This window comes from Vigna unguiculata, chromosome 2, assembly GCF_037176805.1.
Source record: "Vigna unguiculata cultivar grain cowpea cultivar isolate G323 ecotype 2 chromosome 2, ASM3717680v1, whole genome shotgun sequence".
NCBI lineage: Eukaryota > Viridiplantae > Streptophyta > Magnoliopsida > Fabales > Fabaceae > Vigna > Vigna unguiculata.
Genome location: NC_140793.1, coordinates 28,227,334 through 28,299,422, shown reverse-complemented (window position 1 = coordinate 28,299,422; position 72,089 = coordinate 28,227,334). Strand labels below are relative to the sequence as shown.

The 72,089-nt window shown below is 31.8% G+C and overlaps 7 protein-coding genes and 1 long non-coding RNA gene across 8 annotated transcripts; 4 read left to right on the top strand and 4 right to left on the bottom strand.

The window, feature by feature from the left end:
• Window positions 1–4,305: 4,305 nt before the first annotated feature.
• Window positions 4,306–5,659, bottom strand: LOC114169290 (uncharacterized). Its single transcript, XM_028054375.2, has 3 exons — window positions 5,086–5,659; window positions 4,822–4,994; window positions 4,306–4,724 (listed from the first exon to the last, which is right to left on the bottom strand). The coding sequence occupies exons 1-3, from the start codon at window positions 5,647–5,649 to the stop codon at window positions 4,616–4,618; spliced, it is 846 nt and encodes a 281-aa protein (XP_027910176.1). The 5' UTR covers window positions 5,650–5,659; the 3' UTR covers window positions 4,306–4,615.
• Window positions 5,660–23,057: 17,398 nt separating this feature from the next.
• Window positions 23,058–25,743, top strand: LOC114174154 (cinnamoyl-CoA reductase-like SNL6). Its single transcript, XM_028058930.2, has 5 exons — window positions 23,058–23,339; window positions 23,433–23,590; window positions 24,605–24,796; window positions 25,023–25,381; window positions 25,471–25,743. Exons 1-5 carry the CDS (start codon window positions 23,210–23,212, stop codon window positions 25,550–25,552), a joined length of 921 nt encoding a protein of 306 aa, XP_027914731.1. The 5' UTR covers window positions 23,058–23,209; the 3' UTR covers window positions 25,553–25,743.
• Window positions 25,744–30,535: 4,792 nt separating this feature from the next.
• Window positions 30,536–32,047, top strand: LOC114174591 (RING-H2 finger protein ATL29-like). The gene has a single exon (XM_028059423.2). The coding sequence runs from the start codon at window positions 31,271–31,273 to the stop codon at window positions 32,045–32,047; it is 777 nt and encodes a 258-aa protein (XP_027915224.2). The 5' UTR covers window positions 30,536–31,270.
• A 1,607-nt stretch (window positions 32,048–33,654) lies between these two features.
• Window positions 33,655–37,965, top strand: LOC114173277 (uncharacterized). Its single transcript, XR_003602481.2, has 2 exons — window positions 33,655–33,805; window positions 36,065–37,965. It is a non-coding gene; the product is annotated as an uncharacterized LOC114173277 (long non-coding RNA).
• A 2,925-nt stretch (window positions 37,966–40,890) lies between these two features.
• Window positions 40,891–42,822, bottom strand: LOC114170672 (RING-H2 finger protein ATL52-like). The gene has a single exon (XM_028056201.2). It carries the CDS (start codon window positions 42,208–42,210, stop codon window positions 41,131–41,133), a length of 1,080 nt encoding a protein of 359 aa, XP_027912002.1. The 5' UTR covers window positions 42,211–42,822; the 3' UTR covers window positions 40,891–41,130.
• A 2,916-nt stretch (window positions 42,823–45,738) lies between these two features.
• LOC114172050 (RNA-binding (RRM/RBD/RNP motifs) family protein) lies at window positions 45,739–48,586 on the bottom strand. The gene is made up of 4 exons (XM_028056783.2): window positions 48,178–48,586; window positions 47,660–47,758; window positions 46,685–46,990; window positions 45,739–46,087 (listed from the first exon to the last, which is right to left on the bottom strand). The coding sequence occupies exons 1-4, from the start codon at window positions 48,502–48,504 to the stop codon at window positions 45,944–45,946; spliced, it is 876 nt and encodes a 291-aa protein (XP_027912584.1). The 5' UTR covers window positions 48,505–48,586; the 3' UTR covers window positions 45,739–45,943.
• Window positions 48,587–50,868: 2,282 nt separating this feature from the next.
• Window positions 50,869–52,395, top strand: LOC114172966 (protein TORNADO 2-like). The gene is made up of 2 exons (XM_028057136.2): window positions 50,869–51,551; window positions 51,709–52,395. Exons 1-2 carry the CDS (start codon window positions 51,054–51,056, stop codon window positions 52,018–52,020), a joined length of 810 nt encoding a protein of 269 aa, XP_027912937.1. The 5' UTR covers window positions 50,869–51,053; the 3' UTR covers window positions 52,021–52,395.
• Window positions 52,396–61,710: 9,315 nt separating this feature from the next.
• Window positions 61,711–64,120, bottom strand: LOC114173276 (protein RGF1 INDUCIBLE TRANSCRIPTION FACTOR 1-like). Its single transcript, XM_028057559.1, has 4 exons — window positions 63,871–64,120; window positions 63,510–63,707; window positions 62,868–63,083; window positions 61,711–62,465 (listed from the first exon to the last, which is right to left on the bottom strand). The coding sequence occupies exons 1-4, from the start codon at window positions 63,931–63,933 to the stop codon at window positions 62,232–62,234; spliced, it is 711 nt and encodes a 236-aa protein (XP_027913360.1). The 5' UTR covers window positions 63,934–64,120; the 3' UTR covers window positions 61,711–62,231.
• Window positions 64,121–72,089: the final 7,969 nt, after the last annotated feature.

Below are 72,089 nucleotides of genomic sequence, written 5' to 3'. Positions count from 1 at the left end.
CGTCATCGACAGACATTCTAACCCCCTCCCAATGGCACAACGGTCAATCGGACCCGCGTGTGGATCAACTATCGGGTTGATCGGTCGATCAATTTCTTTAGATTCGCGCAGTCCCTTACACGCATCTGTCGGTTGATCAACAATACACACGGATCTTTCGCCTGTTAAAAACAGAATATCATTAACCCAGCCAAGCGGCCATCGGTCGCACGGTTAAATAACCTAAGTCAAACTCATTAACGTTAAACGAGTCAGTAATCTTGATTAAAAGGTCATTGGGCCGTGATTAAGAAACCCTAATTACAGGCCCATCCCGAAAGCTATAAATAGGGCCCAAAGGTAGGTTGGTAAGGATCTTCAATTCGCATTTATTACGGCAGTTACACTGGTATACCGATCGGTCCATTACTGACTTAAGCATCGGAGCCTTTTAGACAGGTACCCCGATCATTGTCCCAGCCGATCGAGTTAAAGAGTGGATTTTGCTGAAGTTACAGTTGTAGAGAAGAGTAGAGCAAGTTTGGAAAGGTTCTTTTAGTAGGCTCTTGGTCCCTACCCGAAACAGAAATCTTGTCATTTAATTTTTCATTCTATTAATCTTGTAATTGGACTTATAAATTTGATTTAAGCTATTACCAGATTCATAATTGCTTTATTCAAAACCTATATAAGATTTAATTGTGCTAAAGAACAGAAAGAATAAATGATTTGCAAAGTTTTCAGAGTTTTAAAAGTCTTTTTTTTTTTCATCTTTCAATGTATTGCCAACTTTTTTCGTTAAATTAAGTTGTTAACAAATTTGTTTAGTACTTTGTTTTGTAGTTGGTATGAGAAGCTTAACACTAGTAATTAAATTATTTTAAATGCACACTAATTAAGTATTGCCGAATTAATAGTCCTACATAACAATTTAGAGTTTTCTAAAAAATTTAAAAACAAGTGTGGAAAATTATTGATTTATTGTTTAAGAAACTCTAACAAAAAAGGAAAAAGTTATAAAACAAATTTATGTTGAAAACATGGTTAGTATGAAATGCAAGCATCAGTATCGTATTTATCAAAATCATAGTACGAGATAACTATCTGAGTACATCTTCTATCTAAAAGTGAAGAAAGCGATAGATTTTTGGGTCTTATTTTTATTTTTATTTAAGTGAACGAAGAACTCGACGGTTGCCAATTACAACTAATGTCCAAGTCCAAACAAACCAAGAAAAAACATTAGTGGATATACGAAACATGTCAACTTTTATTTTATAAGGGGAAAAAAAGGAATGGTAATCTATTATAGTGATAAATGAATCTTCATTCTCATAATATATTATTTTTATGTCGTATTCATGTAATTTTCAAACTCAAAATCCAAATATTGGCGACAAGAAAAATTAATATAGAAGAAAAGTTAAAGTCTTATATATATTTTACAAGGTTAAATAATGGAAACAAAAAAAAAAAAAACTAACAAAGAATCTAAGGTCAACTTTTATCTTAACTTGTCATATTAACTTATATTATATAGAGCTGTCAAAATGAGTTATTTGGACCGGTCCGACCCGACTTATCACGAATTGATCATTTAGTGGGTCAATCCAACCTGTCTCACTTTTAAGCGAGTCAACAAATTTTGAACCCAACCCGGCCTACCACGGGTTAGTGGGTTAAATGGGTTGGCTCATTAGTCCACTTAATTAAAATAAAATATTTTTTTTCTTAAGTCATAAATTATAATTCGAATTAAAATTTAAATAAACTTTAATACAATCTAAATACAATCCAAAATAATGTTAAACTCCAATACAAACCAAAATTTAAAAAAAAAAAACAAATAAATTACTATCTAAGATCAAAGCATTATTGTCACTTATCCAACTATAATATTAGAGTTTTGAATGGACAAATCCAACATTTTCATCTCTTAGAAGCATATTATTTATCCTATCTATTTGGAGTTGAAACTAGGTTTCCATTTGTCAAACTACTAATGTGTTTGGTTAAAAAAAACAGCTCAACATTGCAAAATCCAACATAATGTGTGTGACCATATGGGTTGGTGGGCCAATCTGACTCACCACGGATTCAACCCGGGTGAGCTGGGTTCTTGGTGGACCGGGTAAAAAATTTCAATCCAACCGGCCCAAACCCATGGTAGGCCGGGTTGGCCCACAGGTTCTGACCCACTTTGATAGCTCTAATATTATATGTATTTTTTTTTTTATATCATGTTTAATGAGTTTATGAAAAAGATAATGATATTATGATTTCCATTCTTTGAATCTTATCCTTTATTTCTAATGTGGTTTAAGGTGGGTCATTGATTAATGTAGTACTATATTTTTGGTTTAATTACTCTGATGGTACCAACTTTGGTACATGTGTGTCAATCTGGTACCCGCTTTTAAAAAAGTGTCAATTGCATCCCAACTTCTGAAAAAGTGTTTCAATTAGGTCCCTCTAAGACGAAGTTGACTAATGTCGTTAACGACATGTCACGTATTAGTTTGTGTTTTTTTTTTAATTTTTGAAAAAAAATAAAAATGTCACGTGTCAGGTTCCTATGAGTGCCACGTGGCATTGTTAGTGTTTGTGGCATTACAATGCCTCGTGTCAGTGTCACTATCAAATGTCATTGTGTTGATTTCAATTTAGTCTCTATATATGACTTTTTGTTTCAATTTAGTACCTACTTATGTGTATGTGATTCAATTTTGTCCCAATTTTTTTAATAATTAAAATATTTTTGTAATCCATTTTTTATAAGATTAAAACTAATTAAATATAAATATTATTACAAAATGAAGTAATAATATTTATATTTTTTCTCTCAATTTCAAACCAAATTTATTATTTGCATAAATGTTTTACTAATATTTTTATTAAAAATTACTTTTTAACATATTATTTTATTAATTACTTTTTTATTAAGTACTCATGTTTTGTTAATTATTTTTTTTTCAAAATAGAACAATATTATCTCTTACTAATTTTAAACCAAAATTTCTATTTGTATGAATGCTATACTATTTTTTTTATTAAAAATGACTTAATAAAATAACTTTTACCACTAAATTTTAATACAAATATCAAATACTTGATTTTTGTAAAAAAGTTATACTTAATTACTTTTAATTTTATAAAAAATAGATTTTAATTATTAAAAAAATTAAGTCAAAATTGAATCAGATACACGTATGAGACTAAATCAAAATCAACACAATGACATCTGAGTGTGACACTAACACGTGACACTAACAATACCACGTGTCACACAGAGGGACCTGACACGTGACATTTTTTATTTTTTTTTTCAAAAAATTTTAAAATAAATATTTTTTTAAATTAAAAAAAAATTCAAAAAAACCAAATACTGACACATGACACGTCGTTAACGGTGTTAGTCAGCTCCGTCTGAAATGGACCTAATTGAAACACTTTTTCAAAAATTTGAATGTAATTGACACTTTTTTAAAAATAAATACTAGATTGACATATCTGTACCAAAGTAGATACCATCTGAGTAATTAAATCTATATTTTTTTTAAAGAATCAATTACCAGAGTAAAGCACGTAAGAAAAAGCACGTAAGAAAGAGTAAAGAATGAAAGTCAAATAATTGAATTCAAAAGTATAATTTTCGTTATTAAAAATCAACAATAGTCGATTCTTCCTTTGTATTTCAAAATTGTAATAGAATTTGTACTCACTCTCTGTAGGCGGACTTCATGGGTATAAATTTTCCTACTATAATTCAGCAGACCTGCGGGCTTACGCCCATAAAGAAAAGGCATGGAGCCATTAACAAAACAGAGGAGGTTGGGATAATGCTATCACAACTTGTCAGAAAATCCGTGTTCAATCTTTGTTGTATGAAAAATTCGTAACAGAACAAAAATTTTAGCTATACGTAGAAACCCATTATCTTTTAACACCAAAATCCATGCTTTCCCTCGACTGTATCTCAGATCTCAGAGCATGTTATCAGAGAAATACGTTTCCAATTTGTTCATAAAATATTCACACAGGTTTCTTCTCAGCTCCAACAATCTCAAGCATTCCGGTATATAGATGATTTTAAGAACTGAATATACACACACAAAGTGGCTGGAGAAAGACATCGACGAAAGTGATTAGCCAAAATTTCTAACTAAAAATACACTAATTTCAAGCACATCACAGAAAGAGAATCACTAGATTCAATGACAGTTCGGATGACAAATTTTAACATAAAGCTACATATTAATTAGGCTTATGAAACCCAGAGCAAAATGATATCAACAATCGATGCAATTAATTAATCAGCCACCAAGATTTGATAACGAAAATTTGCAGTTTATATATAAACAAAATTTTAAAACTGCATACACTTAATACGATAAATGTTAAGAAAATACCGCAAAATAGTTACATGTACAAACAAGTTACAAGTTACATGTTACAGCGAGTAGAACGAAAAAGACTGAGCGAGGTACCACTTTCAGTTCAGTCTTTCATCTTCTGGTGTAGTTCCATAGATCAAACAAACCACACCATTTATTGCTTTCGTGTAACGTAACCTTCACATTAAACTCTAGTTAGGAATATATATATATACTAATTAACAAACAGGTGGCACTCTTAATTATATAGCAGCGATCATCTCCGTCCCCGTTTTCTCCGTCATACCTCCGTTAATTTCCTCTTCCTCCTCTGCTTCCCACATGAAGTGCGCGTACGATCCCAGGACAGTGCTGAGCATAAAATAAAACAATTGTTATTATTATTACTATTTTTATTTTCGTTATTCTCTGTTTGGCTATGGGGGAAAATGTGAGATTAAGATTATACCAATCATTAGGAGCAGCGTGAATGGCTTGGTCAAAGTAAGATTTGGCTCTCGCTTCGTCTCGCTGCGTTTCCCATATTAGCGCTCCGTACAGCGAAAGCAATTCGCCATCGCTAGGGTTCGCCAGAATCGCTCTTCCGTAATATTCCTCTGCTCTCGTCGTGTCTTTCTCCACCTGCATCATCGGTTAAAATTAAAATCGCTGACTCTTTGTTTTCTTTGAATGAATCAATGATCGTGCTATGTTTGCGGAACGTTTCACGCACCTCGTGGAGGAATTTGCCGTAGTTTCTCAGCAGAAGCGCGTCCGTCGGGTTCAACTTCAACATCTCCTCGTAGTACGCATCGATTTTCATCCTCTCGCCGCCGTTTCCGCCGGTGGCAGTCGCATCGCCGTGATCGCTACCGTCGCCGCCTCCGGATTCCATATCCTCCCGTAGGATCCCGAGGTAGCTCGGTTTGTGTAAATTGGCGTCGGAGAAGAATTGTTCTTGGTGAGGTATGATCGGCCGGGGAGAGCACGATCCGGTGCGGTTCAGATTCCGGCGAACGCCGGTATTCTCAAGGGCACCATCCGATGAAGCTCTGTTGATCCCGTTCTGTGGCGCGTCCCTGCGGGCGTTGAAGTGGGAATATTGCATTGAAATCGGGGAAAATTTCGCGTGGTTCTTCTCGCCGGGGAAAGAGGTTTGGCGCGTGAGAGAACATCGAGGTGAACCAAGGAAAACCGGGTTCTGGACCGGCAGCGACCCGGTTCGGATGAGAGAAGCTCTCATAGTTTTGATAAATTGAAAAGGTTGAGTGTTGAAAGAGCGATCAATCCCTGACATCTAAAAGTGCAGACGAACCCCCTTATATATCTCCTGTTGAATGGTGCTGCTAAACGAACGTACTTTATTTGATCGAATATTGGCCGTTGGATGTGAGGAAAGGCCGACCCAAGTGAGCATTGTATTACGACACGTGTCAGGTTGCACGTTCAGTCCTGGTGCCGAATTGTATATTTAACCATTTATACTCATAAATGTAAAACTAAAAAAGAAAAACACTATTCATTACTGATACTAATTTTGTGATTTTTCAAGTATAAGAATTCAATGTGTTTCTTTTTTCCTAAACTCACGAAAAGGCATCTTTAAATTTCGCTTTCACACTCTTTAAGGAATGCAATAAAATTTAATTCGTTTTAGTTGCTTAAACTTTACTTTCGATATTGTAATTAAATGAAACAAGGAATAAATACATAGAGTCGATTATTAAAATAATAGGTTGATATTTTGATTTAAAAAATACAGATTACAGAGATTTCAAAAGGGTCTTAATTAGATGCACGGGAAGTAGCTGAAGACTGGGCAAAATGTAGTGTAATTTACAAGTCTTCATCCACTTTTTTCAATCATGTGAATGCGGAAAGCAAGGTCGAATTGTCAACAAATGACAAGAGTTTGATTGTTTATGTATTCTGTGTTTCTTAATTGTTTTTTCCGGTAATGTTTAATCACATATATTAAGGGGCAATTTCTTTTTATCCTCTGTAATTTACGAAGATATAGAACGCAACTACTAGTTTAAGGATCAATTTTCCACCCTATAATAAAACTGTGTTGTTTTTAGTTAAAAGTGATTTCTTCGAAAAAGGAATGCATCTACATATGGATTTTAACAGATAAATTTCAGTTCAAATTATAAGAATAGATACAAATATTCATTAATATGTGGTTGTTGTAGATATACAATCAACAAAGCAATGATTAAAGAAATAAAGTTGTGATGTTAAAGATAGAAAAATGCAGAAAGATGTAATGCGAGATTGGTGGTGTGGTTATTGTATTTGTTGTAAGAAATTTTGTTTTGTAGGTTACATAAATCCGAGAGACAGGAAAGCAGTAATGGCATGGTGGGTGTGATTTTCCATGTTCTCCAATGGTTTTCATGCGAAAATGGTTTTGTGTGAAATACAGACAATTGAGTTGAGAAGTCAATTTAGAAAGGATATACAGAGGGTCGCTTTAACAACAGTGAATCTACAATATAAGGTTTATATAGGGCCGGGTCCGGCTCGGCCCACATTGGCCCACCATGGCTAGTTGAGATGAAAATTTTTGTTTTGTTTAATAAGTTTTTTCTTTAATTTTAATTGCATTTTAATATATATATATATATATATATATATATATATATATATATATATATATATAAACACTTAACTATATTAATATTTCTAAGTATTTGATTAATTAAACAAATTAAATGATTATTTTATATACTAAATCATTTATAATAATTAATAACTAAAACTCAACGTACAAATATTAATAATTTATGTTATAATATTATATATATAAAAAATATAATTTTTTTACTTTCAATCTTAAAAAAAAGATAAAAATACAAAAATTTCGACAAGAGGTGATGGAGTTCTAGAAGTTGACCTCAAGGATAAGAGGTGAGGGATTGTGGGAGTTGATCTTGAAGACTCTATTTGTAGTTTTGGGAGAGTAGGAGAGAGTGATGGACTCGACGTAGTTATATCGATATTTGACTTCACCGGTAAGACTTGAGGATGAAAAAAAAAAAGTATCTTAAGATTCTTGCAGAGTAGGAAAGAAGAATTGATTTAACTTTAGAGGTTAGTTGGTTTAGATTGTAAATTACGTGCAGAGTTATGTGGATGATTGAACTTCTTGGATAATATGTTAAAAAAAATTAATGTAGCTCACCAAATTATGTTGGATTAGTAAGCATGTCTAATTTACTTTTAAGATTTCGGTTTATCTTGTTGTTATGTCGTATCTTTAATATTATCAAATTTGAACATAAATAAAATAACTAAAATATAGCAAATGTACTTAGAATTTTCATTTTAGTTTGTGGAGGGATGAAATTCTATCCTGTTTCAATTATAAAAATATTTAATCCTCAATTAAAATATAATAATAGTTCTACAACAAACTTCATCCGTATATGGTAAGGTTGTATCACAACAATTACGTATATGTGTGAGTAATATGTTCTTCTTAGGTTTTATAATTATGGTTCTATTTATTTTTTGGCTCTTAATTGATCTTGATGATTGAAATACGTAAGTGCATAAAGAACTCTGTTGTTATTGTGTTTGATGGATTTGATTAGTTTGCTGGAAATAAATATTAGAATGATATTGATACATAGCTTTTGAGTTGATCGAGGAGCGCGATTTGAAGGGTTTAAAGCTATAAAGAGATTATTTCGGTTATAGGTAAATTAATAGATTGAAAAATAAAATTATTCATGATAAGTTTTTCTAAGAGTATATCAGTTTAATTATTTATTGAAAGGAAATATATGTACTACATGTTTCCTTGTATCTTAAAAAGGATAATAGAAATTAAATAACAGTGAATTACTTGATGAGTAAGATCGAAAGTGCCATTGATTTTGTGGAGTGTAATTCAAGGATTAGAGCAAGAAGAAAAATAAAATACACTGTTAATAAAACTTAGTCACTTTGTTTTTTTTATTATTTATTTATTTATTTAAATTTCACTACTATTTAATTTTTAAAAAAATAATATAATCATTTTTCATCAAATAAACAGTAACACATTTTACGATCAACACATAGTCATAATTTATACAATTGATAATGTCAATTTCAACTAATAATAATATAAATATTTTTTGATTATGATATAAGATTTATGATGTTCCTACATGTCTCATAAATGACGTGTCCCGTCCGACACATATCGAACACCGACATTTGTACGATACTTGTAGGATACATTATATTCAATCTAAAAAGATATTTTTTTTATCTTTAACATGATTTTGATGATTAAAATAAAGAACAAATCTTATTCTATTACTATTTTTCGCATATTAAATATTAAATATATAGATTTGATTTATTTTTATGTTACTTGACAATTTCAAACTTAACATATATATATATATATATATATATATATATATATATATATATATATATATATATATATATATCGTGACTTGTGTCTTATATCTTTTTAATTTAATCATATCTTTGTATTTGTATTTATGTCATATCCGTATCCGTATCCATATCTATATCCTGACAATATAGTATAGGATGAACTATTCATCACTAATGAATAATTTTATTAATCTCTTTTGAAAAAATCCAGGAATTCAGTACTTTCATTCTTATGGTCAACTAGGAAAAAAATAGTAGGGTTGCTAAAAGTTTTGACAATGCATTTGGACCATTTTGCCATGCACATGCAATGCATCTATATTGAATTCACTTTGGAAAATGAGCCCTAGCCCACGAGAATTTCTGCATTTGCATAACACGTGTCCTCCTTGACCATGTGATCTCATGTGATCTAACATTCTATGAGCCCAACGAATGCCACCTGGATTTACTAACGTCGTTAGCTTCATTTCAATTTTCCGCAAAAAAATAAAAATTGATTCCAGTTTTCACAATTCTTCGATGGGCTAAAACTTGTAAGAGACGTCACACTATAAAACTATTCATATTCGTTTAACTTTTAAAATATCATAAAAAGAAAGTGGTACAACATATAACAAGTATATTAAAGTAGAATTGGTGAAGCTTTTTTAATTCATGAGCATTGTTGAAGATTGGTGGTTAATTTCACATGCACAAGTTTCGATCTAAAACATGATGTGAATGTTAAAATGGAGGTTTAAGTAGGTAATTAGTGAGAATGGGAATCTCTGAATAACGTGACAATTGGAGGGTGTATGAAGATTTCGTGATGGAATTGAAATCGGAAATGTTAATGCATTGTTCATAATGGGTGGACATTGAAGTGTCTTGAAGGAAGTAGAATACATGAGCGTTGTTATCTTTTACACTAGTTTGGTGTCATTTTCAATGGTACGGAAGTGGGAAACAAGATCATGGAAGGTAGAAGAGTTCCTTAAAATTGTTCCTAGGTAAAGAGACTCTCTCCCTCACATAAAAATGAAAAATGAAACTTTGCGTGGACCAATAAAAATTTTGTTATGGTTGGAACTTCGACATGCAAATACATCCTTTATGATGGGTGCAAATTATTGTTAAAGTGCATAGAATTACAATAAGACCTAAACTTATCTATACAAATGGTTAATCCTACTCTCTACAAAAATTCTTAAAACAATAAAATTACGAGTCTTCGTTTTGATATAACTTTACTTTCTCATCTTTTATTCAATGTGAAACTTAGACTTAATATATTAATCGTACTTGGTCCGATAAAAGGAATAAACATAATAAATATAAGATATTTAGTAAAAAATGACTTGAATTTTCTCTTCTAAGTTATTGTTTTTCCCATCTATCAAATTTAACTATTGTGGATTACCTTAAAGGCATCCTTTATCTTTCTATTTTTCTTTTATTTTTGTTAACTTGGTAGAACTAATAAACGATATAATATGCTATGGGGCATTATAACTGCATATTTAAGTGGGACTAATTATAGAGAATGATATTATTTTTAAGTTTCCATAAAATTGACAAAAATATGAACGTTTTAGTTCGCAAATGCTTCTAATCAGCAATTTAGGAATGTGAAACCTGGGCTGTCTCGTGAACTTTTCTATGGTACTTCACGCTCGTGATTCAATTGGGCTTATATAGGCCCATGTTTTTGGGCTATTAGAAAGTTGAGTTTGTTCTTTGTACAAGTTAATACATTAGGTTAATTCTTGTTGGATCTTTTTTCCTGCACTTTCAAAATTTTTTCTACATCTTCGTACATTTCTTTTAAAATTCAAAAATATCCTTTGACCTAACCATTTAAGTAAAGTCACGAACATTACACTTTCAAAATATATAACCGAAAGTCAAAATATATTACTGGAAGTTGACTTCTGAAATATATATATATATATATATATATATATATATATATTTTTTAATTTAAAGTTTTGTTTTAAAATTTTATATTTTAGTTTAATTATTTTAATACATTATATAAAGAAATTATATATATATATATATATATATATATATATATATATATTATTTTTTAAATATATACTAAAAATACTTAAGAAATAAATTAAATTAAAAATACTTAAACTTTACGTAAAGAAAATATTAATTTTGTTTTAACTATTTTTAATTTTATTTAAAGTTTATGTTTTCTAAATTTTAAATGTTTTTTAGTTTATTATTTTATATTTTATTTATTTTTTATGTTTTCATATTTTTTAATATATATTTGAAAAATAAAATAAAATATGAATATCTATATATATAATTTTTTATTTAATGTACTGAAAAAATAAATATAAATATAAAAGTAAATAGAACTAAAATATTATTAAACTTCAAATAAAAAAATGAAAAATGAATTTTTTTTCATTTATTTAATTTTGATTTCCGGAAGTCGATTTTCGGTAATATATCTGAATTTTCGGAAGTCGACTTTCGATAATGTATATTGACTTCAGAAGTCGACTTTCAATTATATATTTTGACTTACAGAAGTTGACTTTCTGTTATATATTTTGACTTTCGAAAGTAGACTTCTGCCTATATATTTTTACTTTCGAAAATTGACATAAAAATAGTTTTGACGATGTGATATGCCTAACTTTATTTAAATGGTCAAAATGTATTTTGTGATTTAAACTTTGTTTAGAAGTGTGGAAGAAATTTTGGTGATGGAGGAAGAAAGACCATTCTTGTTTCATCGGTATACCAGATGTTGTGATGATACCCTTGGATAATATAACTAAATTCATGCTTATTTTTTTTATAAAGGTATATAGTCTAGAGAAAATCTATACAGTGTTTGTGCAATTTTTTATTTTTTTATTTATTAACATTAAATATTACACTTTTGTAAAAATTTACTTAATTCAAATTTCATCGATTATTAATATATATTATACATAATTTAAAATATTTTTAAAAAATGGAGGTCCATGGTCCCCTTCAATTACAACAATGATCCGCCCTGGTCGGTACATGACTTAATTTAGTCTATAGTTTGATATGTAATAATCTGTATTTAAATACATCACTCAGATTTGGTTCACTGAATGGGTTTCTCTTTTGGTGTTGTCTGTGTTATGTTTACTTAAATAGCAGACTTCTGAACTAGTTCAAGAGTTAAGTAATAACAAATAAATTTTTGAAAATTTTAAATTTGAATATTTGACAATTTTTTTTTCCAGAATACCTAGAATATAAAAATATGTATTGGTTATTCAAATAATAAAACTCTCAGTATAACATTTCTATTTTTTTTGTTAAACAATTAAATAATAAAAATATTTGGAAAATTGTCTGCGGTGTGACTCGACCGTAACCGGTGCATTTAGCACATTTAACTCTAAGATAAAATAAACCTAACCAATCATACCACATTATATAAGTAAACCAATACAGTACTAAACCTGACCTATTCAATTTGTGGGTTAAAAGAATAATTCGAAAATCCTAACTTATTATATTTAAATAACATTTCACTACTGAAATAAATATGTTTTTTCTTCCGATATCGTTTATTATTATACTAGCGTATCAATAAATTATTTAAATCTTAAAAATAATAACTAAAATATAGTAAAGTTAATATATATATATATATATATAAAATATTATTTTGAATTTGTAAGATTTTCGATATCTATAATACAAATATAAATATTATATGTTCTTACTGAACATACTAGACACGAGATAATTTGGTATAAGTTTAAATATGTTTATGTTTTTCAGTAAAAATTAGAATTAGTCTTTTTTTGAAACATTAATTCAATTTAGTCTTTCAACTTTACTTTACAAATACATAGATTTAGATAATTTAATCAAATCTTTTTATGTTGATTTGACGTTTCAAATGCACTTCATTGTAGTATTTGAATTGTTAATGTGTTGACAACATTAAATAAACTTACAAAAATTTGATTAAAATGACTAAATTCATATAATTTTAATGATAAGGGATTAAATTAGTTCAAAGGTTTAAGGAGTGACTAATTTTAAAATTCACTAAAATTTTAGGAACCAAAAACATATTTAATCTTATATTATATTTGATTCTATACTATACTAAACTAATCTAATAATAATAAAGTGAATTCCTTCTAAATTATATATTGTAAATTAATTTTTCATCTAATATAATAATATTAACGTTAATTGAGTATCAATACATTTTTACAATAACTTAAGTATTTGTTTATTGTTAAATAAATTTTTATGTATTTTGATTTTGATCTTTATCGTAACATTATATTACAAGAAATTTAAATTTTATTTTGCGTTCTATTACAATTAACATTAGACAATCATAAGCTTTAATATCAAATTAGCATATAATTCTTTCGAAAATAATTATAAAATTTGTAAATATTTCTTATAAAATGTTTTATAAAAAAAATTGAATATAAAATATTTTCCATAACAATATTTATAATATTTATAAGATATTTTTACCAAAAAGTTTTCAAAATAAAGTAAGAAATATGTATTTTTTAAGGGTGATGACTATTTTGATTTTAAGAAAAATGGTTACTAAAAGTGTGTACACCAAAAACTAGAATTTAATAATATATATATATATATATATATATATATATATATATATATATATATATATATATATATATATATATAATAGTCTTTCTATCCGTGCAACGTACGAAGTTTTTTTACATGTAATATTTGTGGTAATAGCAATGAGTTTTTGGATATTTAATAATCTATATGATGAGAATATAATGTTTTTAAAACATGTTGAAGTGTATAAATAGAATAAATCAATTTAGAATGTAATTAAAGTGGTATGTCAAGTTAATATTTGATTTCATTTTACGTTTTTTGTCTATTCTGTTATCTTTAACAACCAACGACAAAAATATGACTAATACACTATTTTGTTAAAATAAGAATAAAAAAAGAATAAATTACATACCTATAATGATTTAGGAATTTATGGACAGTTGATTCTGAACAGTGATCGTAAAAGTGTATTTCAAAAGCAGAATTTCCAGTATTCCTTAAATAACATAGTTTGGGTGGTTTTACTTGATAAAACTTTCTTATATCAATCCAGCCATCAGTAATTCGCGGACCATAAGTATTCATGTTGAAGGTAACATGGTGAGCATGGCCTTTTTTATCAGAAATAGTCCAACATGGTCCCAGTTCATGGCCTAATTGAATGACAAACAATCGGTTGACGAACGCAAAATCCTTGTAAATAAAAGCAATATAAAAAAAGTATTAGTTAACGAAAACCAGAGAACAATAATGGTAAATAATGTATAAGAAGCAAGTTCAGAAAAACCTGGTCTTCCATGAAAATAGTAAAGAATCCACCCTTCCCCTTTGAGGCAAGTATGGATTGTTCACCAAGGATGCATTGCTTAGTGGTCATCTGCTAAATTGGTAAGATAGGATTTTTTTTGGCAAAAAAAAAAATAACCGAACTCTAAAAATGTAGAAGAAATTGTTGAAGATGATGAACAAAACAAATTATAAGAACGTCTGGTTAAAAAAATGAAAGAAAGATGATGAACAAAATCGATTATAAAAACGACTGGTTAGAAAAATGAAAGAAAGATGATGAACATAATCGATTATAAAAACGACTGGTTAGAAAAATGAAAGAAAGATGATGATCAGAACCAATTATAAAAACGTCTGGTTATAAAAACATGCATAACAGATGGCGAGAAAGAAAGATGGCAAGAAGATATAGCAGATGAGGAGAAGTATAGTTCATAAAAGGGTGTTGTTCATACAAATTGAAGAGTTTAACAGTGATACCTTTCTGTAATGGATAAGAACTTCTTCAAATCGCAATGGATGGCTGATAATCGCAGTGTAATGGTGTTAAGGTGAAGCAGAGAAGATAAGTGCAAATTTGGAGACGTAAATGACTTCTGAAATGTGAATTGTCGTAATCTTGAAAAAAATATTAAGTATAGCAGTTGAACAGTCTGTCTGCACAATGAGAAAGGTATGACGGTGCAACAGACAGTGTAATCATCATTCTCGTGAGAAGTGAAAAACATAATGAGAATTTTTTTAAAAAAACTTAAACGTCTCTTGGAACCGGAAATCGTAATTAATTGAATGGTCTGAATCTGTTCAAATAATGAATAAGTGTAGGAGATGATGGAGCAGTTGAATCATCATTATCTCGAGCAGTGCAAAAATTGATGCAGGAAATACTGATAGACACGTTGAGATTTTAAATTAATTTAAAGCATTATTTATTGTGATTTCCAATGCGTTACAATGTTTCATACTTCTCTAATATTTATTGAATATTAAAAATTAAAGATTTAAATATTTGTATACAATGATGATCTTGGAATGCGAATGTTTTAATACTTTATAATTAATATTTACGTTAAATGATTCCCAGCAAAGAAATTAATGACAAATATTTAATGTCTTTTAATGACGTGTAACATTTAAATTTTATATCTAATGACAATTAATTTGAATGAATTTATTTATCTAATTAATAATATTTGATATTTTTTGTTAAAAGTTCATATTTAAATGTATTAGATTTTTTTGATAAAAATATAATAGTGTTTAATCTATTTGTCATAAAACTTAAAAATTAAAATAATTACGTTTAAAAAACTCGTCAACATAAAACGAAAAAAACAATTAACTTCATAGTAAATCTTTAAAAGCAAACATAGAGAGTAATATATATAATAAGTGCATACAAAATATAAGTCCACTTCAAATCTTATATATATATATATATATATATATATATATATATATATATATATATATATATATATATATATATATATATAAATAAAAGAAGATTAACAAAAATAAAATACAAAATGTTAAAAATTTAAAACCAAATTAATGGATAAAAAACTTTGATATGGATGCTTGTTCTGTCACCTTTAACTTCAAAAAACAGCTCACGATGATCATCTGCAGAAAGTTGATGAAGATTACAAAAACTTTTCCAGCCAGTTCCAATCTTAACAGAATTACGTCTTATGATCAATTTACATTCGACTTCTCCCCTTGGTCCGTGTAGAACAACAGATCTAAGTCCACTGTTTTTAAAATAATTGGCAAATTCTTTTTTCAAATATTGCAAAAAAAGAGGATAAAAGATCTTACTTATTAAGAAGACATGTAAATAAATAATAAAAAGAAATTAAAACTAACCAAGTGGCTGGCTTGACAGTAGTATGTGGATAGTTGAACTTCAAAATGAATTAAGTTTGATATATGTAGAGGACGACAAATAGAAAGATGGTTGAAGAAGTTGGCTTTCAATGTTGAGTCGCAAACACGTTTAGAGACGTGGAGTTGGAAAGAATAATTTCTGAAATATTTGAAGACAATCAATTTGTTAGACTGATCTGCATAAAAAGATATTAAATCATTCCAGCCTTGGGTGATCATTGGAGTGTGAATATTCATGTTGTACGTAACATTATGAACATTCCTGTCATAATCAACAATGGTCCACTGTGAACCAAGGTCCTTCAAATTATGTATTATGAAGAGTCGGTCGACGTGTCCAAAATCCTTCAAAGATAAGGAAATTTAGAATAAAGAAATACAAACAAAGAATACAAAGGAATGTGAAGGAATAAAAACAATACCTGGTCTTTCAACAACATAGTAACGAATCCGCCAAGCATTTTGCCAGAAAGTATGTATTGTGGTGTGCGCACGGATTCCATTGTTTGAGAACAAAGTGGGGATGGAGAATAATTTTAAGAGAAGATAATGGGTCACATAAGAGAAATAAGATTTGTCACTTTGTAGTCGCCAATATATAGAAAGAGAAAAGGAAAAGTCATTATTGTTGCCAATATATAAAAAGAGAAAAGGATAAGTCATTACTGTTGGTAGAGTCCGTACTTACTGGACAACGTGCATCATAATTAATGCAATTACCTGTGAATATAAAAGTGAATAAAAAGTACGAATTAAAATAATATGGTTGAAATAATAAAATAAATAAATAATTAAAATAACTAATTAAAGATTTGTGAACTGATTTTTTTTACATAAAATCAAATATCTAAAAATATTTCAGATGTCGTAAAAAATGGAAAGTGACCATGAGAAGAGAATACAAAGATTTGTGAACATATTAAAGAAAGAATCGAAAAACATTAAAAATAAGAACAAATAACGACATGAACAAAGCTGAAATGTCGTCATAATGTTATTATACAGTTCATTTATGCAGCAACAAATAATGAGTTCTTTGTTGTTTAAAAAAGATGGCAATCTTTCACCAGGTAATTTCAAGCCTGTAAACAACAAAAACCAACAACAAACGGAAGAGTCACTTAGAGCAAACTAAATATAGAAACAAAATTTACCTGTTTCCTTCACAAACATGAAATGTATTCGTAAACTTTAAATAACACTTCATTTCCAACGAACGGAAGAGTCACTTAGAGCAAACTAAATATAGAAACAAAATTTACCTGTTTCCTTCACAAACATGAAATGTATTCGTAAACTTTAAATAACACTTCATTTCTAAGCGACAAAGGCTGAGTTCTTTGTTCTTTAAAACACTTGCATGGTTGTACTCTTCATTTCAAGCATTTAAACACCTGAAACATAAGATCAAGCCAAAACTCACTTAGATCTCAGTAAAAAAAAAAGAACCATACCTGCTCGCTTGAGAAAGCCAAAAAAAATAAAATGTCGACAAAAGAAAAATAAGATGAACGGAAAATCTCAGATGCATGTGTTTCTACTCTTCAGTTCAAGCTTGTAAACAAAAGAAACATAAGATGAACGGAATATCAAAGTAAATATAAAAAGAAAAATACCTGTTTATTGAGAAAGCTAAAAAAAAATATAAAGCATCTCCATACTCGATTTTTTGCGGTTTAAAACAAATGAATGTGGTTGTACTCTTCATTTCAAGCATTTAAACACCTGAAACATAAGATCAAGCCAAGAATCACTTAGATCTCAGTAAAAAAAAAGAACCATACTTGTTCGCTTGAGAAAGCAAAAAAAAAAAAAGATGTCCACAAAAGAAACATAAGATGAACGGAACATCAAAGTAAATATAAAAAGAAAAATACCTGTTTATTGAGAAAGCTAAACAAAAAAATAAAGCATCTCCATACTCAGTTTTTTGCGGTTTAAAACAGATGGATGTGGTTGTACTCTTCATTTCAAGCATTTAAACACCTGAAACATAAGATCAAGCCAAGAATCACTTAGATCTTGGTAAAAAACATAAAGAACCATACTTGTTCGCTTGAGAAAGCAAAAAAAAAATGTCCACAAAAGAAACATAAGATGAAAGGAAAATCTCATATGCATGTGTTTGTACTCTTCAGTTCAAGCCTATAAACAAAAGAAACATAAGATAAACGGAACATCAAAGTAAATATAAAAAGAAAAATATCTGTTTGATTGAGAAAGCTAAAAAAAATATATATAAAGCATTTCCATACTCGGTTTTTTGCGGTTTAAAACAGATGGATGTGGTTGTACTCTTCATTTCAAGCATTTAAACACCTGAAACATAAGATCAAGCCAAGAATCACTTAGATCTCAGTAAAAAACATAAAAAACCATACTTGTTCGCTTGAGAAAGCAAAAAAAAAAAAAGATGAACAGAAGAAGATGTTAGAGAAGAAGCTAAGAAAGACAGAGAAACCATGAAGATAAAGAAGAAGATGAACAGTTTAGGATGTCTGTGAGTGAGAAAGAAGTGAGAAGGCGGAGCAAGAGAGACAGAGAAAGAGAGAGAAAGAAGTGAGAAGGCGAAGGCAGAGAGACCGAGAAAGAGAGAGAAAGAAGTGAGAAGGCGGAAGGTGAGAAGACTGAGAAAGAGAGAGAAAGAAGTTTCAATTAAAACTTACAAAAGAGAGAGATGAATTTGTTTTGCAATTTTTTTTCTACATTCAAAATTCTGAGAGCTTGACACATCAGTGTTTATTCTTTTTTAGATAAAAATTTAAAATGAGAAGTAGATCAAATATATTATTTAATTGAAAAACTTACCTTTTGTTAGTTCAGAATTGTATATAGTATTATATATATATATATATATATATATATATATATATATATATATATATTTTATCTTCTTTGTTTTAATTTAGATTAAGTACGTGTCATTTAGTTACTCTAAAATGAATTCTTGGAATCAATAGTTTGAAGTGATTGTATTTTTAAAAGAAAAACGCAGAAAAAATATTCTGTTTTTAATAGAGATTGTAATCATTAATTTTAAGTTACTGAGAGACAAACTACCAAATTATTTTTATAGAAATCAAAATAAAAAGACGTTCATACTTTATTTTATATTTTATATTTATCTCTAGGAACATACAAACATATTATTCTGTTTTGTGTATTTTACTTTGTGACTCTTGGTCGCTACCTAACACACTTATATTTTGTTTCATGGAACACCATGTTTGAACATATAATAATAACTTCTTTTTTGTAGCGAAGGGTTTCTCTTGGTGTTGGCGGTTTGTCGTATTTAGGATGGTTTGATGGGAAAATAGTTATGAAGAAGATAGTCAACATAAGTGTCGTGAAATTTATTGACTGAACAATGTGACTTTTGAAAGATAAATTGTTTTGCATAATCATATGAATATATTCCTCTCCTATAACAATGTGAGATACAAAATACAAAATATAATATATATTTTTTAAAATTGTTCTTATATTTAAAATTCTAATATATAAGAGACCCTCCTTAAGATCATGACTCGATAAGACTATGGCCGTTGAAATGTTTAATAAAAGAGAAATAATGTTACTTTTACAAGATTTCTGTAACCTCGACCTTTTTCTCTTTTTTTAGTTAAAAAGTGAGGAAAATAAAATAATTGTGTTTTTCAATCCATTTTGGCAACAGACAATTGGATTAGGAAATTTTGAGAAATAATCAGTTGCAGTGCTTACACGTGGCGTATATAGCGTTCCTTTTCTATGTATGTTTGTCACCAATTTTGTTCTTTTATTTATTTTTATTCTGGTTTATATTTAATAACAATAATACAGTCAAACTTTAGATAATATAAAATACTCACAAGTCATTCACCACATACTTGAATTTAAGCTTTTTCAGATAAATTTTGGGCTTTGTCATGGCCAACATGAGAAAAAAACACAATCTATCGACAAATATTTAGTGGTATGATCAAAATGCTTAATTTAAAAATCTAAAACAATAAATGCATCCAATTAAAATTTTTGGGATTACACAATTTTATAGAAGACGACAAAAATTAACTAAATAATGTACTTTTCCATTAAACTTTTTTTACATGTGTGGTATTGAGACCAACATTAAACTTGCTTGAACTTATTTGAATAATCAGTCGATTTGAAGCGATGCACTTTTAATTACATTCATATTCAATTGTGATGAAATACTGTAATTTGCGATGCACTTTTAATTACATTCGTATTTAATTGTGATGAAATACTGTAATTTGAGATAATGAATTTTCAAAATGTAATAAAACTTCATCTTTTCGTTGATGAACGGATTTGGATGAATAAAATAACATTTTATAAATTTATCCCTTGCATAGATTTTTTTCACTCTCATTTATGTATTTGTTATTAATAATAGTTATTATTAATAATATATGTATATAATAATTAATAAGATATATAATTATTATTAATAATATATGTGTATAATAATTAAAATTTAATATTTTTTATTTATTTAAAAATTATTTAATTTTATTTTTATTAAAAGGGTAGTTTGGTAATTTTTAAAATTTATTTATTATAACTTTTTTTTAATCTATCACATCACTCAAATTACTCACTAATTTTCACAAAATTCATCTTTAAATCCATTAACTTTATCTTCTAAATTCACTAAAAAAACCACACATATTTATCTACACTCTCTCCTAAATTCTCAAATGAACAGAGCCTTAAAACATTCTAAAAAATAATTACCACGATATTTTTGTTATCTATAGTTACCTTTTAAAACTATGCAGTGAATAAGATCAGATGTAGTTCAAGTTTTCATAGAAGTATTCTTGCAATGTTTTAATTACATAATATAAGAATGAGGATATCTTTTCTAAAAACATTGCCATCAACTTAAGCGGCAAAGAATGAAACAATATTAAAGAAGATTATTATTTTTATTACTATGAAAAAAATAAGTAAAACAAGTATCACGACTTTATAGTAACTTACTTTCTAGATTTTTGACACATCTCAATCATTTTGAGTTGAAGCGGATCGACAATGAATAATATAAATTAATTGAAGTATAGTAAAAGTAACACTAAAAGTGAATAAAGTATTAAAAAAACAATAAATGATAAAATAAATTAAAATTTAAGTTAATTGAAGTATAGTAAAAGTAACACTAAAAATGAATAAAGTATTAAAAAAACAATAAATGATAAAAAAAAATTAAGATTTAAATTAATTGAAGTCTAGTAAACGTAACACAAAAAGTGAATAAAGTATTGAAAAAAACAATAAATGATAAAAAAATTAAGATTTATAGTTGATTACATGTAATAAAACTTGATATATTAAATGTAATGTATGAACCAACCGATCAACTAAACGTCGATAAGTTGAGGTTACTTTAAAGTATACTTAAATAATTAGCATATGTTCGTGCCTGTGTAAACATATGTCTTTGACCGGAGAGGATCAGGTTTACCGCATCATCGAACGATCAACGTCACAAAGGTACAAGCCTATAGAACATATCGAGTTCGTAATATACTGATTGACCAGCTGTTCAAGTTGCGATGCTGGAGATGTGAAAATATATGTAGCATCGAACCACTGTCGACCGGTCATGTGGCAAGCACTCAAGAGATTATGAAAATATGTGTGACGTCATCAACCCACCATTGGCCAAGTTTGCATAGTGATACCGTACATGATTCATGCCAAATAACCTCATTGTAATGATCGTAAAACAAAGTCGTAATCAGGTTTAAAATGTAATTGGGCTATGATTAGACCAAACTTATCATGAACCCATGTAGAAAACTATAAATAGAAGTCAAAGGTATGATTGTTGAAACTTGTCTCTCACATTTATTACAACATTAATTGCTATTGATCAAACCATTAATGACTTAACTATGAGAGTCTCTTCGGTTGGTACCCCAACCTATAGAAGAACCAAGCGAGCGGACAAAATAAAGAATAGACGATTGGAGCGAAGAACTAAAGATTGGACAAAATTATTTGAGTGGATGTTAGGTCCCTCCACCCGAAAAAATATTATAAATATAAAAAAATATTTTCATATAAAGTTTTTAATATTGTATAATAATAATAATAATAATAATAATAATAATAATGTATTATCGATGATACAATTAATTAGTAATAGTAATTTTTTTTCAATAATCTAAAGTTACTAATCGATTATCAATGATAAAAATATCTATAATAAAATGATGATCAATCAATTTTATTATGAATTATGAAATTTATCGATAAATATTGACAATAAAAATTTCATCGGTGAAGATACGTCAATAGTTATCCAAGGATTTTGATTACCAATCAGATTATCATAATTGGATCATCTTGTTCCTTTTCATCTTTCAAAAATTAAAAAGAATCTATCTTAATTTTTCTTTTTCACTGAAAAAAAAAAGTTCATTGTAAAACTTACAAGTTACTTAATATTTGAAAGTCAGATTTATAATTAGAGTAAAAACTAAATGAAATTTTAGAAGATGTTCTGTCACGTGATATAGGGACCTACAAAGAAGTATAATAACGGAATATCTCATTCATTAAAAATCTCAATTTCTTAAAAGAAATATTCAATATTAACTTTTACATAAATTATTAATGCTTATTTAAAGTAGTTTCAGTTTAAACAAACTAATATATATTAAAGACAAAATTAATTAATACATTTTTTTTAATTTCTCAGCGGATTGAACGCTTACCTATGAATCTGAACATACATAATACATGGTGAAGGTTTTGTGTGGGGGTGAACTTATTTACACCTGTTCATTCATTCGTCCAATCTAAAAACACCTTTTACTTTTTACTTAAACATTTCTAACTTTGGTGTGTGTGCCAGAGTAAAAATTTAGAATACAAAAAATAATTTTTGTGAAAATTTGTATAGCAATAATAATTAATATTTAATATGATGAAATGAAAGCGATATGGAGGTTAAATTATTAAAAAAATGTTGAATTAAATTTGTTGTTGAAAGTTTGTGAGGGTGACAAATCTACTTTTCTTCTGTTTCTCCCTTTCTCTGGTGGTGTGCGCGTGTCCATCTATCAAAAGGCAACTACCCGCTTCCTACTTATCTACCCCCACACCCTTTCAATGCTAGCCGCCCTTCTTCTATTTATATACCAAACTCTTCTCTTCTTTTCTTTTCATTCTCAAACTCCCTTCAATTCACACTCACTGCCATGGCCCCTTCTTTCGACACAACCACTCAAACAGTTTGCGTCATGGACGCTTCCGGCCACCTAGGTTTCAACCTCGTCCAGCGACTCCTCCACCGAGGCTACACCGTTCATGCCTCTATCCAAAAATATGGTAATCGATCATTTCTTTAACTCTTCATGCCACGCTTCCTCCTTCCCTTCAATTTCGATTTCGATTTCAATTTCCTTTCCGATCGTGTCTCAGGCGACGAAGACCTATTCAATGGGATTTCCGCCGACTCTAATAAGCTCAAGATTTTTCGATCTGACCCATTCGATTACCATAGCATAATCGAGGCACTCCGAGGCTGCTCTGGCTTGTTCTACACGTTCGAACCTCCCCATGACCAACCAAATTATGACGTAAGCACTTTTTTCTTTCTTCTGTCTTTATGAGATTTGTAATATTCCTCATCCTATCGCAATTGTAATGAAAATAGTTAAACCATGAGAGCCTTTTTGGCGTGAATTTATTGGTTTATGCACAATTAGCCTGAGATGTTTATTGGTGTATGGTGTGTGGTGTGTGGTGTGTGCTGGAATGACCCTACTCGCCTCCGTTATAGTCAAGTAAATGGTTAATTCACCTTTATGCTAAATTAATTGTAATAATAGAAACCAATAGTGGTAGTTTTGATTTGGTTATCCATCGCAATCACTTAATAATTCACTCATGTGTCGTAAGCGTTTGTGCTTGTTAGTTTTCAGCCATGTGCTTATTTGCTTATCTCATCAAGTGTGCCTGATCTTATCAACATCTTATTCCTAAATTATTGACAATCATGATGAAATATTGATACGGTTTACACTTGATGCGTGACGCTGATACAGAGGTTTAGAACTTGATAATGTAAATTTAAATCTTGCCCTGTCTTAATTAGTTTAATTATTTAATTGCAATAATGCATGCACTGAGCACTGTCTACATATGTAATTTTTTTTCTATTTTCTAAAACATATATTTTATTACGTATATTTGCTTTACCATATCAGAACCTTCTTGTCAGTAAATTAAAAAAAAAAGTCCGGTGCATTTAATTTATGGCAAGCATTTTTCGGAAAGTCTGTTTGACTAAAGAAATAGTTTGGCAGAAAACTTATTACGGTTCAACTGTTGCCAGAGTTCATAAAACGCGTTGAAAGACCTTTTTTTTTTCAGGGAAAAAATTAGGTGCTTACTACATTTATTTCTATCATTTGTTTATCATGAATAAAAAATTATATGAACGTTTTAAAACTGAAGCCTGTAAAGTTCAACGGTTTTAAATATACATGGTTATTAAAAGAGCATTTAATTGAGTTTTTGAAAAGTGGTAAATTTGGATTGAGATTTGTGCTGAGAGCAGTAGTGATATGTGTGGTATTGGAAACGTACAGGAATACATGGCAGACGTGGAAGTAAGAGCTGCACACAACGTGGTGGAAGCCTGTGCCCAGACAGAGACCATGGATAAAGTGGTTTTTACTTCCTCAGCAACCGCAGTAGTTTGGAGAGAGGATCGCAAGACCATGGAACTGGATCTGGATGAAAGACATTGGAGTGATGTTAATTTCTGTCGCAAATTCAAGGTATACAACGTTTCTTCGATGCAACACTAATATTGTTTTATTTATAGTAAAAAAAATATAGTTAATTACCCTAGTTTTCATATTTGGGTATGTTGCTGCATAATTGATTGATAGATGATGATAATAAGCAACGTGCATGAATAAAATGTGGGAAACAAAATGAGTTGGAAGGGAAGATGGGATGCGAAGAAAATGACAAAAGTGAATAATTGAATGTTTTGTACAGTTATGGCACGGTGTGTCGAAGACAATGGCTGAGAAAAGTGCGTGGGCCTTAGCAATGGACAGAGGAGTGAATATGGTGTCCATCAACGCTGGCTTATTGATGACTCATGATCTCTCCATCCAACACCCTTACCTCAGAGGAGCTGCTGAGATGTACGAGGATGGTGTTTTCGTCACCGTTGATTTACCTTTCTTGGTGGATGCCCACATCTGCGTCTACGAAGAAGTCTCATCCTACGGTCGTTATTTGTGTTTTAATCACATCATCAACACCCACGACGACGCCGTTCAGTTAGCTCAAAAGTTGACTCCTGCTGCTGGTTCTTCTTCTTCGTCTTCGTCCTCTCCCTCGCCGCAGAGGTCAGAGGACTTTTTTGGTTATTTTGACTTTTTTTTTTTCATTTTAAATGTTGACTTCTGACATATTAAACTTTTTTATTTGTCTGCAGTGGTGACCTCGGTAAGGGTTTTATCGAACAGAAAATTAGCAACAAGAAGTTGAACAAATTGATGGTGAACTTCGAAGCTTGATTGAAGCAGCCACCTTCCATGTTGTTCTGCGGGAGAGTATTCGTGTGCAAAATGTAATACAAATTTGTACCTATAATACCCTCATATTATTAGTATCATTATACACTACACATTAATGTATTTTCAATCAAATAATCATTTCTTTATTTGTTTTAATATTATATAATGTAAAATAGTTTCCTGTTTTTTAATTCTCTTTTTGCCTCTTGCACCATCCAATTTTTCACCGTGAGTCACAGGTGTTTAAGTTTAAATTTATACTATATATGTGACTCACAACATCTTTAATTAAGGATGTCAAATGATTAAGTTTAATTCACACGGATTAACTCACTATATATTGAGTTAAAATGAGTCGATTTTAATTATTTATTTTTGTAAATTAAGAATTTTGTAATCTCAGGTTATAAGTTAAAAATAAATCACTTTAACCTGGTTTAATTATTAGTGAACCAAATTTTATAATTCGATTGACTCATTTAAGTATGTGTTGTTCTTTTAATCAAATAAAATGAATTTGATTTAAGAAAACTTAAATTTTTCTATAATTTAAACTAACTCGAACTTCTGTGCATTGGATTAGCTCACAAATTTAAAAGTCTCTATTCTTAATGTAACATTTTTCTACATGACAAAGTTTTAAACTTATGATTCTGTAAATGACATTCGAAATGGAAATATTTAAACAACTAAATAACAAAATTCTCAACATTATGACTGATGAAAAAAAAATATAATTAATTTATTCGAATTGGTCTACGAATCTCGTACTATCACCATTAAATTTAATTGGTTTAGATCCAACCCAATTTGACTTGAATTTGAATATTAATAACACTTATTCAAACCCACCTACACACTTAGTATTATTAATATAGTATATTGTGTGCTGCTTTTTGAATAGGATAAAAATAAAAGGAAATAAGATGGTTTATGAGGAACATTTAGTTTTCACCTATACAGTAATGACATGGAAGAGTTAAGGAGTTTAAATAGTAGAAGGGTAGTTGGAAAGTAACCGTTAACTGGAAAACCCTGGATTCAACCAACAAATGCATTGCTGGATTATAAATCCATGTCGGTGGACAGAGGAAGAAAAAAATAACAATGCCAAACCTATGCTTGCAGTGCATTATATGCAATAATACATGGTAGATAAAAATACCATTTCGCAATTATTGGAAACCCCTTTTTTCTCTTTTGGTACCATAAAATGACTTTGTGAACACACTACTAGTTAGATACGAAAATAGCAGTAGTACTTCAAAGTTGACTTCAAACTATGTTTCTCCCTTTATCATTTAATTAAAGTTGGCCTCTACCCTTCTAATTTTAATAGGTTGTCGATTCCATTATCTAAAGCAAACGAGGGTAGGAATAAGTGAGTCTCATATTAATTAAAATACATAAATTCTAAATTCTGTTTATTTGTTTTAGGTTTTTTTAAAAGTATTTGGTCTCTTCTCTATTAGTCTAATTTAAAAGTATCTGTTAAATTTTTTTTTATATATAAATATTGTAACTCTAATTAATGTAAAATATATTATTCTACATTATACATCGTTTAGAGCCACAACATAAACTGATGGAAAATATATTATTTTTTTCTTTTAAATATCAGGTTCTCACCAAATAAAGAACTAGACCGAAAAACTTGATATTTATATATTTGAAAATGATAACAACAACCAAATTCTCTTGAATCGTAAAATAATATATAAAAATAGGTAAGACATATACAAATTTAAAACATGAAAAACGAATTTACGAATGATAATATATAAACTAGATTTGAGAGATTAATTTCAAATCAAAGCATGCAAGTGAAATTTAAGTAGTCTAAAACAAAGATAAACATGTAAGATATTAAGAGTGAGCCGAGTTCGATTATAACCTTTAGAAGTCAAATTTTTACTCAATAGATCTAAACATAATTTTGTTAGAAGTTAATTTGTAAAGCTATTTCTATTTATCTTCACAAAAAATTGATTTTATTTACATGTTAATTTAAACAGTTAAGAGAAGTTTTAATAATTTTGTTCTCTTCGTAATTTCTTCGTCTATCAATAATTTTACTTTAATATAATTTTAGTAAACTTTCTATTTAACCATATATAATGAGTGTGTGAACATTTTTATTTACATATCATTAAGTTTTTAAATTTTTTTAAAACGTGGTTCTGGTTCCCATACTCTTGAATTACTAATGATTTAAAGGACAAAGCCATTTTTATCTTTAGCATAAAAGAAGCAATTAAATAATTTTCTATTTAAGGTAATACTATTCCAAGACACTCCCCAGCATGAAACAATAAACATATATGTATATAAATATTTGTTCAAATAAAGATATAAAGTTGTGATATCGAAAGAAACTAACTTCTCCATTTGCTTTGGATAGGACTACAGGACATACTCGAACACTATAGGAGTCTGAGTCAGATATTTGGAGCAATAGATGCTTCCAAAATGTTTTTTTCCGTCAACATCACAATTATTATTGCTGAGATGTTAATATGATAACGAAACTTCTGTTATCATATACTTAATAATCTCATATTATTTTTAAAAAATGATAATTTAAATATATTAGCTCTTTCAATTCTTTGAAATATTTTTTATTTTAATATTAATAATAAGTGGTGTGGAGTTTTTTAATTTTTTTATATTAGGATAGAATTAGTATAAATTAAATAATGATATAACACATCGATGCCCATATTTTCATATTTAAAGGTAGAAAACAAGTAGCGTGAGTTGTTACTGTCGATGATGAAGGATGAAAGCGTAAATTTGTGTGGATTTGAATTTTAAAGGAAAAAAAAAAAGGGCAATAAGGGTACGTTGGTTGAAGAATATGGAAAAGGACTTGCCAGCAGCATGGAGGTCCACTACTCATCCAAATATTGAATATTGAACACAATTGTATAAGTTACAGAAAAAAAGTATTAATAATTTCAGCAAAAAAGTTACATCAACAGTAATAATAATTTCAATTAAAATACTTTTTCTCTGAATTTTTTTAAGAGTAACACAGCTCCTTTTAAATTTAATCAGTTATTTTTAAATCTTGTTTTAATGGAATCTCCGGTACGTTTTTTTTTTTTTTAATTTTACTTTGTCTTTTCTTTATTTTTCACTCATTTTACAATCTTGTAAGACATATTAAATGATAACTATGACACAAAAATAATTTAAATGCAATAATTAAGCATTTATTAGAGAATGACTGTGTTTTATATTAACAAAAAAAAAGTAGAGAATAAGTAAAGATAAAAAGTTGAAAAAAAAAATTACCTCCTTTTTTTTGGTAATTCAAGCCTTTGAGCAAACTATCTCTGTAATAATGGGATTCAATTGGTTTTAATCGATTGATTCTTCGTTTAAAATTCCAAATTAAATGAATATGGAATTTATTAATTTATTGCTACTTGTGTTTTTAGTTTATGTACATGAATTAATTATAATTAGATATTATCTTAAAATACGTTGAGATTTAGTCTGCTAACTTAAATAAAGTCAAATACCCTAACAAGTTATAATCACTACTGTACGTAGTCTCCCTAAATTTTGTTCTATCAATTATTGTTATTTTCGCGCAAGTAATTTTTTTTTTTTTTACCAAACTCGTAATTTATATCTATATGATTAAAAATTCCGATTCTAGGAGTTGGTCCCCGTTTCTTTGTAATGTATATTATATTTTAAATATTTTGATAATTAGGTCAAATATTTATGGTTGGAAGTTGATCTATGCAGATATTTAAGTTATATATATATATATATATATATATATATATATATATATATATATATATATATAATGTTTATTGTAAGATGTACAGTGGTATGTCTTCTCTATTTTAGATAAGATAGTTTAGTATTATCTTTTTGTTATTATTTTAAAGATTGTAAATAATTCTATCAGTCCATCTTTTATATTAATTAATTAATATTAGAAAATACGTTATTTTTTTAGTATGAATATTTTCAAAAAGGATAAAGATGAAAGGGATTGACATCTTAAATTGAGACATGGGAACGATTATTTTTCTTTTCTAATCACTAATTTTCTCTCTATTTTTGCCGTTAATTTTTGTAGACTCTTGCTTCTAACTTCAAGCAATATTAACGTACCAATATACTATTCTGATTAAATTATTTCACATATTTTATAATATAAACGTAATTAATTACATAATTACTTACAAATAAAAATAAAATTAGCTTATAAAACCTATAAACATCAATAAAATAAAACTTAGGAGACATTCAATTGTTGTTTTCCTCCTAGGTTTGATTAAATTATTGGTCAGAAATACAAAACATAGATATTAAAGGTGAGTTAATATAATTTAATTAAAATACAAAGCCAATCATATAAGTTTCAATTATTACATTACTTTTTCTCAACATACCCAATAATATATGTTTACAACACACTCATAAATTTGTTTGTCCATCATATTTTTAACTTCACTTGAAAGAAAAATATAAACACGTAGTGTAAAGAGTATCACTTAATTCAAAATAGAAACCAACATAACTTCTTACAAACTTCCATCAATTTCTCATGTGCAATATCCTAATAATAGTACTGGATAAGTTCTGAATCCTCACTATAAAATTGTAATGACAAGTGAATAATTCATTATCCATGGATATAACGATTTTTGAAATGATATTTATAGACAAAGAATGATACACAACTTCACTGGAATGAGATTTATCGTAGAGAGTGTTCGGACACAATCCTCGTCCCCGTCATAAGGACCCGTTCAATGCGAACCACAACATGAATATCACCTAAAAATACTTTCACTTTTAACTCCTTCATTCCCCACATTCCACGCGTAACACTAACCATCTTATCTTCAAAAAACACCCACAAACAGAAACAACTAAAACAGCATCAAAACATAATCCTTTACGTCCTTCACTTCACCCCACTCCCATACATGCAAACACCCAACTATGTGTTAGGATTATAAGGAGGGGTTTCACTGGGGAGAACAACACCAATGAGATATGAGCCTAACCACATAAGATACTGACACCACTCTCAACCCAAAACCTTAAGGCAATGGGTTTATGGGCCTTGATCCTTATATGGTGCTCTACTTTCTCAATTCTGGTCAATGTGGGACTTAGACTCACACTTGGAGTCCCTTCAACCACATTGGTACACTCCCCCTCCAGCGGAAGCATTCCCAACCACACGAGTACCCCTTCTCGTACCGCCGTTCATCTTAACGGGACACGCTTACCTGGAATCCTTTGCCAGGAAGACTTTCGATACAGGGACCTTACTGCACTCGTCTGAACCGATTTTAACCATCGGCTCTGATACCACTTGTCAGGTTTTACAGAGGGGGAGTGTACTAATGTGGTTGAAGGGACTCACCCTTGAGGGGGAGATTGTTAGGAATCCAAGTGTGAGTCTAAGTCCCACATTGACCAGAATTGAGAAAGTAGAGCACCATATAAGGATCAAGGCCCATAAACCCATTGCCTTAAGGTTTTGGGTTGAGAGTGGTGTCAATGTCTTATGTGGTTGGGCTCAGATCTCATTGGTGTTGTTCTCCCCAGTGAAACCCCCTCTGTAAAACCTGACACTATGTCTACACCGAAATCAAAGCGGAGAACTCCAAAGTTTCACCACCGCCAACACTGCCATCTCTGTCGGAAATCACCCCGTCGACTTTGATATTCTTCACCATGGCCGTGGCCGGCTTCTGCTTCCTAGGTGTCGCCATCGTCTTCTTCTGCAGGTACTGCTTCAGGAACATCTCCAACACTAACACCCTCGTCCGTCTCTCTCCTCGCGATTCTCCCCCCAGAGGCCTCGACCCTTCTCTGCTAACCACCTTCCCCACCTTCCTCTACGCCACCGTCAAGGATCTCCGCACGGAGAAGGATTACTCACTCGAATGCGCCATTTGCTTGCTGGAGTTCGACGACGACTGCATGCTGCGTCTCTTAACCGCCTGCTGCCACGTCTTCCACCAGGACTGCATCGACTCCTGGCTCCGCTTGCACAAGACTTGCCCCGTTTGCCGCACGGATCTCGATACTCGGGCGAGTAACGCCGACGCGCAGAGACCTCATGACCAAAACGAGGAGAATGCGGAACACGAGAGAAGCGATCACGTGAGCGTTGATGTGAAAGAAGGTGATGACGGAGACGAGAGACACGATGATGGTGATGAGGGAGGTTCGATGAATGTGCGCATGCAGCGTGAGAGGTTTGCAAGTGCACGTTCACACTCGACGGGGCATTCCATAGTTATGGTTAATGATCACGACGACGATGATGCGAAATACACTCTGAGATTGCCACAAGATGTGGCTTTGAAAATTGTAAGAGGGCACCATTACTCCAAGAGTTGTTCTAGTTACAAAGACATTGCAGGATCTTCTGCTGCACCTTGTAGTAATTGTGGTTATGTTGAAACTCTATTGGATAGCTCCAGTAATGGTGCAAATAATAGTTAACCTCGTTATTTTGTTCCTGGTTCTCGTACTTTTTTTCATGCTTTAATCTTTTTGATGTTTAAAATTATATTTTTAAACCAGTTTTCTTTAAGGAATTTAAAAAAAACACGTGAAAAAAATATAAAATTAATATTTACTAAAATTAAAAGAAGTTCACAAATAAATTAATATAGAAGTCATCTCCAAATTTTATTTTTGATATATGTAAGTTAATTTAAATTACAAAATTAATGTAAAAAATTAAAAAAACTAAGGTTGATTTCTAAAAAGTGGGAAGGTTTGTTTTAAACAAGATTGGTGATAATTAATTAACACCGATCAAATACATTAACAATAACAACTATTTTTATTATCTTTTTATTCAAATCTTCTACATTCATTATAAGAATTCTCATTATACAAACGGAATATTTTAATGACAAAAATGAATTAAAATTTAAATTATTGATGAATATTTTTGTTAGTAATAAATTCGTTAGTAATTCATTAATATTTTGTAACTCTTATTATCGATATACTTTGTCTTTAGTAAGTTCAACGATAAATTTCTTACTATCTTATGACATTTTTTATATAGTAAGAGGAGATGGGTGAGAATAAAAAGAGAAGGAAGAAGATGAGGAGAAGAAGCTAAAACCAATGGCAACAGCAAAAGCGCAACGGCCATGATGATCAGAGTTGGACGAAGAAGACGAGGAGGAACAAGATGAGAAAAAGGATGAGGAGGACAAGTAGATGAGCTAGAGAGGTAGTGACAATAGTACAAGACGTAACAATTATGGAGGCGTGGTGAGGAGAAGAGAAGGGGAGGGAGAAGAAGAAGAGAATAAAAAAAAGAAAAAAACGAAGAGGAAGAGGAAAAGGTAAAGGAAGAAAAAGAACTCAATTACAATTTTTATTGACGAATAAAATCCATTAGTAATTATTGACAAATCTTCAATAATTTTGTGATTGTTGATAATTACCGATGAATTTCGGTATCCAACGGTAAAATTTACAAACAGACACTATACCAACAGATTTATGGTTATTAATAATCCGTGGATACATTATAGATAACTTATAAATTATCTGCATATAAAATAAATATTATCAAAGTATTGTTATTCTCTTTAATTATAATTTTAATTAACATTATTATTGAAAAAATTATATACACTTCATTTTGGAAGAAGGATAGTGTGAAGCCCACCTGTAAGACCCGAGAAAAAATTCAAATAAAGAATGAATATTTAATTTATATCTAGGAAGAAATCAATAGCGTTAATTGGACTAACATGATGTAGCAAAGTACTAGCTCAAGTGGTGAGAGTACTTTGGGGTTGTGTGTGAGGACTTGGGTGCAAGTCCTATGTATGTAAATTGTGTGAGTTTTAATGTTTTCTTTTAAGTAAGAGAAAACGGAACTATAATTTATATTTTATTGTATACACATATTTAGTAATAAAAGTGGAATGGCTAAGTGGTTGGAGCGTGAGAGGGGGAAACCTATGGTCTTTACTTCGAACCTTGGCCAGAGAAGTTCAATTTCCACATTTTCTTATTATTTTATTATTTTTTTTTATTATTTTATTATATTCAGAACCTAGGCATAGATGGGGGTGGCATTGATGAGCCTCCATTGCAGTTGGACGAAAATTTGCATAAAAATGGGAAGGGAAGTCTGAAAAAAAAAATGCAGTGCAGAAAAGTGTGGAAGAGAGGGAGACCTGAAAATTAGACCACCATTGAAGGAACTCCTTGGAAGCTTAGTTCCAGGTTAGGGGAGCTGCAAATTGTGTCTTTAAATCTTTATTTGTCCTTTATTCTCTTGATGCTTGTTGTATGTGATTTGAGAGAGTCTGACTGTGATAATCAAGCAATAAAGAATGTGATTTTCGTAGTATTAAATCTGCTTGGTGACCCTATTCTTGTGATTATTATGATTTTATCTCTTTCTGCTTGGCGTGATGTTTAAAATTTCCCTATGTGGAATCGTTGTGACATGGGCCAAGTTGGGTCTCTTTACGGTCTGTTTTGGGACAGTAACCGTTGGGTCTGGGTTGCTGCGTGATGAACGCGGTTTTCCCGATGAGGGGGTGATAAATGTTGTGTTCTTTTCATTTCTCTTCATGTACGCGGTTAAAACGTGGAAGAAGTTTGATCGATGGTCGAGTTTCCTGATTTCGAGTTTTGTAGTGTTGTGTGAGGATGAGCTTTGACACCAGGAAAACGTCTGCAGTCACCTAGCATGAAGGGTGTCAAACCTCTCAAATTGTGGGGTTGTCTATAGTGATGGGTCGTGCAGTATATTTCCAATTGTTCGGTATGGTGCGACGTTGAATATGCGCATATACAAGTGATGTAGTTATACTGTTATTATAGCTTCATACCAATAGAGAAATGGTTTTGCGATGCTTTTGGAGTGGAGACCTTATGGGGACGTAGCCTATATCTAGATTGGGGATTAGATTTTGTCTTTGTATAGTGTCCAGGTGGGACCAAGATTTCTTTTTTATTAGATATCACATGAATACAAGGGTTCTTTATTCTTCCCATGGTTTGGTTAAGGTGGTGTTATTTTGGGGAGGGGCCCACGGGCATGCAAAGGGTATGGGGTGCAGCTTTGGTCTCTTAGCAATGTGATAATGCAAGAGTAAGAGAAGATACGGACCCACACGACATTTTGTTTCCATGCCTTATGTTTTAGGCATACCACCTTAAATGCATAGCCAATCTTTCATTCTTTTCTTTTCTTTGTAAACAATGCGTCAGTACCTTTTTGAATGAAAGTAAAGTCAAACTAATGGAATTCTCTTCATAGGATTCGTGGTGGCAACCAAATCCAGAATAAACAAATTCAATTATTTTAAAGTTTTGATTAAACTAAACTTTTTCGTCACTTTACAATGAGGACTGCTCTTTGTTCGAACGTTAAAAAATTTCGTATGAATAGTCAAATTAAAGCTACGGAAGTCTAGTTTCCAACCCAACAAGAATCAACTCATTTGGATGTCTATGGAAAACGTAACGATCGAAACAGTGAGCAGACGTCGGGACGGGAAAGCTGGAAAAACGCTGGAGGATCCCTGATTTTCGTTTTTAAATTGCCAATAGCTTAGACCTCCAAAAATAGTGGTTTGGTAGTCAAATTAAAGATATGGAAGTCCAGTTTCTAACCAAAAAGGAATCACCTCAATTAGACATATGTAGAGAAAATTATTGATAAAACTGTAATAGGTGTCTGTTAGTAATGTTGACATTGTTTTGTAAATGAGTATTCTAAATTCTGGACTTCCTTAGGCCAGCGCCTGGCCTTAGTGGTTGGTCTCGCCAGGCGAGATTCGATGCTTGTATTGTTGTGTGGATGTGTGGCGCCTGACGGGTTGTTTGTTACCGCCAGGCGAAGTGAAGTTGTTTCTGATTTGGTACCTGTAACCTGGCGCCTAGCAGCGCTGAGTGTGGTGCCAGGCGGTCAGTGAAGTTGTTCCACTTGACAATTGCCTAGGCAGTGTCGGTGTTTTATTTTCTGCTGCGGCAGGTTGTTGTGCTAACCTTTGAGCTTTAAGGACTAAGTTCTTAGTGGGTCCGGGATGTGTTCGGATGAGGTTACGAGCGGGGAGGTTCGTGATGAGTTGGGACCGCATGATGGGATAATGGACAAGTTAGTCCTGGTGCTGCTATGGGCGGGGAGGTCCATAGTATGGTGATTGCATGCGTGTCATGGTCTGAGCGGGTGAGGTTCGGATGGTTTGACTACGGACGGGGAGGTCCGTAGGGTAGGACTACGAACGAGTTAGGTTCGTAGGTTTGACCACGAGCGGGAAGGTTCGTGGGAGCACAAGAAATCCCGAGACCAAGAGCATGTGCATGTCACTCATAATGGATCTTGAGTGAGAGGGAATTGAAAGGTTTAAATATAAATGATTATGAAATTTTTTTGGGTATGGGTTTCTCATATTTATTCATTATATATGCATAGCTCACCCTATCTGTTTGTGTGTGTGACGATGATCGGATAAATTTTTCCGGGAGCAGATACTGATGCAGGTGAGCCAGGAGCTACATAGGCACGGAGAGGGGTCTATGGGATGTTTCAAGAAGATTTCTGTTAAATGTTTTTATTATGTTTTAAAACTATGAGTGGTCTGTGATAAATTTTAAATCATGTGTGATGTAAGATATAACTGAAGTTTTAAATTTCCTACCTTTTTGGGAAATTATGTTTAATGAATATGAGTATGTTTTCCTTTTATTATTATTTTTCCAAGTAATATTCCTGGAGGTATGTTACACCACCCACTTGTTTTTCCCAGGAACCTGTTCAATTGCTCACCTACTTTCCACTCTGTCTTCTAAATCCAAAGAGCTCACTTTCTTTCTCCTCTTTTTGAAACAAAAGCTGAGCTAGGGCCACTGTGGATTTCCCCTCCGACCTGATAGAACGTCCGCTAGTTCTGCGTACGTCAAGGACATCGAGTCTTCTTCTTGTTCCTTCTTTTCCAGTTTCATAGTGTTGGTTCTGTCTTGGGGACCTCCTTAGAGCCTCATTTTGTCTACTTGTGTTTCTGTTTTTAGCTCCTTTAAGTTGTTTTAGGTCTTGAGTTTCCTTCCACTCACGAGTAATAGCAGTTTCAAGGTAAGGGAAGCTAGGATTCAAAGATTTTTAATAGTATTGCATGTTTTCTGGTTTCTGAATCATGTTTTCAATGACGGTTTGATGTTTGAGTTGTATGGAAATGAGTTGGGTGTTGTGTTGCTTGTGTTCTTGATTTGCATGCGTGAGCAGGTGAGAAACCTTATATTCTCGCCCAAGAGAGCAGCTTTCGCCTAAGCGAGAGTAGCAAAAACTCAGCTCTGCTTCTTTTCGAGTTGTCACTCAGGCGAGAAACTTCAGTTGTGAGCGAAGAGCAATCTCGCTCAGGCGAAAAGGTCTCGCTTAAGTGAGAACTAGTAGAATCTCACAGTGTCCACTCTTCGAGCTCTCGCCTAGACGAGAATGCCTAACTTAAGCGAGAGAACTTTTGTCACTTCAGCAAATGCTTCTAGCTTGAGCGAGACTGGTGCAAGGATGTGCTTCATTACTTGCTCCCTTCTTTGATTGGCGGTTTGATTCCTTAAGTATGATGTATGATGTTGTGCATGTATGAATTTGGCATTTGGGACTGTATTTCATATTTTTGGCATGAGATGATAATGTTTTGAGATAAAATGTGGATTGTGTAGGAATTTCATGGAGAAACCCCTTTTATGATAAAGTTGTGTGTGTAGTGGCTTAAGAATTCAAGTAAGGTTGCATTGTGATATTCTAATGAATCAATCAGACTTACATAGAGTAGACTAGTTCATGTGGTGAGAGTAGCAGGAGATCATATTCTTTGGAAGGATAATGGTCTTAGATGATCATGGACTAACCTTGTGTGTGGTACGGTGAAACCCATTGGCAATGGCTCTGTAGAGCAGTAGAGACCACCACAAGTGCAAGCAACTAAGGAATCTGATTTCATGACACATATCTGAATAATTGAGTTAGAGGGTCTTTTATCGTTTGCCATCACATGTTGTTTGTGTTTAATAATTTGCTTGTTTATTTATATGTTAAAATCATTTTTTGTAGCTTACATTTTTCCTGTTTGTGTTATGTTTTCTTGTTTTGATTTTCCTTTTTGCAATGACTACCTACAAATGTTGGTGTGAGTAGATATGGAGATTCTTGGCGATCGTGCAAATAATAGAGATGTAGTTGTTTATACTAGGCTTATCTTATTTGTTATCGCTCTTTTGAGTACCTTTTGGAATTGTGTTTTTTGTAATTCCTTGCTCTGTGAGCATTCCGTGATTAAACTGTTTTACTTTATGAAACACCTTTATGACATTGTTTTGTGCCCTTGATCTTTCCTTTCCTATATATTTTGGATAACTATGGTTAAATTCTGATATATTTTCTACTATTTGGTCTAATTTATTATAATATGTTTTGTTATTAAAGTTTATTTATTAGATGAGATGTTACAGACAATAATAAATGCAGTGAGTTATATATTTAAAATGCAAGAAATACAGAGAACGAGATGAAAGAAAAAATTAATGTGTTATAAACAATTCCAAATTGAAAAATATTTAATATTAAGTATATAAAAAGACTTAACATTTTTCATCAGAAAGCCTTTGATAATTATGAAGAGTTTTAAATGGTTATTAACACTGGATTTAGAATGACTTCAAACCTGTCTATTTTTTGGTGCTTTTCCTTGCATTTCCAACCACTTCTCCTATACACCCAACATATTTTAAAATTCTCACTTTGCTCTTCAGTTTAAAATAACTACATTTTTACTTTCTATAACATATTCACCCCAATTTTGTTTCCAATGAATGTCGACATTCAGTATCTTATTTTATTTTACGGATGTCGACATCTGGTACTATATTTTTTCCATTTACGGATGTCTATGTGTGATACATAATTTTTTTTTTGTAATGTCGACATCCGGTTAACATATATTTAAAAAATTCTATATACTGGATGTCGACATCCGATATACACATATATATATTTTTGCCTTATTTTTAATTTATTTTTATGTTTTGTTATAAAATTTATAAATATTTTATTTTACTTTTAAAATATTTATTAATTAATCAAAAAATTAAAATAAAAATAAATTTTATAAAATTTTATAAAATAAGAAAATAAATTACAATATATATATATATATATATATATATATATATTTTTCATTTATTTTATTTCTTTTATTAAAATATTAATTTTTTAAGTTAATTTATTTCAAAGTATTATTTATTTTTAATATATTATATAAAACTAAGTTATATATATATATATATATATATATATAGGTTAATATTTTATTTTATTTTTAAAATCTAAGTTAAATAAATTAAAAATTACAATACAAATAAATTTAAAAAAATTAACAGTTAAAAAATAAAGTGTAAGTGAAACAATAATATATATATTATTTTTTTATTTGTTTGTATCATAAGTTAATTTTTTAATTTAATTTATTTCAAAATATTATTTATGTTTTTAATTTTATATAAAAATAAATTATATATATATATATAAATATTTTATTTTATTTTTAAAATATATAATAAAAAAATAAAAAAATTATAGCAAAAGTCAATTTTAAAAAGATTAATAGTATAAATGAAAGTAAAAAAAGAATGAATTAGAAAATTAAATAATAAAGTTAAAGAAAAGAAAACATTTATATATATATATATATATATATATATATATATATATATATATACATATATATATATATATATACATATATATATATATATATACATATATATATATATATACATATATATATATATATATATATATATATATATATATATATATATATATATATATATATATATATATATATATATATATATATATATGGATGTCTACGTCCGGTGTATATATATTATATATAAATTGTTTTTGAAATCCATTTTTTATATATGTGACGTCCAATAATAAAAAAATGAAGTTTTGGAACTGATGTTGACATTCATAAACAAAAAAAGTTATAATATTAGATATTGACAGAACAAAACAACGTACTAATTGTTGATATCCGTTAGAAAAAAAAATTGGAGGAAAAAAAATTTGGAAGTGAATCATTAATAGAGAAAAAAGGTAATTACTTTTACTAGGAACAAAGTGGAAATTTAAAAAAATTTAAGGAATGCAGAAGTGATTGGAATTGCATGGAGAAGCCCCTACTTTTTTGTTTGCGTCTTAACAAATCCAGGCCAAAAGCCCAAAAGTATAGAAAACGTCAACATTTATATTTGCACCTATATCAACTTCTGTAAGTCCCTCAAATCATATATCCATCAATCATTTCCCTCCCCCCTAAAGTTAAGCTGTTTATGGGCTCTGCAAATAGTTTCGTTATATCTAAATAAATTTCTTCCAAAACACTTACAAGGCATAGATAATTAAGAAAATTGTCTAAAGGTTAATATTATGTTTTATTTAACTACTAAAAGTTTATTTCCTCAACTTCCCTAAAAGCTTATCTTAATTTATACACGTACTAATTTTAAATTTTAAGAACGTTTTTTTCTTTCTCTAACTGTTTTTAAAAAGACACATCAAAACATATTGTAAGTCTTCTCCTATAAAAGAACATGGCATGAGTTTGAAATTAATTTATTATTTAATATATTGTTTACTACATTTATATTTGTTTTCTTTAATTAATTTATGTGCTGAAAATGTCATCATACAAAACTTATATTTACTAATATTAATAAGACATATCTCGATTGACTCGAATTTCTCAAATCACTGATATCATCATGCTTCGGTATTCTTTCGAAATCCTCACTTTGTGCTGCAATTTTGCAAGACTTATCCCTCAATAACCATGTGGAGAATTACGACACGTTTTCCAACCACTCTCAGAAGTGTGAATGAATGATTTTTTATTTGATTTCATACCTTTAAAGGTCGACACAATTATTTTTAAGGACCGCTAATAATGCAGAGGGTTACGGTCCTTGATACCAATTCTGTCACTGCTGATTTGACACCTTATCAGTGTACTTCTGAATTTTCTGTCACACGCAGTGTTACGGTCTAGTAATTGGGTAACAAAAGCGGATATGAAAACGATGAACATTGTTTGCACAGTCATAAAATTCATAAAGCACACATCATTTTCACGTTAATGGATAATCTTCACATCACTTATTTCTATCTATAATCATAATCAAATACATTCAATTACTTAATATACTAAGTTTATGATTTCTAGTTTTCTTAACAGTAAAACCCTTGCAGATATTTTGATAGAAAGTGTTTGATGCATCCTACAGAAACCTTCAAGTTAATAACACAAGGGAAACATAGCAGTTAATCTTTACTGATTAAAATACAAACTCAAAAAGATATACATGAAAAGAAAAAAAGAGTGTTGATTTCAGCTACTACTAATATCACACTGATGAAAACACCACATAAGGATTCAATTATACTTCACAATATAAGCTCTTCACTCAAAAATTTAGTTAAACCTCATGATCTTCATCATCATCATAATAAAACAAAAATAAGGCAAAGGTATTGCTCAGAGAGGAAGAACCCATTGCCTTCCTCTGCCATTTCTGCTAAGGGAGAATCTTCCACTAGAGAATGACCTCTTCATTGTAATTGGACTCAAAACATAATGCAAAACCCTTCTTCTATGGCTAGACTTGCTACTTTCACCTCTTGAACACTTTGAAGGGCCAGCCCCATTGGAACATCCTTCACGCTCTTGATTCAAATGGAGAACATCAGCCACAGAAAGACCACTACCCCTTTGAAATGAATGATCCATAGAAACTGTTCTTCTGATGGAATCATACTCTTCATCTCTAATCTCGATCACACTGTGCCTTCCTCTCAAATTTCCTAGATCACTCAAAGCACGCAATGCAGTCTTCGAAACTGCTTCACCGTGTGAGGCTTCTCCTTCCACTGCATCCAAATCACTGTCCCTTGTAGTAACAGCAACATGTTCATCTGCATGTTGGTTTTCTGAAGTTCCAATGCCCAATTCTATGACCGGGGTAGCCACATGAAGTGCTGCAGCATTGAAGGTGAATATGCTAGCACGACACAGAGGGCAAGTAGAGTGAGATTTGAGCCACGTGTCAATGCAAGGGAGATGAAAAGCATGGCTGCATTTCGGCAAGAGTCTCACACTTTCATTATCTTCAAACTCGCTGAGACATACAGAGCAATCTGTGACCTCAACCAACCCATCGCCTTTCTTGTACTTGCAAACTGTTATGGACTTAATCAGAGCCTCGTCTAACCCAATGGTTGGAGCATGCCATGGCTCGTGGAGCGAAGGGTTGTGATCATCTTCCAATTCAGCGTTTTCTTCGTGATCTTCGCTCTGTGAAGATTCTCTGCTGCCACAGTACTTGGATATTAAGGTGTAGTAACTCACAAGAAGAAAAGCACTGGCCAAGACCCCAATGACAGCGATTACTAGAGGAGAAAAATTTGGACTTGAATCATCAGCGGGAAATTCAAAGGGAGGAGGAGGAGGGTAGATTACATAACACCACTGTGGACAATACAAGCTGCAAAACCCTTGAGAGCAGTCTTTGTTGTTCATGTATGGAACCCAGCTTTTGGGGTTGCCAAGAGAAGTCATTGTTGAGAGAAGAGAAGCTTAGAAGTTGGGACTCAGGAGCAGTATATTATGAACATGGTTTCTATTTTCTCCTTCTATGGTAAGTGATTGTTGCAGGAAAAAGATTGGCTATGAATAATAGAAGATTATAATTATGAGTGACAAGAAAACAATGGAACCTTCAAACAAGGGTAGAAACAAGTGGAGAAGTTACAAAACCAAAACTGAAGTATCTATCTACAGGCAGCAAACTTATATATATGCATGAGATTAGCAGAATCTGTATCTTATAAACAATGATGAGTAACATACAAGGAAGAAAGGGTAATGGTCTTACAGATTGATCCGGGCAAGAAGAAAGAGATGGTTGCTAGAATTTATGAAAGGGGAAAGATAACGTGGAAAAGGGGCCAAAGGGCTTAGATGGAAAGAAGGGCAAAGACAAGGAAAAGGGGGTGCTGATGAGCGTACTTTAACTTTTTTTCCTTCAACTTCTTTTTCTTTTTTGTCCATTCTCCCTAGCTTTCTCTGCATTCTAGTTTCTTTTTCTTGGTTACAATGATTTGTAGACTAAGGTAATGTTGGTTGAGAATGTATAAAAATTGAATGCTTTTCTCTTTTTAATTATTTTAACCTGTTCACTATTCTAAATTACCTCAAGAACTTCATTAATGTGCCAACCAAGCCAATGTAGCCGTGAATTAGCTGTATCTAATACAAAGCAGTGTATAAGTTTGAAAATCAATGTTTTCGCTTTCATTGTATCAACTAAACCAGGCTAGTGTAAACCACTATGTTGTTATTTAAGCCAAAAATTCAGAAAACAACTATACTAATAACTGGTGTGAGCAATTTAGAGTGCTAACAGATTGCAAAATTTTCGGGCTTGAGAAAAAACAAGTCTTAAAGCATAGAAGTGATTGATGAGTTGGGAACACCACTAAGACTTCTTACGTTAACAGTTGAATATTGTGCTTAATTGTCTCCCTTGTGAATCATATCTCTTTTCTGAGACTTCAACAATCTTCTACTTTGCATATATTCTCTCCATGATCCAACAGTAAATATCTCTCCCCCACAATTCATAGTGTTACGAACTTTGCAAATACAGCAGTGTATACATGTGACACAAGGAGCTGTTTTATTTTTTCAGATCAAATAAAACCAAAGGAATAAAAAACAGATAACAGTTAAAATATGGGTCTAACAATATAGTAGATTCGAAAAACATTACAAAACCAAAGGAATGACTTAACAATGACACAATCCAATAATTACACTTAACTCCATAATGCAAACCATAGTATTCTCAAAATTTTTGGTGATAAAAAATGAAATCCCAAGTGACACGACAACCATAATCTTTATTCACATGATAACCTAAATAAATTGTTAGTCAACTTGATTACGAGAATATATTCTTGAGGGAATAAAGGTGCTGTAGAAAGATAGAGTATGCATTTAAAAGCATGTTAGAGTCAAGTATATAGTTGTCACTTTCCACCCAACACACAACCAAACCTTCTTCAATTTTCGCTTCTTCTCTTCTCAACTTACTTGTTGAACGTACGGGTTTCCTTCTTTATGAAGCCACGCAATTTTGTTAGATCTGTGCCTATCTACAAAGTTCCAAATTAAATGATACCCTGAGTTTGCACATTACAGAAGTAGAATTATTGAACTTTTGTGGGTCTACAAAAGAAAATGTGAGCTTATTTTATTTCTCTTCCCTTGTACTGCACTTCAATTTTCAACGATTCATTGACAAATATTATACTTCAAGTGGTTGTTTAAGATCACATTCGACTTCTCCAAACACCCCAGAAGAAAGATGTTACTTTTTTTTGATAAATGAGTATATATTCTGACATAAGTGGGAGAATATATATTGAGATAAGAAAAGTTAATATAATTGTTTGACATGCTTTAATACGTTTGCCTTAGTTAAGAGAACTAATTGAAGGAATATCAATAATTAACAATGTTTGTTCTGTAAGTAAAAGCATGGTTTGCTAAATTTATCAGTCAGTTCTGTGTCTTTCGAATGTTTGCATGTCCTCAAACTGCATCAGAGGATATGTTTATGATAGCATCAAAATTTTTACTTTACAGCAGTAAAAGTTTCTTCTTTTTTTCTCTGCTGACTGAAATTGGTGAGATTATTGAGTTGAATGATGTGCCGTCAATTTCATAATTGCCCAAGACTCGAGCCATTTTTTCAATTTATGTGGAGACATAATGATATGCACAAAAACCGAGACAACCCTGATCCAATCTCTTTTGAGTCTTTTGACAACATCAAAACTAAAGAGGATCATCATTTTTAAACCTTCAAGTCACTTTTTTTTTTTTTTCTTTCTGATGTCACTTGAGTATCTTTTTCCTTTTCATTTGTTTGGACCATTTTAATTTTTCTTAGTAACAAGAAAACTAAGCCTGTTAAGCTTAATAAGGTGTAACATTGTTCAATTACATCTGAATTTGCTTATAGAAGTTTTGATGGTACATCTGTATGAGAAAATTTATTTCTTTACTGTCCTTTTTAAAATTTTTAGATAACATAATTTTTTTTCTAATTATATTTTTGTTTTCATCTTTATTATGCATTGACAATAATCTAGAAAGAAAAATTTAAAAAGATAAAATAAAGAACTTACGTAAAATTATGTTAAAAATAAAAAAGTAAATAGTTTCTTTCATTTGAGCGAAAAATCAAATAACAGAGTATGATTTTGTAAAGGCTTGGAAAAATCAAATAACACAAAGAAGTGTAGTATCTTTTAATTTGGGTCAAAAGCAGATTGAGCAATAATTACTTAGACATGCGAGACAAAGAATTGAACATAATAATAGTCAAATTATATGCACTTGGTTACTGTTGGCGTCCACAAAGAAGCAACTTTCCTTTTGGTTTCGCTTTTCAGGGAATAGCAGATCATAAAATTTTGTAAGGAATCTATGCACTATTTGAAGTGTGAAATTTGTGCAACTTCCACGAGTTCTACAAATATTTGTAAGAATTCATGAAACTGTTTTCACTATGTACCAAAAGTTTATTTATTTAATCTATTCACTTGGTCCTTATACTTTAGTTCCTATGCAAGAAATTTATAAGTTTTAGTCCATATGTATACATGTTTACCAAAGATTTTGCCCCATATGTCGCTAACACCAAATAATACCTTCTATTTGGTTTTATAAAAACTGCTATGGTATTGTCACTAACACCAGATAAGACCTTCTACTTAAAACTGCTATAGGAAAATATTGGAAAAGACTACTCTCCAGTTTTCTTATATAAGAACCAAAACTTACAATGGAAACAAACTACAGGAAAAATGTAAAACTCAATATTGGCACCAAATTTGAAAGGTTTATAAGAAAAAGGGTCCAAATTATGGAATCATAGAATACAAGATGCCAGGATGGAGGAGATCTACGGTTCCAATATGATGAATTGAACTTAGTCTTATGATACATTTTGCAGAGGTTTTATATGACATGATTTTGAAGTTTTATCAACCCTTAAAGTACCCTTAAAAACGGGAGTGAAAAAAATCAGAACCTAGATTTATAATCGAAGAGTTTCTTTAGTTTTCACCCAAATTTTAGAGGAATAATATAAACTCGACCTTAGTGAAAAATATTGTGGATGCAAAAATTCATCTATCATAGTTCTTTTACACATAAGGTGTAATTTCAGCTCGTAGAATCCCTTATCACGACCAAAGACCAGTAAATGAATATCTAAAATTTATGACTCTTCTGGTTGAGCATCAGAACTTTGATCTTCATCTTCACTTCCAGCATCTTTAATTTGATCTTCCTCTTTTCCACCTCCAGCTTCCTTATCCTTCTTTTCACTGAATTTTAGGCGAAGGGGTCGTCCCATTAACTCCTGCAGAAGGACAGGCAAAAAGTAAATTATTTTCCTGCAGCAGGAATCATGCGAAAATGCAGTAATTTTGCACACTTGATAAATTCAGTTGAAGTTAATGACTTTAGAAACTCGGCCATAATAGTACTATGGACATAACCTGGATGTAAGGATCCAAAGATGGAACTATGGAGAAGGCTAAATAAAGTAACAAACAAATGAGTGATCTTATATAAAAACACCCAAGGTGTTTCTATATGAGTGAGATCACCCAGATGCTCCTTCAGATTCAAGCACCTTCAAATCTATTATTTATTCTCTAGATCTTATAACAGCAGGAAAATTTTAACTATACTAGTTACTTGTCCACACATTAGTTTCGAGTCGTCTCCTTTAAGTAGTTTGTGCATTTGTATCCAAGAAACATATAGGAAAGTTTTCAAAAACTTAAACATGAAACATGCACACCTAAAATGCTATGCAACATAACTTTGATTAAAATTATTTTCTACAAACATAGATATTCAAAGGCATACATACTGTTTACAAAAGATGAACACAAATAATTGATTTCATACATTAAATAGCAGAGCAAGTAGACAGAAAGACAATAATTACCTTCCCGTCCACAGCAGAAATGGCAGCCTCTGCATCCTCCTTAGTAAGAAAAGAAACAAATCCGTACCCAGCTGATCGTTTAGCAGGGCTGTCAAAGACAACTCTGGCTGAAACTGGTGTCTTGAAATTTTCAGTGAAGACTTCCCTCAGATGGGTAGATCTTGCTTTCCATGTTAGGTTGGATACATAAAGTACATGTCGTGTCTCTCTAGGATTACGACGACCTGGAGGAGGTGGAGGAGGAGAAGGAGGAGGTTTATTCAATTGCTTTGCAAACTCTACCCTTATTATCCGTTCCGATAATTCCTGAATCACACATTTAAGTCAACAAAACTGTTACCATAATGAAGTTGAATGCAATATTCAAAGCAGTATTCTATATTCTCTTCATTTAGTTAAAATATGTCTATGTACGACCCCTAAAATTTGCCTTCTTAGGATGTTGGAAGTACTTTGCCAGAGGTAAAACACAGAATTTATTAGGAGATCCTACTATGTGTCACACTGCAAAATCCTTTTTATGTAAAGACGCCAAATTTTGTTCAATAAACTGTATGGCCATAAAAAAACATTTAATTGCATCACACTTTCGTAATGGGAGGCCGCAAGGTATGGAAAAAACATTGTAGTTCTCACACTAATCAACATTAAGATAATCTTTTGCATGTCACGTTCAGTTAGACCTCAAATAACTGAACTCACAGTCTCTTGTAATGTGAGTATCAGACCATGAAACAAAAAAAATGTGGAAAATAAGAGGTGGAGGTGGCTTAACAGGATTGAAAATAAAAGGAAGTGGGAACTGCTGGTGTAAAAATTCATTATTTGGAGTCACCATTTAAGGGGATAATTATCTTAGCAATTCACCCGAAAACAGTCAAATATTAAGACAGTGGAAGCAACTGCAACGAACACCCTAGAAAAACACTATATCAATATGTATTGTGTGAATTGAACAAAATCGCAGCAACTTACATATGTATCAAATTTATCAAGAGCAGCCTGAGCCTCTTCTCCGGAATCCATAGTAACGAAGGCATATCCCATGTGCCTCCCTTTTTTGTTCCTTATTATCTACTACAATAAAAATCCATTTCTCCAAATTACACAAAGATACATAAAAACAGGCCAACATTACTCAACTAATAGAGAATATTTCAATACTGTATCATTATGCATACAAAATAAGCTTATAATGCTACAAACATGACTGTTTGGAATGTCAGAAAAGACCCATATAAAGGATTACTGCATAGGCCAAATGAGCAATCTGCAAAAGAGTAACTTCATTCATTTACAACTACTCAACTAATCTTTGGGGTTTAGGGATATATCTAACAAGGGTTGTTTATGTCAAGGCAATTGAACGAACCCGTATCCGTACAAATAAAAAACATCCAAATTCAAAATTAAAACACCACACCCAGTTCCCATTTTCTCATTACAAAATCATAATGGAAAAGCAAGTGCAAGAGGGAGAGTTATATGACAACCTCGACGTCAGTTACGGTTCCGCATTGGGCAAAAAGGTTCTTGATATCGGCCGGCGACAGAGTCCAAGGCAAGTTAGCGACGTAAAGCTTGGTGAGGTTGTTAGTTGGTTGGGTTGGGTCAGGTGTTTTCTCTGTTGTGGGTAGCTCTTGCAGAGCAGAGCATAGGTGGAAGCAGAGTCTTGCAGATTTGAAAGAGACCTTGGAAGGGAAGAAAAGGGAAGTGGAAGCATTGAGCTTAATGGAGTGAGGTGGTTTTGCAGACGAACGATAATTATCCGAAAATCGTTGGGGTGCGAACAGGGTGAGGGCAGATTCTAAAGTAGCCATTTTCGAAGTTGGGTATAAACACAACACAACGCAGTGTGGATAAAGAGATAAAGGAGAAGCCTTTCTGATTTATTTTTTTTTTCTTTGAATTATGTTTAGGAACAAAAATATATATCTCATGTCCCAACCCAAAGAATCTCCTCATGATTCAGGTATTAGCCTTTACCTAAGATATTTCCTACCAATATAATAGTGGGCGAGTAATTTCTTTTTAAAATGTAGAAAATTATCCATGAGTTTTATATTTTTAATAAAATTTTCTCTCTTTGTGTATCTGACATATTTAGAACAACTAATTATTTATTATGTGCCTGTTTGATATATGATTTAATTTACTATTTTTAATTTAGTCAGTGAAAATACATGCAGATACTATGTGTTTTTCTTTTATTGAAAAATAAATAATGATTTACGAGAAAAATGATAAAATAATTATTTTATTATAAAAGAAGTACATTTAAATTAATAGTTATTTTAAAAAAATTAATTATTTTAATTTAAAATAATAGCTAGTTTAAAGATAAATTAAAAAAAATGAATGCCAATAAAAATATATATTGGTTAATATCAAATGTTAAATCCAAATTAAATTTAATTTGAATTCTATATAAGATTTTATTTTTCTTTAATGATTTTATTTATTTAAATATTATAGAATATTATAATGAATATTCTATTTTATTAGTTTTAAGTTATTATAATAAAATAATTTAATATTAATTTAAAAATATATAAATTGAAATTTTATTCTAATATTAATAAAACTATAATATTTTATAGTTATAATAAAATTCTTATCCAAATATAATACAATATATATATACAACCTTATTTTAGAGTGAAAAAAATCAAGAACCCAACAAACCCCGGTATACGCTACACTGATAAGTAAATATGTCAATAATAAATTAATGTATAAAAACATATCATTCCTTGTCTTATGAGATCTATATAATTTTGGTTCAATCATTAATTCTGTCTAAATTTACTTATTTATTTGATTTCTTATATTTTAACTAATTAAATTATGCTTTCATAATATCTTAAATGAACTTTAGGTTTAAGGTTCACTTAACTAGAAATAAAATAAATAAAACATGCAAATTTGAGATACTGTAGCTGCTCTCAAGTATCAAGGAGATGAATAAACAAATACTCCGTCAGTCTATGTATCCAAAATTCACACCTTTTTATGGATTCTCTCCGTCGCTCCATTTCATCTTTCATCAACTGGTTTTCTAGATGACAACCAAAACCTATAAACAATTCTCCTAACCAAGATGCCAAATTAGCCATAATTGTCAAGAGAAAGGCATTTTCTTCATCTAATGATGTATGGTGAGGTTTTTCATGAAAAATTTGTGAACAACTATATGAACCAATATAAGATATCATGAGGTGAATTTCAACCAAAAAAACTTAAAAGTAGATAGTTTATTGGTCATTCTACTTATATTAATTATTTTTCTTATTTTTATTCACTGTGGAACTTTCAAATTATCTTATTTTTAACATTCTTTTTCTGAAGTGTGAGTTTTTACATGTTTGTACACCTACCTCTTAAGAGTACATAATGGTGACCATTATTTTGAAAAGATAATGATACTTTAATTCATTTTTTTTAATTCACTTTTAATCTATCATTTCAATAATCATTTGATCATCATATTACATTACTAAAAAAAATCAAAATAGATGATATAATAATAATCGAAATACCGAGTTAAAAATAAATAAAAAAAAAGTAAGTTAAAATATCATTTTCTTATTTTATAACATGGTCAAGACATATTTTCTTGAAACGAATGACTTTAGATACAAGAAGATACTACTGTGAGATTTTTCATCCCAACTATTATCATGATAATCATCGTTTTCATGGAAGAAGATGTCAAAAGATTCAATACCAATAAATTTGAACAAACTTGAATAAGAACATGACATCCCTTCCAACATAAAAACTTTAATAAAGAGAATTTATTGATCTTTCTACTTATATATTAATTATCTTTGTCATTTTTATTCCCGTAAAACTTCCTACTCACCTTAAACTCTTAATCTGTATCATATCTTTTAAAATACAAACACAAAGCAGAACTGATTCGAAAGAGGAAGAGGAAGAATGTGAACATGTAAGTGAAAGTCTTTATGATATGTGAGAAAAGTCAACATGTATGCAGAGAAAAGCCCGAGTAGTGATGATAAACAGATTCTTTTGTTGATGCTGTCTATGACCTACACTCTACCATACATTGCACATTACTGGCACCCACTTTCATCTTTCCCTCTATTTTTATTTTTTTTTTACCTATTTTTGTCTCAATCTGTACTGTTTACAAGGCATCACTTTTCAAAAAGTTTTGCTCCCAGTCTCAAGGATTCCCCACACCTCTAAAACATCTAATCTCACCATTAAGTAATTTTAGTTTATGTTCTCATAATGTATCCAACCTTTCTCCAACCCTCCTTCACTCACTCCAGTTCGTTTTCCACCATCTTCTAGTTTTCCTAAGAAACAAACAAAACCCAGAAACATTTCTCCTACAAAGATGGCAGCGAGCAACAATGTGATTGTATGCATAAACCTCGTGGCCGTGATCCTCTCAATCCCGATCATCGGCGCCGGAATCTGGCTAGCAAACGGCCAGGCAGACACCTGCGTCCAGTTTCTGCAGTGGCCCGTCATCATCCTCGGAGTTCTCATCTTGGTGGTGGCTCTCGCAGGTTGCATTGGAGCCTTTTTCAGAATCACCTGGCTCCTCGTAGTGTACCTCGTTGTCATGCTCGTGCTGGTGATACTTTTAGTCTGTCTGGTGGGCTTTGTTTACATGGTCACGCTTCGAGGTCATGGCAACATTGAAGCTGACAGAGCTTACTTGCAATATCATATGAACGACTTTTCTGGGTTCCTTCGTCGAAGGGTTAGAAGCTCCTTCAAGTGGGATCGCATCAGAAGCTGCATTAGCCAAACCAACGTGTGTGCTGAACTCAGCCAGAGTTACAGAATGGCCGAGGACTTTTTCAACGCACATCTAACGCCCATGCAGGTTAAAGTTCAATGCTTTTGTTTTGTCTCAACCAAAGTAACCATATAACTTTATCAAGTTTCTTCTAAACATGGCTTTGGTTTGAACCATTTGTTCTTGAACTTTTTAAAAAAAGCTACCTTTATTTTACATTTTTTGTTGCTTGGATCTTCTGCAGTCAGGGTGTTGCAGGCCACCAACGCAATGTGGGTATACGTTTGTGAACCCAACCTATTGGATTAGAGCGTTCAACCTAGGAGCAGATATGGATTGTCTGCAATGGAGCAACGATCAAACACAACTTTGCTACAACTGTGACTCGTGCAAGGGTGGTTTATTGGCTAATCTTAGGAAGGAGTGGAAAAGGGCCAATGTGATATTAATCATCACAGTCATTGTTCTAATTGTGGTGTATTTGGTAGGGTGCTGTGCCTTTAGGAATGCCAAAACTGAGGACCTCTTCCGCAAGTACAAACAGGGGTATACTTGAGAAGGTTCTGTGTGTTTTTGTTCAAGTTGATTAGTGGTAAAGTTTCTTACTGAACAGTTTGTGGTGATGAAATTGGGTGACTTAGTTTAAAACAATTATTTGAGGCTATGTTTAGAAAAACATAATGCATGTATGAATTTGTCTCTTACTTATTTTAGCAGAAAAAAGATGGTTGGTTTTTTGTGGGGTGTGTTGATTAAGGTTGAAAGTTGATAATGTAAGGGTGTTAAGAGGTGAGCGTGATTTGTGGAGGAGAGCACCGAAAGCTGAATACTCGACTACCGAGGCAGCAGTTACATTGGCCTTGAATCATTTAAAATGTATACTACTTCGAGGGATTTTGGCGCTCCAAAAATGTACCTTTTCAAATTCAAACTAACTTGCTTTAATTAATTTAACTTTCTCAATCATTTTGAAAAAAGGAATTATATTTTAGCCGAATTTGTATTTTAAGATGAAACATTGGATATCAGTATGTATTTTTAGATAAACATTGGACATTTGCATTTCACAATTGAAAGTCACGATTTTTAACCTTTTTATCAAACACATTGTTAATTGTTTCAGGTCCCATGCTGATTAGAGATAAGACAAAATTATCTACATAATTTGGTGTAAATATTACCTTTTAAGTTGATTTTGTGAGATTGAGTTAGGCTTAAAATTTTCTTCTGAGCATGATATCAAATTCATAAATTAGAGTCTGTCCTAACATGATTTTTAGTTTGTTAGGCTTATTGTGTTGCTTGTTATCGAGAGATCTGTTGTTTATTCGGTCAATTGTTTTATCTACTATCGGATCACTATCGAACCATCTATTAATGATTAATCTCACCTTGGAGAGCTAATTTTATTCTATTGAGTTAAACTTAAAATACATAAAACTTAAAATTAAATATAATAAAGAATAAGAAACATATTTTTTCTCTATCTTTATCTCTTGCTTTACTTATGATTTCTATATGTTTATCTTTTACCCTTTCACATGTTCTTTTTTATTTCTAAATAAAAAAGCAAGTTAATTAAATATTTATTGTTCATGATTTTATTTCTTATATATTTTGCTTTATGAAGACAAAAAGGTAAATTATCTCTTGTCCCACTTGATACTAAAGTATTCATATTAAATATGGATAATATCGGATTAAGCAAGTTGGACTGAAACCCAATCCAACTTAACTGACGCTCAACCTTAAAACTAACACACGGCTTCATTGTTTTAAAATTTTAATGAGTTTGTTGTGTTGCTGCGTGCCTTATTCACATTTCAATTAGGATTTTTTTTCTCTTTTTGCATAGAATGATTATTGCATGCATTATACCTTTAGTTTGATTTTGTATTAGAGCCGTTCAAACAAGCCATCCAATCTAACTCGGTCCATTACGGGTTGGCCATTTAATGAGTCAACCCAACCTGACTCATTTATTAGTAAGTCCAGGATCCATTACGGGTCGGTGGGTTTTACTTAAAAAAAATCCAATTTTTTTTCAATCATAAATAAAAATTATAATTCTAATTAAAATGTGTATAAAGTGAAAGCATTAAGTTGTGAAATTACAAAACTAAAAAATCTAAAACACAACCAATGTTACAAAATTAAAAGAGAAATGTCAACAAACTTCAAATCCAGAATTGCTTAAATCATTATTCCAATAATAAGCTTTCGTCACTACAACTAAGTGGATTCAATTCAATCCGATGCACCTACAATATTCACCATTAATAATAGGTAGTTAAAATAGGAAATTAAACTTAAAATGATAATGATAATTCAACCAAAATATCCGGTAAGAGCGGCCCAAAACCAAGACGAAATGTAATCATCTACAAAGCATAATTTCCATATTAGACATGTTATTCCACCCCAAGTGTTGATGCACATCAAAAAGCATACATAAAACACACAAGTCACATCCAAATACAATCCCAAATGATGTTAAAGCAATACAAATCATACAAGCATATACACAAAGCAAGAAAAAAAGGAGTAACAAATGGAGACAACAACTCGTTTAAAATTTGGAAACAAACTTGATTGTGAAGAAACTCGTTCGGATGAACAATGTTGTCGTTTGAAAGCCTATGTAGGAGCACGGTCATCAGTCTGAGACTCGGAACAAAAGCTATCAAGAAAAGGAGAAGAGCCTACAAAGGAGAGGAGATGAGCTTTCATTCGAATCGCTGAGAATAAGTAGAGAGAGAAAACATTTAGGTTTTGGAGTCTGTGTCTTTTAAATATTAAATTTAAATATTTAATATTTAATATTTATAATTGGGTGGATTGGTGACTCAATCCATCTCATCCACAACATAGATAAATTAGATTCTTAATAAATTGAATTTATTTTCTATCCATATCAAAATTTACAATTTCTTTTAATCCGACCTTACTCAAATTCATGGGTTAGATTGGATTGGGTCGGGTTATATTCTATTTTAGTTGCTCTATCTTGTATAGCATGGCAATCTCTTTGTAATAAATAGTTTTGTTGTGTAAAAAATGAATTCATTGATATTATTAATTGCATCAACTCACTTTAGTATAAAAAACCCCCTTTAGATGTTTCTTTGCTTCTATACAAAAGAAATTCTCTCATCTTTAGTCAACAAGGTCAGTTATCAGGCACATCCAGTCAGAAATTGTCACTTCATTAAAATGTTATAAAATGATATTAAATCATCACTATGCCAAGAAACTATGAAAAGCCCTGATTTTTTTTTTTCAGTTAAATACTAAACTCCAGGTTCGTCTTAAGTGCTCTTCAGAAAAAAAAAAAAAATTTGCTGCTCTGTAAAAGATCTAAGATGTAGCGGTGCATTAGATCAGATAATTTACAGAATCGCAGAAAAAAAATCGGAATAAAAATAGTTTATAGAACATAAAACAGGTCCAAATTTGTATATCAATACATCTAACACATCATCTTAGCCTGGGCAATTTTGATATATACCTGCAATAAAAAAGTAGAAAACAACAATGAACCAAGATCTCCCTCAATTACATATATCATCAAATTATAATATGTACATAAGGTGTTGATTTTTGTAAAGTTAAATTAAATCTAAAGTATTTTTTAATATGAAAAAATTTCTTAATAAAGCGTAGTGTCATGATTCGGCACGTTTTTTTATTTCGGACTTGTTCGTCAGATCTAACCTATTTTGTCACCGTTACTTATGTGGCCAACTACCAATATTTGGTCATTTGTGTGGCTAGCAGTTATCCATTTAGTTCAGTTAACAATTTTGAACAGTTATCCATTTAGTTCAGTTAAATTGGGCCACTTAATTTATTTTAGCACTTCCCATATCATGGGCTGGATTACACTTGGGCTTGGAAGTGTTTGAGATGTGGGTTAAAACCCAATGTGTGCACTTGTCTAGAAATAGGAAGAACTAAAAACAGTTTAAATTAAGACAATGAATTAATAAAATATGATAATTTTGCTTCACTTTAATTTTAATTGAATTAAATATATGTTTATTATTTTTTAAACAAAATGATTTTGTCATTTAATTTTTGATTCCTAAAAGCTAAGGTTTACTTTAAGAAAATCATCGAAGGTTATAGCATATTCAACCTAGTTAAATAACCTTATTTTACTCTATCTTATCCTTGAAAATAATTTTGTACAAATACATACGCATACTATCAAAGTTCTCAACAATAATGATAATAACAATCACAACAACAACAATTTATAACATAAAAAGAAAATTATTGAATTGATAAAAATAATGTCTTGAAAAGTTCCTTCTCATCTTGGATAAGCTAGAATGTGAGTGTTGGTGACTATATAATGGACTCTAGGTTTATAGTATTTCTTATTCTATCAAAGACATCTTAAGTTTGTATTTAACTTTTTTTTTCTTATATTTTTATAATAGAGTGTTGTGAGGTTTGAATTAAATTAAATTTTTACTTTGAAGATTGTGAGTGTATTTGAGATCAAAGGACATGTTATTCTTTGGTTGTTTTTAGACAATTTTTTTTTGATTTTGGAGTTTCTAAATTATATTTATGTGTGTCTTTGTATTTATCTATTTCTTTATTAATAGGGTGATTCTCGGGACAAAGACAATTTATTTTTTCCAACATAAATGTCTTTGTTGTACACCATTTCTATGATTAAAAAACTTTTTCACTTAATTTGAAGTATCATTCTTCACTAGAATTATGATAGGATGTTTGGTAGAGCAAACGCAAGAAATGGGCAAAAGGAGAGTAAAAGGAAGGAAGCGAGTATTTGAGATTTGTGACATATAAGAATGAGAATTTCAGAAATTTCCACCCATTCTGCGCGTGTCAGACAAAGTCACCATTTGCCCATTCATCCCATACACTCAAGATAGATACGTCGATCCCTTTACATCACAACTCTGTCCCACCAACACAAACTTCAAATTCTAAGGATTCTATCACTTCAAATTCAATTCTTTAACAATTCTTAAACTATTTATTTTCAACCCATTAGATTATAAACTGAGTCTATGTTAATGAGATGAAGTATTTGTTAGAGTATGGGGATGGTTGAAAATTGGAAGGAGAGTTCCATGAAGTGGCCCTTTCAGAATTGAAGCGTGTGTTTTTGAGTGGTTGGGTGTTAGTGCCCAAACAAAAAGCCTACTCTAGGTGGTCCTATATAAGCATTTATGGTTTCTGTCTGCCTTGCACGCTTGCTACACCAACACATTCATACCTTCATACTATTCATTTCCTTAAGTTAATCTATTTTCCACCAATGCTATAACAACCCATCTCTTCTTAATTGGGAGAGATTAGTCTAATCAGTTTTTTAGAATCTCAACAAATTAATAAAATGATGAATGAAAGAAAATTGCAGTGAACATGATGAAGGGGTGTGTTCGATCCAGGAGAAATTTTGTTGCAAATAAGATATTTTCCACTGTGGTAACTAAAATTAACTACAGCGGGAGTGAAATGAAATGGTGCTTGAATTATTTTTCTGAAACCTAGAAATGTGTGTGTGACCGAGTGGGTTGGCATCATTGCTTTTAGAATTTGTTTTTTCTTCGTCACTAACCCAACAACTACCTTGAATTTTACGCCCCAATTAATATTGTTCTGAAACCATTTGAAAGAACAGAGATGAAGGTGGAGAATTTTTTTAACCCTCTCATGAAAAAAACTCGAAAGCAAGCCTATGATTACTAGTTTTCCACCTAAAAGCATGTGATCTACAAGTCCAGTTTGGCCAACTGTTGTGTACTAGTAAATCCTAAGCCCTGACTTCATTAACTCCATTTTGAAGTCTGATTCAGTAACTGAACCCCAAAATGCCATAATTGGAATCTGAGCACCATAGGAACAAGTAAAATATCAATGCTGCATGTCAATAAAAAAACCATTCAATGAATGAGTTGACTTTAAGACATGACCTAACTCCCTTCGACTTCAAAAGGAATAAATGGACATGACTTTGTGCCAATTTTTAATTCATTATACCACAAAGAAGTGACTCTATCACAGCCCCAGAAGACAATATATATATCCAGCTGCAACAGAGAGATGATTCCACGTATACTGCACAAGATTTAATTTTAGCAACAAACATTTTCTTTAGAAAGAAATCATGATAGATATGCAAATGCATCATACTGAAGGAGTGTCTGTAGACACTTGTTTGCATGAGTAATTGAAACATGTTCAAAGGCTTAACGTGCCAAGGATATATTTCTTTTCTCAGTTGATGTGTGTGCTTCAGATAGCACCAAAGTATGGGACATTATTTCTGTGTGTTACGTTTTATTCGTACAGATGGAGAAAATTTAGAAAGAAATTGAATAGTTCCAATAGTAGAAAATAACGTGGTTACTATCACTTGTCTAATAGCAAATAATGGTGTGAGGCAAGGTCATCATCTGTCTCTCCTCTTTCCCTTTAAACCCTTTCAATCAAACGCAAATTAAGAAGCCGTGGCACTCAAAGGTAACCATAGTTCAACCCATGGTTCCGTCTTTTCTTATTATCTTAAATAAAAATATAGATTCTGATGGATCAGATCATTGTGTCACTGCCAAGTTTTGAATCACTCAACATTTAATTAATTGCTATAGTAAACAGCCACGTGCACGATGCATGCATCCCCTCGAGTATAACGATATCATTTTTCAGAATATATATATAAATATATGTATATGTGTATGTATGTATGAATAGGGAATAAAAGATGGATAATTTGTATGATGTGGATGGGGGAGGCCATGAAAGAGGCCATCTTTTGCTTTAGCTATAAATCATGATCCTATTCTAAGGGCAAGTAGATAAGTGACATCATGGGTTAAAAAATTTCATTAAGTGGGACCACAATCACCTGAAGCTACGGAAAAACAAGGTTTTATGACTCTCTTTCAGCAAAAGGTGTACATTTGATGAGAATTCAATGATGTAGAAAATTAGAGTTCCTATTCCCGAATTATAAATATAAAGTCTTTTTCAGTTAAAGAAGGAGAAAAGAAAACGGAGTTTAAAGTTCAGAGAGAGTTGTGAAAAAGTTACGTAAAGTTGGGGAACATTTTGGGAGAAAAAATCGGGTTATGAGCGAGTCATGAAAAGAAAGAAGCTAATCTACACTAGGAAAAGTAGAAGGAGGTGAGTTAGATGCACATATATTACCACCACTTTCACACTCTAATAATGTGCTCTTACATGGCAGCCACCACCATGCATCCCGCAGAAAATACTTAAACAACTTGCATCATAAACCACTTGCATCACACTATTGCCTCTATAAACCACTTTAGATGCCCCAATAAAGTGAAATAAATAATTTAAATGCTTTTTTGCTTAGGGTTTGTGGCGCATTATGAATGAATATATTTCTGTCACTAAGTACCCTTTTCCTGTCATAATATATATACTAAGAATAATTAAAGAGTATTTTTAATCAGTTAATAACTCTCTCAAGAATTGGTCTCAAGTCTGCCATCATAAATCGTAACCATATTAAGCTACACTGCAACTTGGTTATTTGTCCCAAAGAGGTATGATGGCACATACGTTTACTTAATTAGGGTGACTGCATCTTGATGAATAGAAAAAACTGAAGCTTGTTGAATTGCCGGTGCATTAGCCACTTTCCATTTACAGGCCATTTAATTTATAAGAGTAAAGCGGTTAACATCAGTGACGAGAGTTGAAATGAAATAAGGATATGAAGGCTTAAATCACACGGAAGAAACTTTAGCAAAGACTAAAGAGGCTCACCTAATTCAAGATAATACCTTTTTCTATTATTGATGTGGGGAATCCTCTGTGTAAGCTTTGTCTCGTATTAACTTAATTAGTGGGAAGAAAAATTGAACTGACATATGATGTAACCCTACTCCGGGGACGTTTTTAGTTAGGATTCGCCTCTGTAACATGGTTTTGTTGCCTCCCCTCTTACCTAATCCTGTTTCATTTTTGACATTCGCATTCACCGAATCACTTCACGAGTTAACCGGTACAAACAAACAACGGCGTTCGTTAGGGTTAATAATGTTCCTTTACCCCCCTAGTCAAATCAAACCCACCTGTTGAAATGAAAACCCCATGCTGATTAGAAACAAACCTTTTTAGCCTTTTTCTTGTACTAAAAAAAATGTTGGATTAATTAATTCTACATTTCATAGTAAAATGTAATTTAGTTTTAAAAAGTGGGAGAATGTTCTAGCGTAGAGTAGTACGTAGGTAGCGATGCGTTGGATGGTTGTGGGTTGATTACCTGGAAGATTCTTTGCCGCGTGTCACACTCTTTCACCCATAACCACAACTTCATCATCAAACTTTTGCCCCGTACACGTCAAGCCACGGGTCATGCACCACCACCCTTCTCAAACTTCTAAATCCATCATCTTCAACCCCCATGAAAAATTTCTGTAATTAAAGAAATGCAAGCACCACCCACGTGTCACAATTGGACCATCAAAGAATCTACACATGTATCACCTCCTCGGCTATGCCGGATTACCTAAAACAAAAGTTACTTTCTTCTTTTCAACTCCTTGTTATCCCTTCGATCATCATTTTCTGTGAATCAAACATTTTCCTTCCTTTAATAATCCCAATCTTTTAGTCAAGCATGCACTTTCCCGCATTATGAGCCGTAATTAAATAGTTTTTGTTAATCTCAAATATTTTAAGAACCCCGTTGCTTTTACAAACACCGGGTTGATTTTTTTTTTTTTTATCAAAAACCTATTTGAATAGAAAATAAAAATTGAAAAATAAGATATGTAATGTCGACATAGGACGAGGTGTGGTAGGGTATAGCATAATACGTGGAGGAATAATTTCCGTGTAGACGGTAGTAATTAGAAAAGAAGATAAGAAAAAGCGAGACACGGAAGTAGTAAAAAGTAACGTGTTGAACAGGCATTTCTCCACGTTAAACGTGTGACGGTAGCGCGCACGTGAGACTAAAAGCATGCCAAAGTCGGTCTAAAGCAATAAAGTTAATAACCCGCTAATAAATTTTAATTAATGACACATTAGACGGTAAAACATGTACAAGGAAATCGGAAGAAAAAAACGAACGCATGACAAGACACTTAACGGCCTTCACCTGTTGGGGATAGAGATTGGGAAATCTCTTATTTCTCAAATTTTCGAAATAAAAATAGTTTCATATATTATTTTACCTTTTAAAAATAAATATTTTTAATTATTTATTGACTTAAATGACCTGGTAATAAAACTGCTTATCATCACATTTTGCATTTCTTTTTTAAACATGGGAACAACATGAAGTTAAAAAGTTGATCTGAGAGAATGGAGAAACACAACAGTCCATTTTAACTAATTGAAGCTATCATTTATTACTTTAACTTTTTGTAAAACGGACTTGGTGAGAATCTAAAATCTTACACTCTAAGAAACATTAGCTGAACAATGAAAAGTCAAAACAGTTTCCTTAAAATCTTAGGCATTCTCCATCAGGAAACATTTCACGTTAGAACAATTAAAACCGCGATTAGTTTGTTTCTCTTTGCAGGGGATAACACATATCTTTTCCAAATTCAGGAAGTTTAACATAAATGTTTTAGTTCAGTGGGAGTAGAATCGAAGTCCTTGAGGTAAAAAAACACGTTTAGAATGACTCCACTAATAGCTGTAACTTTATCATCTCATGATTAGACCCATCAACAAATTGCCGAGCTAAGAAAGTCCCCAATAAGTCTCACTAATCTCTTCTGTTTACGACAAACCCCATCTATGCTTTAGCTGATAATAATAATGCGTTCATTTTACACGCCCACTAAACAAAAGTTGGATCAAACACTCCAAGCCCTACGATTTCAGCGTGGGGGAATCTACCCCATGATTGAGAGAAGATCAAGAGATCGCAGCCGTCAATGGTGCTCAATGTCATCCGTCAGATCCAAGACTAGGGAACCGCCCATAGAATAATCGTTTTTCTTTTTAATAGAGGCGGCTGACCAATTCTCCGTTTTCGAGAACCAATACAACTTGGCTTTCAGAAATCCCAATGAACGTTTGACACGTGTAAACGCTGACGAACCCGCCCCATTTAAGCCGGCTGCAGTGGACCCACCTCCTTGGAAGCTTGTATTACCTTCGCCACTACCACCATTCACCGCCACTAGCCAAAGGTTACATTATAACACTGGGAAATTATAATTTTCTTTTTCAAAATAAACGAAATGAAAAAAAAAAGAGAAGAGTATTTCATTTGCAATAATATATATCTTTATTGTGATATTCTCATATAATTTAGACATACCACCTATTTTCCAAGAAGTACATTGTCATCATCATTTCATTTGTCCTCATGCCCAACTCACTTAGCCACTATGTACATCCTCTACCCCAAAACTTAGGTATAATTACCTTAGAAACCAAACCTATAAGTCCTTATCATCATCTTAGCTAGGTCGAAAAGAGCCTTGCCTATTATTTTGCTACACGCCATTGTTTTGATCACTGCACCATCAACTATTTCACAGGTGTCTTATTTTCACTACTTCTTCTTCAGCCTTTTCCAGTTCTATTGGACTTTATATATATAAATATATACAAGACGCTAGAAACTGCTACAGGAAACATTAAAGAACAGAAGGTGACAGTTCCGATACTGGCCTAGAAAAGCTCGAGTATTGGAACGGTGAAACCTCGTCGAAACACTTGCATTAGCATTATACTTATATCCAAGGGCATTATAGCAAATAACCTCAAAATACCCACTATCTAGTACTCTATGATTAGTCCCCCCATTGGGGCTCGGTGCGGTATTCCCTTTCTTCTCTTGGCAGTTCTGTAATTAACCGAAGTTGGAGGTGGTGTGGAGGGTGTGAAGCTCTGAACTTTGCAGTTTTTCTGCAGGCCATGGACGCTGTTGCTGCTGTATGAATCCTCAGAATCTGATGACATTGCCGTTGACTGCTTCTTCTTCTTCTGTTGGTTCTTAGATGTTCCAACAATCTGCAATCCATATTCACATTGATTAATGAAAAAAATTTAATACAGACCATGAAAATTAAGGTTGTTGAGGACATTAGAGTTATAGACTAATTAAAGGTTAAAAGTCAACATTCAAATCCCAAGATTTCAAACGCGGGTGGTTGATTAATGCTCTGAGAAAATTAAGGCAAAAGTATAAATTGAAGGATCCAAGAGTCCCGTGAACCAAAGGGTACCCATTTTCATGGCTGTGATAAAAAGTCAACTCGTTTCAACTAAAAAGTGTTCTATGCTCCCTTTGAAAAGAAAGCAAAGCAAAGTCCAAATTTTCCCAGTTTGCCTTTTTTTTTCTTTTTTGCAAAATTCCTTAGTCAGAAGCTTAAACAAGGAATGAAAGACATTGGTGGTAGGTAATATGAATACCTTGCAACCAAGAGAACAGAAGCGGTAAGAATCAAGAAGGCTTCGCTCGCAGACTTCACATGTGTTTGTGACCCCTTTTCCTGGCCTTGGCTGAGGCCTCTCGTTCAAAAACACCACCCTTGCGCTGTTGATAATGTAGGTTTGGACACCAGTGATGTCCAACACCTTCTGAATCTCAGAAACCCTGATCACATCATGGTAGGAGGACCTCCTAATCTGTCAACAGTTAACAGGAAAAAAGAAAAAACATCAGAAGACAATGGTTAAACGTGAGACACACCACACGCGTTGAGAATAACTCAAAATCACCAAAAGCTGACATTCTTTCTTCCATCGTGTGGTTACTTTCACACCATTCTAGGAGTTGGTAAATGCAGGAAACGGTTGGACGAGGGACAATTGGGAACAGAAATTGAAAATAGAAACCAATTAATGATAGTTCGAAATGTTTGCAAGGAAGGAAAGGTGGGACTTTTAGCCAAAAATCTAGAAAAAATTGGAAAAGTATCTAAGTATCCCCATAAAAGGAAAAGGGGTGATTTTGATAAACAATGACTGTGTGAGACCTGAACAAAAATGTGTCAGATACAAACTTTTTGTGCAAAACTTGAAGAAAAAAAAATGATGAATGGTGTGACAAACCTGGATTGCACGGTGATCCTTGTGGTGGGCGAGGCAGAGAGAGCAGAGTGGGCCGTTCATACAGTCCAAGCAATACATGTTGCATTCACTCTTGTGAGAATCAGCATGTAACTTGCATTGAACAAAGAAGCTCTCTTTGAGCAGTGGCTTCAACCACGGTGGCCACCTATTGTCCTCATCATCAGGGCCTCCAGCACCCTGTTCAAAATAATCAAAACCAAAAACTTTACTTTAATCACCCCCGAATAAGAACAAAACAAAACACAGAATCCCAATGCATCTACCCCAAAAACCCAGAAAACAAGATTAGCTAGACCCGTGAAGAGGAAGTGGATTGAAAGAATCTAGTATGGTCGTTTACCATGATTCTCCTGTTCTTGGGCTTGATTTCTCTGACAGCGGTGTCGTGGTTTTCAATTGCCATGGTGGTCGGAGGGAGAGGTTGTTTGGAGTGAATGTGATTTGTGTTTTTGAGGGAAGAGTGGAGAGAAAGAGTGATGAAGTTTGAAGTTTGAGAAGTGGAGAAGAGTGGGGGCTATGAGGGAGGGAATGGGTTCTTGTAGGACTTGGAAGCGGTAGATGATGGCGTTTTAGAGAGAGAGAGAAAACGAGTGAGGGTAGGGGTCGTTCTTATCCGCACAAAGTCTTCACCCAAACCTAGCTCCGAACCCGAACCACCAAGATGCGTTGGGCGTAAGGAACCCACCTCCTTCTTTCCTTTTTAATCTTCATTAAATATTAACATCTCATTTTCACAACCCTCTCTCTCATCTTATCATTTTCTTTAATCACTCTCCTACCTTTATTTATTTCGCGATTAAAACATTTTTTTTTCACTGTGCCACGCTTGTTTCGTCCCATTCTATTATTAACAAAATAATTTATTAAACTTCTTAGTATATATATGGTAAAACATTTGATATTTTTTTCAGGGCTGCTCAGGTACTTGTCCTAATCCAACTTGCATTGGCTATTAATATGAAATATCTTGCAATTGTTGACCAGAAATTGTACTACCTATATTGGGTCTTGTCTTGTCCCTACTACGCGTATACAAGCTAAATAGCCTCAACAATTCTTCGTTTCTCACTGTAAAATGTTGATAAATTAATCAGGTCCTTAACCAACATAACCTTGTTTGGAAATAGGATGTTACATTAAAATATATATATATATATATATATATATATATATATATATATATATATATATATATATATATATGCATTGTACATATAAATAAGCTAAGAAGTTAAAGAAACCGGTGAATTTATATGCGAAAGCTAATAATTAATATTAGGAACTGAAGTGTAAGCATCAGGTTGGCCCTAATCATGTGGGTTAGGTCTTGGTTGGCCATCCTTAATTAGAGTTTAATAAGAGATCATGATAGTAGCATTCCAAGATGGGAAACTACAATTTCTAGACACATATGTTGTTTCAACAAAGAAAATGGAAATGTTTCTGTCCCGTTTTTTAGGTAAAGAGAGTTTTCCTTTTAACTAATGTTTTTCAGTATGCAATGTCTACGTACTCTTCACGAACCAAATATTATATCGTGTTCGGATATTTGCAGATGTAGGTTTTCTTTTGTATTCCTTTGCGGTGAGAAACTTTCGTTTCTTTCCTATTATTTTTATGTGCTCGATGACATTTTTAAAGTTTACCAAATAGGATGTACCATTAATAGAGTCAATTTCAAGAAGTATGGATATCTTTTGTTGAATAAATTCACTCTCTGAAGCTCACAGAAAAATTAATAACATTTATAAATTTACATTTATACCTCACATTTTTCTAGTACATTAATTTTAGTTCTATTAAAATAAAAAGTTTCAACATATTTCTACCAAAAGTTTAACTTATAAATGTTCAACGCTACATAAACTCAGTCTAGATTCTCCCTGCTATGCCCTTCACTCTGCAACTGATCCTATCCCTGGCTGGAAGATTTACTTTTACGTGAATTAGTACCAATCATTGGCTTAATTATGATGGTAATTTGAAAATGGTGATTCAGCGATTATAACATTGTTAGTGACAATGATGCGTAGTAACAGTAGAAGTCGCAGAGAGTAGATGTAATTGATGACTAGTTTTTGCAGAGAATTTGTGAGTTGAAAGGTGCATGAAAGTTTGGAAAATAGCAGAGGGTTATTACAAATTGAAATAAGTGTTTTTAATAATATAAAATGTTGTTTTGGCCTGTATAAAATGCAGGAATGCCATAGATTACACAGTATTTGTGTAGGATAAAAAGGTGTAATCATAATGAGTTTTATTTTGAGTAGATTAGATAAAAGTCCACAATCGCATAAAGAATTTTCCATTAACAATCAATGACTGAATGGAAGACCATAAGTCATTACTAATGGGGGCTGCCGCCACTACTGTACCATCAAAATTCAGCAATATCCTTCTTTTTTTTCTTTTATAATATATATATATATATATATATATATATATATATATATATATATATATATATATATATATATTATAAAAGCTTTGAGCATTTCAACGCTATCACATCCTGCAAGAGTCACATGTCTATTTTTATACAACGTATCATCATCTCATTTGAGAAAAATAAAAGTAGCTTGATAAAAAGACAAATTTAACATTATTAATACAGTATATAAATGTAAAGATTAGATTTAGATGAGTTCCCATTAGGTAATTTTCTAATGTTTTTGCTGGTTATATTAATAAGAAATAACACTTATTTTTTTCTCACATTAGTGAATCTTATACAAGTTCTTTTATTGCATACACAATACAAATATATATATATATATATATATATATATATATATATATATATATATATGTGTGTGTGTGTGTGTGTGAAGAAATCTTACAAGCAAAAGCAACCATTGCATCATCCAACAATAATTGGGTGTAATTATAAACAAATTATATGCCTCTACGGAAATTATTAAAGCTCAAATTGTAAAAAAAGAATAATGATTACAAAGGATTTTTTAATTATTGGTATAATGTTTCTACAGATCCAATGATTTAAAAAATGTCTTGTTTTTAGTTTAAAGAAATACTCATTTTTAAAGTAAATTATAAAATGAATTAAAAAAGGACCCCATGGAAAATAAATTTATTACAACAATATATATAGTTTATGGATTAATATATTTTTAATTTTTTAAAAACATTGTACTTATGTATTTCTTTTTTCATAAATAAGAGACCAAAATGAGACAGGGTTTCTTGAAGAACAAGAATTATATCTTACCCATTTTAATAAAGAACGAATGAAAATAAATATTTATTTTGGACTAAGAGCAAAATCTTATTTATAAGGACTAAAACGTAAAACATATTTAATTAAAAAGAACTATATAAAATTATCGACCTAAGTGTATTGAGTTTGGCTTCTCTAAAATTTTAAATTTAAGATTTTTGAGAAACAGTAGTTAAAAAGAAAAAAACAAAGTTTATTAAAAATGGTCAACTAAATACCTTCACAGAAATTAATTATATCACCCAATGAAGTCTTACATATTACAGCATCAAATTTGATCTTCAAGTATTTATCTTCTAATTTACATTTATGATTATGATACTCTTTTCAAAGAAATGGACAATAAAGAGTTAATTATTGTGAAAAGTTCATATTTGTTTAACTGTATAGTATTTTATGTGATTAGACTCAGATCTTATTAGTGTTGTATCTCCTTAATAAAACTCTCTCAGTAAAACCTAACGGCCAAAATCTCCAAAATCTCCAGTAATAAACATTTGAAGCAACATCAAAACCAAACTCCTATCCTCGTTCCTTACACATTGTCATCATCACTACCATGGAATTACCCTTGTTAGATTGCGAACACCAGTGCAGTAAGGACTTTCTGCCCCGGTTATTTTTCGCATTTTGCCTCGGGTCTGGAACCGAGGCATATTGGGGCGAGGCCAAAATGTACCCCTTTTGGCCTCGGTTATCACCCGAAGCCTTATATCCACTTTTATGCCTCGGTTATTTCAAAACCGGTGCCATATACCCAGTTTCACTTCCGGCGGCGATCCACTCTCCACCACCTCATCTCCGCAATCATCACTGATAGGAGCCTCAGTCCAGGGCAGATTCCGCCGCCGCTACCGTTGTTATCGTCCTCATCGCTGGCTCTTGAAGAGGCCCTTTGATCATAAGCTTCACCCTCGTAGTTCCTTTTGTAGAAACTCCCTCCTCTGTTGTATATGCAGAGATCCATTTGAAACGACGAAGTTGCGCTGTTCGGAGATGATGACAGCGCCGCCACCTCCTCCGCCTGCGGCGGCTGCGCGTTCACGTCCAACCCCCTGGAAGAACCTCCCAACTCAGATGACAAACTCCCTGCATGTGTCCACACGAGACCCATAAGCCATCAACGAAACTCATATCCAATGGTGGAGCAGTTTATCTTCCGCCACGCACCCCGCGTACTTCCGGTCGTGAACTCCACCAGCGTCACCGGCGGTGGGATGCTGCAAAGACACCATTTTTGTGGAGAGAGAGAGAGAGAGCGCGCGAGAGAGAGAGCGAGGGGAATGAGTTGCAGAGGCGCAGGCGCGGGGAAGAAAAATGGTTCGCGAAATTCTAACCCTAAATAAACCCTATGGCTTCGGTTGTTAGGGGAACCGAAGCCATAGACCCCCTTTTGGCACCGGGTCTCCTTGGACCGAGGCCAAACAGCTAACGTCCAGCCACTTTTTTGCTTCGAGTCTTACTGGACCGAGGCCTATACCACTATTTGGCATCGGTTTTGGGCGAACCGGGGCCTATACCCCTTTTTGGCTTCGGGTATTTGGAGAACCGAGACCTAAAACTTGGCTCTAATTGCAAAAATGCCACCGCGCCATTATATGCTTCGGTTCCTGGCCAACCGAGGCATATAAGACGAGGTAAAATGAGAATTCTGCACTAGTGGAACATTAAAAATCTGTTTCTAAATCACTTAATTTTCATTTTTTACTCATTATAAGAAATTACTTTCTATGTACTCTACCAATGTTTTTTCTTACATTTATGATATACAAGACCTTTAAAAGAATTGTTACAAGAACGAACAACTTCATTTCACATTATAAATTATTACCGGATGATGTTATAATTTCTGTACATGATTAATGCGTATAAGATATTATATCTTCATTCAAACATAATAAAATAACTAAGTAAATTCAACGAAATCTAGATGAAGTTATTTGTGCTGATGTAGACACACAGTGACTACAATTTTTGTTCTGTTAAAAGTCAATTCAGGTTATATATATTTAAACATTTACAAGTAAGGTATTTGACACCTAATACTTTTATATTCTCTGTGGAAACGTTAGTCTTGTACGTTTGTACCCCGCATAAATAACATATAATAAGATTTTGTATGTAAAATTAATACTTAGAACTTTTATAAAAAAAAAAAAACGAAAAAAAGTTGAGCTTATTGAATGAAGAAGAAACATAAAACAACCGAAAAAACAGATCCCAACCATGATCATATAGATCATTCTTCCCATTATTTGATGTTAATGAAAATGGTGCATTGATGAGACTCAAATCCAACCATATCATGCTCTGTGTGCTTCTTCTTTCTTTAATTAATATCTTGTTTTATGAACCATATCTTTGATACGATTAATCAGTGGATAAGCACTGACCACTCTTTTGATACACACCCTTCATTGAGTTTAGGTGGACATTATATAATTTTATTCATATAATTGTGGGGTTACGTGGGATGGAATAGGAAAGATATTTGTAAATTATTCTGCTTTCAACAAAGGTGTCGGGTCGTGGACCATGCCCAAATTGCCAACAGTTCCTTTCTTTGGTTACTGAAAAACTTTGAGACAACACCAATGGACGCAACGGAACACAGCTTTTAAAAAATAAATAGATACTCTTACTTAATGCAAATATAAAGGAATTATGGGTGTGACTTCGTCGCCATTCAAAGCATTCAATACAAATTTGTGAAGAATCATTCTAAGCATTAAAATATTTACGCGTAACCATCACATAATCCCATGTTTCACGAGAGACTTAGATGTTTTCAAATATCACACCTAGCGCAGAAAATTAATTTCGTATTGCTTGTTCTCCACGATGAACTTGTTTTTTCTTTTTTTTTTTCTGGTTTTTTTTTTCCGACACCCTCCGCTTTTGTTTCGTTGGTTTGCTTGGCCAAAACTGTGTACCCTTGCAGGGCGTGGGTAGATGGGAGATTATATAGTGCAAGAAAACATAGAAGAACAGAACAAGGGAAGAATATGTTGTTTCACTTGGGCATGATTGTTTATTTGAAATGACTTCTTGAGACATATTTGTTACAGTGAGGAGTTTAGATATTTTCTTCAGTCATTTCAGTTTACCCAAGTGGAAAAAAAAAATGAATGAATGTGTTTCCTAACTTTGGTCGTGTTGATCTGTATCAACTTTTTTAGTACTTTATATAAAAAAAATTAAAACTAACTCATACAACATATACCGAGAATCTAAATACGAGTCTAAATCTCACATTGAATAAAAATGAGAAAGTTAATCATCATATAAGAATCAAGACCTATAAATTCACTGTGGATACAATTGAGGATACCTTTATGTTAAAGATACATATCTTGAAACTTGTTTTCATTGTCTTTTTAATAATCAACATAGAGTTTCTTTTTGCACTTATCCTCCACATAGAAGATTACATGTTCTAAATTTAATTCACACTGATTTAATTAAGAAAAATAAATAAAAATGAGGTACTTTTTTTATGGACTCCCACCCCATTATGCAATTTAAATGTGCAAACCGTTGCATCAGATTTGCTAAAAGAACAAATAAAGTGAGAGACAAAGAGACAGAAGTTGTGAGTACCTCTAGTGAGAAAAGAAAAGTATTCATCAGAGAGAGTGAAAAAAAAGAGAAGAGCAATCAGTTTATCCATCCTGTGTAAGTTTGTACAGAAAAGCTACTTTAGAGAAAATATTTTATTCCTCATCTCATATATTGTGGTTCCTTCTCTTGTTTATTTAAAGTACCCATTGAAATTTCTTATCCACCTTGTTGGTGAAGAGAATGGTGATCTGGTGTTGATCCTTAGAAACTCCAAGAGAACTTGTAGTGTACCCATTAATTATTATTAGTAAAAGATTTTACTGGACGAAATCCTGTGGGTTTTTCCTCCATATTGAGGTTTTCCCACGTTAAAAGTTTTGGTGTCTGTTCTTTCGTTCTGTTTATGCATTTTATTATTTTGCATATTATTTATTTAGGGATTTGATCTGAGTTTTCCTTCTCCTTGTTTATCTATTAATTTTGAGATCTTCCCAACAACTGGTAATGGAGCCTGGTTCATATGGTGATCGGGTCCGACAAGTCCTTGTATAGAAAGTCTTCCCGACAGTGAATCAGGTAAGTATGTTTAAGTATGTTTGTGTTTGTCTTGTTAATATGAACAACGGTACAAGTAAGGGATACTTATGGCTGGAAATGCTTTCGCTCGAGGGGGAACTACCAATGTCAAGGGACTCACACTTGAGGGTGAGATTGGTGAGATTGTTGAGAATCTAAGTGTGAGCCTAAGTCCAACGTTGAGTAAAAATGAGAAAGTAGAGCACCATGTAAGGATAGAGACCCATAAACTCATCACCTTAAGGTTTTGGATTAAAGATGGTGAGAATCTCCTATGTGTGGGTTGGGAACATGTCTCATTGATGTTATATCTCCTTAGTTAAAGGTGTTAATTTGGCCTGACGATCCAAACGGATTGGTCCGACGACCCAAATGGTCGGTCCTGACCTGACGACTCAAATGGGCCGATCCCAGTTTGATGACACAGATGGGCCAACCACGACCTGATGACCCAGATGGTCCAGGCTAGCCCGACATCAAACATTGGCCTGACGATCTAGATAGGCCAGCTCGGCCCGACAAACGAGATGACCCGGGTCGACATCTTAGACATGTCGGCCTTGAGCCAATGACAAAAATTTTAATAATATATTTAAAAAATATATATTTTTCATATTTAAGAGGAAAGTCCCTGGGTTGGCTTGGACTCACATGACTTTTTTTGTTGGATTTTGTACTTGTGAACTTAGCTAAATTGACAACTCTACTAGTGATTATCTCTCAAAAGACCCAACAATATAATATATATATATATATATATATATATATATATATATATTTTGTTTCTAAAGTTTATTATAAACTTATGAATAAATTAATTTTATCCTTTAAAATATAATAGCTTTTTTTTCTAAAATCTTTATAGAGAAATTCACTTTTATATCATAAATATATTTACATATTTTTAACTATAAATAATTGTTCTCAACTACTAATGGAAACTGTATTAATTTATATGTGACCTGGTTTTCAAATTGTTTTTGCTTGAAAATATATATTAAGTTTGGACGTAGGTTTCACTTTAATTTATTGTGAAACTTTTTTTCTATTTTAAATTATAATTAAATTTTAATATATAAATAGGATGTAAATTTTATATTACAAGTTGATTTTTATGTTAAGATAAACATGAATTTATTTACTAAATTACTGTGAATTTGATCCATAATCTATGAATCAGTCTA

Coding starts and splice junctions, on each gene's coding strand:
- LOC114169290 (XM_028054375.2), bottom strand. CDS start 5,649: ATGTCAGGGATTGATCGCTCTTTCAACACTCAACCTTTTCAATTTATC. Junction 4,995..5,085: donor ACGGCAAATTCCTCCACGAG/GTGCGTGAAACG, acceptor CCGATGATGCAG/GTGGAGAAAGACACGACGAG. Junction 4,725..4,821: donor CACGCTGCTCCTAATGATTG/GTATAATCTTAA, acceptor TTTTATGCTCAG/CACTGTCCTGGGATCGTACG.
- LOC114174154 (XM_028058930.2), top strand. CDS start 23,210: ATGGCCCCTTCTTTCGACACAACCACTCAAACAGTTTGCGTCATGGAC. Junction 23,591..24,604: donor ATGACCAACCAAATTATGAC/GTAAGCACTTTT, acceptor GGAAACGTACAG/GAATACATGGCAGACGTGGA. Junction 24,797..25,022: donor ATTTCTGTCGCAAATTCAAG/GTATACAACGTT, acceptor TGTTTTGTACAG/TTATGGCACGGTGTGTCGAA.
- LOC114174591 (XM_028059423.2), top strand. CDS start 31,271: ATGGCCGTGGCCGGCTTCTGCTTCCTAGGTGTCGCCATCGTCTTCTTC.
- LOC114170672 (XM_028056201.2), bottom strand. CDS start 42,210: ATGACTTCTCTTGGCAACCCCAAAAGCTGGGTTCCATACATGAACAAC.
- LOC114172050 (XM_028056783.2), bottom strand. CDS start 48,504: ATGGCTACTTTAGAATCTGCCCTCACCCTGTTCGCACCCCAACGATTT. Junction 46,991..47,659: donor TTGATAAATTTGATACATAT/GTAAGTTGCTGC, acceptor TGTGTGATTCAG/GAATTATCGGAACGGATAAT. Junction 46,088..46,684: donor TTTCTGCTGTGGACGGGAAG/GTAATTATTGTC, acceptor GTCCTTCTGCAG/GAGTTAATGGGACGACCCCT.
- LOC114172966 (XM_028057136.2), top strand. CDS start 51,054: ATGGCAGCGAGCAACAATGTGATTGTATGCATAAACCTCGTGGCCGTG. Junction 51,552..51,708: donor CACATCTAACGCCCATGCAG/GTTAAAGTTCAA, acceptor GATCTTCTGCAG/TCAGGGTGTTGCAGGCCACC.
- LOC114173276 (XM_028057559.1), bottom strand. CDS start 63,933: ATGGCAATTGAAAACCACGACACCGCTGTCAGAGAAATCAAGCCCAAG. Junction 63,084..63,509: donor AGGATCACCGTGCAATCCAG/GTTTGTCACACC, acceptor AACTGTTGACAG/ATTAGGAGGTCCTCCTACCA. Junction 62,466..62,867: donor TCTGTTCTCTTGGTTGCAAG/GTATTCATATTA, acceptor TATGGATTGCAG/ATTGTTGGAACATCTAAGAA.